The sequence below is a fragment of the Rousettus aegyptiacus genome, unplaced genomic scaffold (assembly GCF_014176215.1).
Source record: "Rousettus aegyptiacus isolate mRouAeg1 unplaced genomic scaffold, mRouAeg1.p scaffold_m13_p_1, whole genome shotgun sequence".
Lineage (NCBI taxonomy): Eukaryota > Metazoa > Chordata > Mammalia > Chiroptera > Pteropodidae > Rousettus > Rousettus aegyptiacus.
Genome location: NW_023416284.1, coordinates 63937869 through 64009957, shown reverse-complemented (window position 1 = coordinate 64009957; position 72089 = coordinate 63937869). Strand labels below are relative to the sequence as shown.

At 37.7% G+C, this 72089-nt stretch overlaps 1 protein-coding gene across 5 annotated transcripts; it reads right to left on the bottom strand.

Moving 5' to 3' along the window:
* Positions 1-34565: 34565 nt before the first annotated feature.
* Positions 34566-59235, bottom strand: CDC7 (cell division cycle 7). 5 transcript variants are annotated; one of them, XM_036236249.1, is made up of 12 exons: positions 59122-59235; positions 58245-58438; positions 50664-50747; positions 49115-49250; positions 46845-46938; positions 46620-46762; positions 45465-45714; positions 44747-44842; positions 43814-44007; positions 43146-43228; positions 40996-41145; positions 34566-39132 (listed from the first exon to the last, which is right to left on the bottom strand). In XM_036236249.1, the coding sequence occupies exons 2-12, from the start codon at positions 58357-58359 to the stop codon at positions 38738-38740; spliced, it is 1740 nt and encodes a 579-aa protein (XP_036092142.1). In that variant the 5' UTR covers positions 58360-58438; positions 59122-59235; the 3' UTR covers positions 34566-38737. The 5 variants fall into 5 exon arrangements, with proteins under 5 accessions (XP_036092142.1, XP_015989777.1, XP_036092143.1 ...); XM_016134291.2 differs by having other exon boundaries at positions 43814-43992; XM_036236250.1 differs by lacking the exon at positions 59122-59235 and adding an exon at positions 58527-58956.
* Between the last annotated feature and the right edge of the window lie 12854 nt (positions 59236-72089).

Here is a 72089-nt window from a genome sequence, read left to right as displayed (position 1 = left end):
TCACTGCTTCAATATATTAATAGTTCTGAGCCTTATCGAGTTTCTTTTTATACTCTGATTTTTCTAATTTCTACCCTAAACTTGAAAATCAACATTAGGCATCTCTGTGTACCAAAGAAATTAGGTCAAGTCTTGCTTCCTACCACCACACAGAAACCATCGAAGATCTTCTCAAGTGGTCAGAACATGGGCAGGGGAAGAAGTGGGTTTTACCACGAAGGTGAGTTTAAGTTTCGAGGACTTTTTATTGTGCAGGCCCCTCCCCAGGCCCTGTACCTGATTTTGTATTTGTGTTTTTCATTCTTTTTCTTTTAAAGCACCACATATTAAAGGAGCATGAGACCTCACCAAACTTGAGTCTACCCCTGAACTCACTCCAGGGCCAACTCAGGAATCGTGCTCCCTCTAGGCTCCTCCAGGCAGCCTGCCCTGAGGGGTCAGAGGTTGGGCTGTGCAACCGTGTTGGCTGCAGTGTTCATACCAACAGGACCCAGGGCACTGACCAAGGGCAACATTGAGAGAAAGGTCCCAGGGGGCAAGTTACTGCTAGAGAAGTTTGGATGACGCAAACAGTAGACATTTACATCCACGGCTAAATACCAAATGGAGGTGTTTTTTGATGGAGTGTTGGAAAAACAAATTTACATAAAATGTAGGCTGTGAGGTCGGGCTGAACATCCATCTGGTCACCTAAGGGAGCCTCCTAAGTCCTCCTGTGTCCTTGAGCTTGTCCCCATGTAACTCAGATCCTCTTCATCTGGGGAACTTATGTTTGGGGTTCCCTGTTCTCTTCATGACTACTTTGGGGTTCTTTTTATTGCTGTAGTTGTTATGGTTTCTATTTAATCTTAAGTATTTCCTTGGAACTCTGACCAAATTCCTAGATCCATTTTACCTACATGGAGGTCGGTGAACGTAACCAGTAATAGATTTCTAATCACATTGTAAATCATTTATGGGATGTGTGTTACAGGGAGTGGCTGAGCTGTAAAATTGGAATTAAATCTATGTCTTTACAGAAATGGGCCAATTGTAAAACTTCTCTACTTTCTAACTTCAGCCTTTGTAAAGCAGAGCTTGAATACACAGAGGGTGGATAAGAACTGAGTTCTTGGGTTGGCAGCCTTCTGTGAGCATCTGAGACAACATCTTGGTCCCATTTTCTCTACAGTACTTTGGAGTGACTCTTCTCGTGGGGCATGCAGCTTCTTCTTTGAGTCTGTAATGCATTCCTTGTCAAATACCCCTTACATGTGCCCTTCCACATGAGCAGGACGTGCGCCTCCCTCTGAGGTGGAATCGGTGCTGTCAGCCGCCCTCCTCAGAAGGCACATGCTTTGTGAGTGACAGTGATGAGCTTCACCAGGCGTCATGGTCTCCACACCCTTCACCGACAAGCCAGCTGGGAATCACCCTCTGAGTCACTATTACCAACGAAGGAGAAAGGAACGTTCTTCCTTCCTTTCCTTCCTGTCTTCCTCCCCCCAAACCCTTCTTTCCATTCCTTCCTCCCTTCTTCGTTTCTTCTCTTTCTTCATTGCTTCCCGTGGCTTTCCTTCCCGAGTACTACTTCTATCTTCTATTCTTTATTTTGCTCATTCAATCATTAATTGGCTCCATGAGCAATATACAAAATAAAGGAGGATTCTGCCAACTGTTCTGGGCCCAGAAGACCATTCCCCACCTCCAACACATAGACATACACATCAAAAGAGTACTAGGAGAGAGAGTTAGCTTAGAATCACAGAACGGAAGTCAGGCAGCCCTAGCTTTGAATACTGGCCTAGACAGTTACCAGTTGGGAGAACTTGGGCAAGTCATTTAACTTCTCTGTATATGGGGATAAGAACCTTGCAAAGACAATATAAGAATTCAAATCTATATAGTAGGTGCCTACTAAGTGGTATATGGGTCTTGGCCCATGGCCCACTAAAGTCCAGCTCACTGAAGTTAATTCATTGGGCACAAATCAGTGAACTAGTATTGAAATAGGAAATAGTTGGACATCTCAGATAGCTGAGTGTCATTCTCCTATGAACTTATATGGGTGCTGAGCATATAGTAGCAGGTTTCCAGGATGTTCTGTCAGTGGAGTATGTACAATTTGACCCCTACAGGGGACAGTAAAAGTCCTAACCTGCCCTAAAGTGTTTCTTTAGTAGTTGGTACCTACGTTATGATCATGGCACAATGTCTTTAGAAATGTCACGGCAGGACACTTCCAGGCACTCTTTTGGTCGCTCTAAAGTTTTTGTAAATGAGATATAATTGCCATATAACATTATGTTTGTTCAGGTCAACAACACACTGATTGATATTTTTATATGTTGCAAAATGATCACCACCTAAAGTTTTGCTTCTTGCCATGCTCGCTTGCATGCTGTCCCAGCGCCTGTGCTCTGCATCTTTTCCCAGCCTCAGTTACCATCGGAATATTCATCTCTGCATTCCATTTGCTCTCCGCTGACTGTAAATAACACTAACGAGCAATCTGGCAAAACAATTCCTGTGAAGGGATTAATGGTGATAATAAGAATAACAGCACTCATAAATACTGTGTACCAGGAACTTCAACAGAAGTTATTTGTTCATGTTGTTATATAAATGAGGAAATTGAGGCTCACACCGACAATTAATTTGAGCAAGGTTGCACATTTAATACATGGTGGAACCAGGATCTGAACTCAGATATGTCTGTGAATGTTTTTGGAATATTCACCTACATAATACCAAAAATGAAGGCTGTTTGGGGGTGGTGTAGATATCTGAGTGACAACCAGTGTAGTTACTAAGGGAGGGTAAACTGATTTGGGAGAGACAAGCATAATGGTCAGAGCAAACTCTGTAACCAACCTTCATGTCCTGTGCCTTAATGGACAGTTTTTATCCCTCTTGGGTAAATTTCCCTTGCCCCTACGTTAAAGCCAAGGGTGACTAGTACTCCATCCAAAAGAGGTCAATATGGTGATAAGCAAAGGCATATGATCATGAGGCATTAATACAAATAATAACTATACCAGAAGGGATGTTGCCAATGTGAAATACAGGCAAGCCATTTGGTCCTCTGGGAGTGGCAGGAACGAGAGTAAACACACGTGACAGTGAGGAGGGCTCCCAGAGATATCCTGGGCCCTGTGTCTGCCATCCTGGGTTCTGCCAAGTCTGATCCCCAGCAATTAAACTGGGATCGATGGCAGTGGTGCCCACACCGTTTGGTTTACCAAGCTGGATGAAAGAGGCTTGGGACTCCAGGTAGAGTATAACATAGTTTAATGGTAAGATGGGGTGCTGGTGTAGAAGTTGTTCGGCCAGGTCCTGAATCCACTACTCATGAGAAGTATGAGTTTGGGTAAGTTGATAAACTCTTCTCACCAGCAGTTTAATCTGGTGCATGTATTATCAAGCAATAGTACTACTTTCTCCCTGGTGCTCTTTATCATTCTTCTCAGAGGCGATCACCAGCATCCTACAAGACTATAGATCAGCGACAAGGAGATAAGGAGGCCACGTTAGCTTCTGAGCCTCTGCAGCGGCAACCCTCGCATCTACGCCACTTCTCCGCCATCAATGGTTCGACTCTTTTCGTGCGGATTTTATAAAATCCTGTTTGCATGATTGCTCAAGACATCCCCTCTACCAGGAATTCTGCTCTGTTCTCCTTGCACCCTCCCCCAGCCTCTCGACTATTGAAATTGGAAATTTTATTAATCTTCAAGGCATGCTTCCCACTTCACCTCCTGTAACTTCACCAATGTAGTTGGAAATTGTCTCTACCCACTCTGACCTTCTCTGTTATGGTCTGATCATGCCCTGACCTAAACCGAAGTTGCCTGACAGCTTTTCTGGGCAAAGACTGTGTTTTTCTTCCTTACATCTTCTGGAGGTTCTAACGCTCAGGCTCAGTCTTCTGCTGTGCATTTCCTGGGTACTGCATGTCTCTCTCTGATAAGCCATTTTCTCTTAAATTCCTTGGGAAAATATCCCAGGCATGTAAGATAAACGTCACCACTCTGGAAAGAGGACTGTCCAGCTGAATTTATGTTTCTACCCCTCAAGGATCATGGAGCTAACTGCAAACAGGGTGGAGCCCAGAAATAAGAGAGATTGTGGTGTGAATGCCAGCAATTTAGAACATTGGGCCCCCTGCCCCTAATACAGCCAAAGGGCACTGCCCACTCTCTATAAGACTGTTGTTAACAGCCAAAGGGTGTCATATGAGTGTCAAAGGAAAGTTCACATTTCCATGGAAGGCCCAGAGGCCACTAGAGAGAGGTCAGATGCATCTGTGGAGCTTTTGTCTGGTTGTTCTTTGTTAAAACCCACATGTGCGTCTATTTTGATCTCGCACATATCTGCATGTGTTTTGGGGTGGATGAGAATGCCGTGCAGCTGGACCCTGAGTAATGGTTCCGGCCTTCAACAAACTCCTTGGAGGAGCAATTTAGACAGGGTAGCATTCTGCTCTCAATTTCCAATTTGGCAAAGGAAACTGCATATTCATCTCATCAAATAAGGGGAGAGTTAAGGGCGTTGCCATCAATTTTTTCTCCTTTCCCACATGCACAAGTCATGAAGGAAAAGTTCTGACTGTGTTTTTCTGTAATGCTAATTCATGGCTTAGGTGTGTCAATGCTAGCCTAGTCCCTAATACATAGTAGGTGTTATTTTCTAACTTTTTATTACGAAAAATTCCAAGCATGTACAAAGAAAGAGTACAAAAGATTTTAGGCATATAAAAAGTAACCTATCACTCAGTTTCAAAATTTATGAATTCATGGCCAATCCTGTCCTCTATATACCCCCATCAGCATTATTTTGAAGTATATTCCAGACATCACTGAATTTCTTCCATGAATAGTTCTATATAAATCTCTAAAAGAGGATTCTTAAAAAAAAAAAAAAGACAACACCGTTATCACATCAAATAGCAATAAGCACTTAATATCATCAAACATCTAGCAAGTCTTTAAGTTTTAAATCATCTCATAAATGTCATACATTTTTAAGTTTTCTTATTTTTCAGAAACTAGGTCCACACATTGTGACTAGTTGCTATGTCTCACGTCTCTTTTCATCTACAGTTTCCCCTTCCACCTCCTGTATTCTCTTCCCCCAGCCACCTGCCCACCTCAACCCTCTCTTTCTCTCTCTCTCTCTCTCTTCCTTTGAAGCAACTGAGCTGTTAGCCATGTACTGTTTCTAGCAGTTTAGAAGTTTTAGACTGCACCCTGGTAGTCTCATTGTACATGTTTGTGTTCTGTTTTTTCTATAAATTGGTAATTGCATCTTAGGCTTAATCAGCTTCCAGTCTAATTTTTGTTTTTGATATTCTTTCGTCAAGAAGCATATAACAGCTGGTTCCCCTCTTTTGTGATACTAGCAGCTATTGATTAATTCCTAGATCCATTAATTCGTGATGTTGCTGGAGAGCTCAGAGCTCCGGTGACCAGGTTCTTGTCATGCCTTGAGAAAGAATTCAAGGGCAAGACAAACTCCAAGCAGGAAAGCGCAAGCTTTATTAAAGTGAAAGTACACACTCAAGAGGGGTGTGCAGGCTAACTCAGAGAGAGAAAGTGTTTCAGTCTGGGCTTTCATTCTTCTTAGAAGTAAGGGCCCAGAAATGTGGTACTGACGTAGCCTTGTTGTCTCTTCTCAGTAGGAGAGGAGCTTTGTTTCCCACTTTTTCTTCCTTACATGATATTTCCACAACTGTCATGGTGTCAGGTGCATGATGGGAGCTGCAATATTTGCAATGTGGATGAGATTATATTATAATTAGCCAAATGTCATGTCTAGCCAAAGATGGCTTTTAAGCTTGAAAAGATAAGTTTTGGCTGTGCTAAAACAGGGGGTGCTCTGAATAAAGGAAAAAATTTCAGGAGCCATAACCTGGAGGGGGAGGGGGTGTTCCTGGGCTATCTATCCTGCCTCGATTAGAAGTTCCGAATGGTGATAATGATATTCTAATTCTACATGACTTATTTATTAGCTGTAATATTTCTATAAAGAGAAAAGAAATGTCTCATCTACTATTTACTTAACCAACACAATTGTCCAAATAAGAAAAGCAGGATAAATGCTTGATTTTTTCCCGCTTATTTACCAGTGATAAAAAAGAAAGAAAGAAAGAGAAAGAATTGATTCACCAGACTTTTTAAAGTGTGACCAATTATCTTTTAGAATCAGCATGAACTTAAGAATTTAAACATATTTGATACATTTTAATCTATTGCAGTTACTATCACTATTGATTTTCAAACTGTTCATCTATGACCCACAGGAGCCTCTAAACTTGACTCTCTAGTCCTTTGGTGCAATCATAGGAGTCTTTGATAACATTCTATCTGGTACAGCAAGATGTTCCAGGCACATCTTGTGCATTTCCTGCTCTAAATACAGAATTTACTGTTTCTCCTTGCTCCTTTTAGTGAGAAAGGGTGTTTCGGACCTCACTCTGGGCCTGGGGGAGCTTTGTGCTAACTAGTTACTTGTTGTTTCTGGGCCTTTTTAGACAGAGACAGGAAGTGTGTTTATTTCCTAAAAGAAATTTATCAGGAATTCATATTAATACTTCCAATTCAAATTCAGGATTATAGGGATTTTACTTAATGTTTTTAATCCTACATCTCCTTTCTCCCAAAGTTGAGAATCTTGGTTTTCAAAGACAAAGGCGTGACAGATTATCACATAATTATATATTTCTTTTATTATACAACACATGCATCTCAGAAAAACTACCAATACTTCCACCAACAACATGATTCCTGAAAAGGGTTTAAGTGTGTTTTGTTTTTGTTCTAGTTCTTATTGCCCCTAGGGTATATCCCCCCAGGGATTGTCTGGTGGAGCTGAAGTTTTAAAGTCCCATGGTGTAGTTATGCAAATTATATTCATATTAGAATCATTTGTTTCATTTTATTTTCCAGGATGACTTTTTTATAAAGTATTTACATGGTTCCAAGTTCAAATCTATAAAACAAAATACATTTAAACTAGTCTAGCTTCTATTTCACAACTCCTTCACTCTATTTCCTCCTGTATCTTATAATCACTTATCTCCAAATTTTATGATTTACTTTTCTATTGCTTGCTTTTGAAATGTTATGCATACATACACAGAGATACATATTTCCTTTTCTCAGATATATATATGTGTGTATATATATGTGTGTGTATATATCTGAGAAAAGGAAATATGTATATATGTGTATATATATACAATTTTCTCTACTCTTTTTTGTTTACTTTATCTTAGAGATCACTGCATAGTAGTACACTATAAGGTAGTCCCTATTCCTTTTTGAGACTGGTTTAGAACCAGTCTCTTAATGATGGATATTTTAGTTGTTTCTTTTTTGTTGACAAGAATGGTATCAGCCTTGTTTTCTCTCTCTTTCCCTCCCTCTGTAGTTCCAACAGTATATCTTTGGAATATATTCCTAAAAGTGGGATTGCTAAATACATAGTGATTAAGAAATTTTTTAAAAACAATCTCAAACTTAATGAAAAGTTGTAGATAAAGTACAAAGAAGATTTTTTCCTGTACCACTTGAGACTAAGTTGCCAACATGATGTCCCATCACCAGTGAATATTTTAGTATCCATTTCCTATAAACAAAGACAGTTGCCCACATAACAACAATATGACTATCAAAGTCAGGAAATTAACACTGGTCTAATACTATCATCTAATCCTTGGATGCCATTCAATCTTTGCCAATAATATCCTTTAATGCAAAAGGATCCAGTTTAGAATCACACATTGCATGTTGATGTCACATCTCTTGAATCTCTCTTTTTGGAACAGTTCTCTCTTTCCTTAACTTTCATAACCTCGATATGTTTGATGATTACAACAAGTCAGTTATTTTGTTGTATGTTCCTCAATATGGGTTCATAGTACTACTAGGTTTTTAAAAAAGAAGAGCTGGATTAATGTTGATTGTGTTCTTCTTAATTAGTGTTGAACCTTGGGGGAGGGCGGAGTAGGATAAGGGGAGAGAAATGTCCCTCTAGCAGAGAGGGCCCCCCCCCCTTTGGAAACATGTTTATCTAGCTGTACACAAAGGATTGGGGCCTCTTAAAGGAGGGTGCGGGTAGGGGAAAGGAAGCAGATTTCCCAGGAAGCTCTGCCAGATAAGAAATCTGTAACTCTGTAAACTCATCTGCTTCTGTGTTTTTGTATGGTCCCTCCTTAGCTTCCTCCTTAGTTCCAGCAAAGTTATTTGTGGGGAGAAAAAAAATCTCAGCTTTGTTTCAGTGGAACAAAGAGGAAAGGGATTGGTCAAGAGAGCTGGTCAAGAAAGAGTGCCAGGTATGGTGGTATGGTGAATCTACCTTCCTCAGGAATCAAATTTCTCAACTGGCCCTTAATAAAGATGACATGAAATAATAATGTACAATAGAAGCCTGCACACAGCAAGCATTGAATTAGTAACTACTGTATAGGTGATTAAGAGCTTCTCTTCTTCCTGTCAATGACTCTGTTCAGACCCTTGCTATAGGCACTACCTTAGTGAAACTGTCAGTGTCTCTCTTCTCTATGGGCTTATAGGTACCTCCTGGATTGGGGCTGTAAAATCTTCTCAGAGTCAAGCAAGTGAAGTGGCCTGAGTTGAATAGCATCACATTAAGCTGCCTATACTTAGGAGGGTTTTAGTCAGACAGCAGGAATCTTCCCTAAAAAGAAGCTGTGTAAGGGCACACATTAATACGGAAGAAGAAAGGAGAAAGGTGGGAGTAGTCACAGGAAGGACCAGGTGACCATCTACTTAACAATCTTTTTAAATCCATTAGGCAGAGTAATTTCATTTAAACTGAAGGAAGAGAAGGGAAAACAGGAAGTTAAAGAATTTGTGATTTGTTTTCTTTCAAATCTAGGATGCTGGAGCTGTTAAAGGGGCTCGGTTTGGTCAGTGCTCCTAGGAGCCCCTCCAACCTGAATCTAGGCAGGCCCAGGCCTGGAACTCTACACCCTGAGCCTGCCTGAGAGTTTGGTTAGGCAGGGTGCAATTTACTTTAACTACTTTTATGAAGCCATATTTTCTTCTCAGGGAAAAAATATAATACTAAAACCACATACCCTTAGTTCAATCCAAGTGTTTGCACTGCTTGCCAAGATAGAAAAGACAGAATTTCCTCCAAGGAGGGATGGTGGTAGTTTGGGGGACAGTGTTTCGGGTATATTTAATTGAACAAAGCCCCTATGTGGGCTGAGTTTTTTGGTTACCTGGTAGGAACTCCAATCCCTTTGTCAAGAAAAAATCAAGGTGCACCTTCAAACACAGCTTTGAGATAAGCTCAAGACTGAAAGGCCAATATTTGCTTTTGGGAATTCTATGTACATTCCAGACATTTTATAATAGCCCCTTTTAAATTCCTTGTTTCTGATTGGGTAGAGTTTGGGGATCACCACTCATCAGAGATCCCTGTTTCCCTAACCTCCTCCAATCTTTTCCTTTTCTTTACTTTTTTCTTTTTTCTTTTTAAACAAAACATTATTTTTCAACCCCCTAATGATTGGAGCTCTCTTGATAAGAGGTTTTTTTGGCATGTTTTTGTCTATTTGTATGTTATGAATCGAGGAGAGACAGCATGATTTGACAATCGAGCCTCTAGATATAAAAGATTTTGTTAAAAATACTTGGAATGTAAAACTACTTGTCTTGTAATGAGTCCTTTGAAAGATAATCTGTTTGGGGCCCTATGGGGTTGCCGAGGAAAAATGCAGCTTTGAGGGGAAATGTTCTCTCTCTCCCCTGGTCCCACAAGTACACAGTTCTCAACCCGATGCTCTAGCTGGATCACTCTGCTTCCTGATGCAGTAATCAGATACTTTGGTGAAGGAAACTTTAAAGCCTAATTATACTGTAATGAGGAAGGTGAGATTTCTTTCCTGGAGTGTGACTCAAGGGCACATTTTCTTCAAGAACCAGCTATTACATTTTGGCTTCTTACAGGATGCCCAGCCCCCTACTCTGAAAGAGCCCCCAGTCTCTGCCCTTGGAGAGCTTACCATCCAGAGTGGAGGACAGGCAACCAGCCAAATAATTTAAATGTGTGGTAATGGCAGTAAACTTTTATTAGTGTTGTCAGTACATTTGACACATTTATTGCATTTACTGAGCTCAGTGCCTGGGGACACAAAGGCAAATACTAAAATTTATCAAATCTATGCCACATATTGCAAACACACCATTTCTCTCTCTCTCTCTCTCTCTCTCTCTCTCTCTGTCTCTCTCTCTCTCTCTGTCTCTCTGTCTTACCAAGAAAGAAAAAAACACTGCCTATTGTAATATAAATGGATCCTGATTTCAGAATGCTAAAAAGTTGACAATCTGCATCTTAGAAGACATGAGAGGTAGTAATTCCTCCCAGATTCACCCAGATGACAAGTAGGGAAACAATCACAAAGCAAGGAAGGAAAGCAGCATTAGAGAGGTCTGAACAAGTCCTAAGTTGATCCAGAGCCAGGAGCAATTGCTGATGCTGCGTAGGAGGTAAGGTAGGTAGGCTTCGCAGAGGAGGTAACATTTGAACAAGGTCATAACGACTGAATAAGGATTGGCAGGTGGAGAAGAGAAGGCATTCTAAGCTGAGGAATCTACATGTGGGCTTCAGATAATGTCTCAAATTAAGGTTCAACAATATGTTAGGTTCTACTAATTTTCTTTTACAGAAGAGGAAGTTGACACAGGTTTAATAATTTACTCACAGTGTCTCAGCTGGTAATCAAGAAATATTAGCTATTGCTATTATTTCTGGTCTGTCATCCGGACCACTGTTCTGAAGCTGTTTTATCCAATATGGTGGCTACTAGCCACACGTGACCATTAAGCCACATGTGGTCATTTGAAATTTAGATATGCTGTAAGAGTAAATTACACACTGGGTTTTAAAGACTTAGTACCAAAAAAAAAAAAAAAAAAGAAAAAGAAAAAGTTATGTAAAAATCTCACTAATAATTTTTTCTACAAATTACACATTAAAGTGACAATATTTTTGGATATATTTGGTCAAATAAAAATATTATTAAAATTAATTTCAATGGTTTCTTCTTACTTTTGTAATTGGGTTACTAGAAACATTTTAAATCACGAATAGGGCTCACATTAGATTTCTGATGGAAAAGGCTGTTCTAGAGCAGTCTGCTATGAGGCGGCCTGGGGTGAACAGGGCCCCAGGGCGAAGGAGTATAGCTGTGCAGAGGTTCCTGCCCTACTGCAGCTTGAGGCGCCTCATTGTCACTTGATCTCTCTAGTTAAGTAACCTGCCCCAGGTTTCACTTCCAAGTGGCAGAGCTGCGCTTTGAATCCGAATTGGGGCAGCCTATTTTCAGAGCCAAAATTTGAGTTCCAGAAATATATGTGATTGACGCGTTAGGGACATTGAGCCATAGGTGTGGGGTCAGGTCGTTAAAGTGCTACCTGCTTCAGAGAACATGTACGTGAACAATTCTAGAAGGTCTCTGGGGACTGAGTGGAATGCTGGGAATTTCTGACGCCAGCGACAAAGTCTTGAGGAAATTACTTCCATCCTGAACCAGTTGGAGGGCAACCAGGTTTTAGCCTGTACTAGTGAGCTTCTGCCAGAAGCCTATGTCCTGAGCAAGGATCCAAGACCCCTCCCCGCATCCCTTCTTTCTAACGTCATTGTTCTAGCACCTGCCCCACCCCCTACCTGGCTCCCTTTAGACCAGGCTACACTTTCACACTTTGATGTGGCTGTGACTTTGTTAATGCTCTCCTTTGGTGTACTAGCCCTTTCTTGTCTTGCCCACAAGGCCAATTCATCCATCAAGACCCAGCTCAAAGATCACCTCTACGGATTTCCCTGACTTGCCCAGGACAAAATGTATCATTCCCTCCTCTGTTCCATGTTGTAGTTGTCTGTGTATATGTGGCTCCTGCTTCATGATGCCCCCCGCCTGGGCACTGGCAGCATCCTACTTGTTCTGTCCACCCCAGCAGTGCCTAGAAAGTGTCTGCACACACCAGATGCTCAGTTCCCGCTTTGGAATGGAATTGAATCAAATCACATTTAACTAACCAAAGAATGGTGACAGCTCCCTCACACCAAATTCCCCTTTGCAAATCCTCAGGGAGGCTGGTGGCTTCTGCTTTTTGCCTGTCTGTTCAACTGCAGGATTAAAAGAGGAAACAGGTAGTCATAGTTGCTGTTTAACTTCTGAAATGATTGCTAAAGAAGCAAACTATGCAAGATAAAAGGAAAAAAGCATAACTCACCAGCATGACTCAGCAACGAGGCACATTCCAGTGTGAGTTCAGGTTAGTTTTATTCACAGGCTCTTACCTCATGAAACTCAGTCACTCTTCCTCCCAGGGGTCTCATGCTCTGATGTCTTAGGGTTGGAAGCACAATGGGGGAACCATTTTTGTGACCTCTGAAGACTTCTATGCTTGATTTCTTTCTTCACTTGACTCATTTGCTTCTCACAGCAGCTTCATAAGAAGTAGGAAGTTTTTTGATATTTTTATTGGCCTTAAAGTTTTGTTCCTTGATTAATACCTTGTGAAAACTTCTCCCGCCTCCACATCGATTGTTTTCCTTTTAAACTGGTCACGGTGCTTTGAATCATGCCTCTGAGTGAGTACTTGTGCCTCCCCTACCAGCCAGATACTAGTAGTAATGATTAGGTGGTAGGTGCTATCTTTAAGATGCAACAGGGTCTGGAGGACACGCCACAGGCCTTGAAAAAGCCCCGAGATAAACCAAGAGTTGGTACATGCCATGGTGTCTATGGAGGAGTTGTCCTGCCACCACTATTTTTGTTACTCGAAAATAAAACTGACTCTTATTCTAAGATGAAAAAATTGAATTCCCTCCCCCCCCCCGCCCCCGCTCAAGAACACTGTTATTCCACCCCAGGTACTTGCCTCATTCATCACCTGAAATATTATTTTGCATAAAAATTTCAATTACTTTTATGTCTAACAAATATTCAGCATTTTGAAGCCGGACAGCTCAACAGAATAGTTTCTTGAGTTTTCTTCCTGACTGTAAATTTGTACCCCAAATTTTGGAGTGTGTACAAGTTAGAGAAGGAAGTCTGCTTTCTGCTCGAGAAAAGCAGGGAATTTTCCTATGCAGTCGATGTGTGAAGAACTATGTAGCGGAATGATCTGCTGATATTTAGCTTCTAAATAAATGATAGTGTTCTCATTCCTCTCCTTTTCATCTCCACTTACTGCTTCTCTTTTCTACCAGGAAAGATATCAGAAAGTCTGGGAGAGTGAAATGTCTCCAGGCACTGCAGTAGTTCCTCCTCCTGAGGGCAATAGATTGCTCCTTAGAGAGCAACAGAATAACCAATGTTAAGAAGTGATGTGTCACCCTGTTTGCTGGAAATAAGAAATAATGAGGACCTTTTGTGTTTCAAGGGTTGAAAAGGAAAAGCTGCCAGACCTACAGTGGCCTGGTCTCTGGGGATGGGAAATATACAGAAATTTGGGGTCTGTAGGGCTAGACGGCCTGTTAAAATCTGATGCAACACTCTGGGTGACCGGATCTTCGGGGAAAGGTCACATAAGGGACTGAAAGTTAGCACTAAGAGATGCGATTCTGGGAACCCAAGCAAAAAATAGTCTAGGCCTAGCTGAGCACAAGATCGAGGGTCATTTTCCCTCACACAGACCTTCAGCAGCCTGTGCAGAGCCCTGAACCAACATCATTTGAAGTCTCGTGTGGGGCCACTTCCACAGCCATGTAGCAGTGAGCAGCAAAGCTTCTCCCACTGGGGTATGGAAAAAGGTCTGACCCCTTTTTTTGGATTATGTAAGCATTTGAGAGTTTGGACACGTCATGGGGAGGGTGACAGGCGCAAGACAGAGATACTGGACTTTCTACTCAAATTCTCTTAAATCATGGAAATTTAAGCCACTCGTTTTGTGTGGAATAACTAAATATGACAATATTTGTCCGCTGGGTTTGTGGAGCAATCCTACTGATTATTACATCCAGGATATGTGTATATGCGAATAACTAGAAAACTGAATTTTCACCACCAGCCCCATATTGAAAGGTAATGAAGGGGCTGACCCCAAGCTTCCATCTTGATGGTTCTGAGATCCACTGAATCAAAAACAAATAGCAGAAGCCATTTGATATATATTTTGTGTTTATAATAAGGAGAGAAAATGATGATTCTTGGGAAAGATGGTGCCAAAACAAAATGAAAGCCTAAGCTTTGAGACAAGGTTTGCCCATAGTCACTCTGCATTTAATAAATACTTCAGCTCTTTGCCATGCTCTGTGCTAGGTACTAGAAGATAAAATGACACAGTAGACGTTATACTTGCCCTCTGGCATAGAGGTGGAGAATTACATTAATCAAATAATCACCTAAACAGGTAACTAACTGTAGTTAGCACTGAAGACTAATTTTCTATTTCCAGGATGATTATTTTTCAGCTAAGAGATAGGATCGATGGAGACTCTATGTACAGAGCTCCAGATAGGGAAGAGTTAAGCCCTACATGGGGCCTTGATGAGGCTGACCAGGCAAAAAGAGGGGTCTATTCATCTGTCCTTGGGCAATGGGTTGGTTCTTCCTCTACTGTCATTTCAGTGAATGTGTGCTCCCTCTGGCATTCTGGCCCGGAAGGTTACTGCAAGCTCAGGGTGCTACAAATGCAGGATTGTTCGCTCCCTTTGGCTGAAAAGCTGGGCTGGGGACCAAACTGGCCCACAAACTCAGGTTTTCCCATTTCATTTCAAGGGCAGCCAACTTCAGGGCCTTAAAAACGGTCTTATGGCAACACTGAGAAAGATGGTGAGGGGAGCCAAAGTCAATGCCATCGAAAGGCCACGCTGCCTTCAGAATAATTTCCCAATCTTTGAAACAACTACTGAGTGATTGCCAGAGTGATTCAGAAGGAGGAGAGTGGAGTGACTTTATCTGGTAAGGTTGTATGTTAAAATAATATAAAATAAATAAAAAGAATTTCCTAGTGATCCCCAATCTAGTCTACTTTTGAACAGTGTGGTTTTGCTTTCTTCCTACAATTCTTGGGCATCCTGAGAATTAATATGGAATTTCCTATTAATTAGTTAATTAATCAAATACGTATTTATCCCAAATCACCTTTACTAGCTGTAAGAGCTTAGGTTACAATCTATTCATCCTTCTTTCCATCCAACCAAAAACATTTCTTCAGTGCTTACCGCGAATCAGACTTTGTGTTACATTCAAAGAAGGAAACTTAACCCAGAATTCACCAAATCTCATGTTATTTACAAATGTCCCAAGCGTATTGGGAAACTACATTTCCAAGACACCTTTGAGAACACTTATTAGATAGGGGTCACGTGACTGGATTCTACCTAATATGATAGGGTACAAATGACGTATGTTATTCTCAGCTTTGACCGTAAAATTCCTTGTGCAATTGTCCAGGTTCTCACTTTCTCTTCCACGGTGAATCCAGAGGGCAGCAATGTAAGATGAAAAAATGTGGCTCCCCGAGTCACCACTTGAAGGAGAATCACAGGACTGTGGTGCAGAATTTGTTTGTTATAATCTAGCCTCTCTTTCCCTAACTAATACAGGCATACCTCAAGGTATTGCGAGTTTGGTGCTAGACCACCGCAATAAAGTGAGTCTCACAATTAAGTGGGTTGTAAGCTTTTTGCTGGTTGAGAGTCTTCAATCTGTAAAAACATGCAATACTTGTGAGGCACAATAAAGTGAAGCACAACAAAATGAGGTATGCCTGCACGCACTCTCTGCATGTAGGGATGCCTAAGTTTAAGGCTGAAAGAAAAGAAGAAATTATTTTGGCTACGTCGGATAATGTGATCACATTTAAGTATCTTTTTCAACTAGAAAGATATGAAAAATAGTCAGCTTACCAAACAAAAATCTTAATCAAATATCAGAGTCTTGGATGAACCCCAGGTTTCTATTTAAACAACTGGATATAGTGGTTACATTCATTAAAGTAGAGATTGCAGAAATTTCCTGAAAAATTCTGATGTACTCTTTAGAAAGTTTAACAAAACCGAAGGAGGTGAACAGTTTTGTTGAAGAAATCACTTTCTCATCATAAGAATGAATCATTCAGTTCTTAACTATTTAGAGTTTATGGTATAACGTGGTAGAATAGAGGAAAGAAGGGAAAGAATATCAAGTTCATTCAAGTCCTAGAGCCTTGGATCTAGATTGTTTTCCCCCTCCAGGAAGACTTTCGTCATTTGCTTCCTCAGAGAATGCCTTGCTGACAGCCTGATATAAAGCAGTCACCCAGTTACTCTCTATCGAATCCCCCCATTCTAATTCTTTGAATAATGCTCCCTGCTATCTTAACGTTTTCCTGTTTATGAATTTTGTTTGTTTTGTTATCGACTGTCTCCTTACTAGACTGGAGGAAAGAACACTTAGTTCAACATGATCTCCAGCACAGTGAACCGTGGCTAGAACATAGTAGGAGCTCCGTAGATGTTTATCGCATAAATGAATGGCAGGAGGGTGAACAGGAGTGAAAAAGCGAATATTGAAATTTTGAAACAGACTTCAAAATACTGAATGGCCAAGCTTGAAATGTGCCTTGAATGAGAACTGGGGCTATATTTATCATTCTGCATCAGAGAAAAACCAGTGTCAATTAGCATCATCCCTGTTGCAATAAAATTTTATGCAATGACATACTGGAGCAAGTCTATTCCTGGAGAATTCCTTCTTTAGACTTGATAGAGTCCCAGAGATGTAAATAGCTTCGAATCTAATGTAGTTCATAAACATTAAACCTCTTTATCATGACATATTTCAAATCATTTGATTCCCAAGATGCAATTTTTGCTGTAGAAGCTAAAGGAAGCAAGATCTCTCTTTCAAAAGGGATATAAATTCTTGGGCTTGGGGCTCTTCTACCTAACCTAACTGCTCTGGCCCCTGAGGCATGGGCATTTCAGACCTGAGTTATCAGGAAATCACAAAACATGTAAGGGGTCCGTTCTCTGACCTAATATTGTCATCAGACAATGAACTACAATCTCAGTTTTGAAAGTCATGTCTGAAATGAGTGTAAAGGCTAAAAGGATGCAGATGCGATCCTGGAGATAAAAGTTTTGGTCAGAAGATAGGCCAAGAAAAAAACTGACAAACACAAACTGCATGGAACTGGGCCCTCCCAGGACTGGGCTTGCTGTTTTACCAGACGTCGAGGTCTCCTCGGGAAGCCATGTGAACGGGCTCATTGAAGCTGAGCTGAACAATTAAGTACTAAAGACGGGCTCACATAGAAATAGCTTTAGTAACAGTTACAACAACTAACATTTATTGAGTACTTACTGTGTGCCAGGCACTCTGCCAAGTGCTTTAAATGCATCATCTCGTTTAATTACTCATGACATGTACCAGTGAGGGAGGGATTAGTAATTTCTATCTACAGGCCATAACACTGAAGTTAATTAACTTGCCCAAGTACAGACAGACTTTCCTGACTTTAAAAATCAAGGTTTTAACCACAGCCTCACTAACCTTAAATTCATTGCGAATGTCATGAAACGTGGTAACACTTGTAGAGTGGCAAAACAAACAAAAAAAGCATGCGATACAAAAACATTGACATAGATATATTTTATTCGCATCTTCTTTTGATAAATAGGATCAAAATGGTCCACTCAGGAGACAATATGTGGTGTAGTGGAGAGAGTAGAGTATGTCAAAGCCTCTACGCCCTGCACCATTCCTGCATTAACCATTAGTATCACTCCAGGTCCCTCACCAGTCTCTCTCAGTTTCCTAGTCTTATAGATGGGACTAATCCCTGCCCTATATTTCCCAGTCCAGAGAAAGCTTTCTGAAAGGCCCAACAAGGAAAGATTTTAATTTAGGTTGGCGAAACTGTTTAATCCAGTTTAGCCTCCCATTTTTTCCACTGCCTACTAGGTACACAGAAAAAAAAAAAATACCACAATATAATTACACCATAATCAAAATCTCATCTGCACGACAGGAAACCTAAATGAGTCTCTGTAACCTTTGTTGTGTTTTTTCTCCTTAGAGGGATAGAAAAGGGAAAGTCCTAACATCTATGCCGAGGAGGCAGCATGAAGTAGCTTGGAGGAGGAGTGGAGACCAGGTTCTCATCTCACAACCATCCTGGGAGGCAGCTGGCATAGTGTGGCAGCCTATAAAATGCCAGGAGAGTAGAGGCTGTGCCATATCCATCAACTACTTAAATTCTTTCAACATTTTCACCATTTGCTATCTAAATTACAAAGCTTCAGGATAATGTTTCTTTGGTATTTTCGAGGCAGAAATTTTGGATTAACTCTATATACATTATACTCAGACAAGATGGAGAGAGATTTCTTGGTCTGGCTGCCTGCACCTGAGAGGCAGAGGTAAATCAGGCAGGGAGGGCACGAGATTGGGTGTGTGGGTCAGGAAGACTATGATGCCCAGTGGTACTGAGGGACCTCAGGACTGGCTTTGAGGAGGTCAGTGGTTGAAGGGTGGAGCCCAAGAGATGATTCAAGACAACATTCTTTTTTTTTTTTTTAAACAAATGTTGATTGACACAAACCCAGGTATTGTCCTGAGCCTAGAGCTACGTTTAAGACAGACTTTTAAAGCAATGAGACTGGGGCTTAAATCCTGCCTATGTCACTAATTAACTGTGACCCTGGGCAGTTACTTGACTCTTTGAGCTCAGCTTCTTCAACTAAAAACCTCAGAGTTATGACTGTGAAAATTAAGTTAGATTAGATAAGTGAAGCATGACGGCAGCGAGGGCAACTACCCGAGGCTGTGAGCTCAACGAGGTAGGAGATGTATCTTGGATTCACTTTGAATCCTCAGTGTTTACTGGGTATACAAAAGGTGCTAAAAGAATTTTCTGTTGAAGGCTTGAAGGTTGATGGAAGAGATATATTGGAGGCCAGGAAGCAAGCTAAGGGTTTGGAACAGGATAAAAAATCAAAATGTCAAGAACTAGGGAAAAAAAGCAGAAAGAGGATGGAGGAACAGAACATACGTAGTAACTAAAGTTACTGAGAGGGAGGTCTCTGCAGGAGGTGGTGAATGTATGCGTGAGCACAGAATAACGATTTGTGACACACACTGGGGTCTCCCCCTCAGACCAGCCCCACAGGGGCTGGTTATAATAATAAATGATTATAATAATAAACACAACTAACTAGCAAAAGCTGAGGATAGAAAGATAGGCTCTTGAGACCATTTTCCCAAACCAGAGCTGTGGCTGCTTCTGCCTCTTCTAGATCCCCACAAACCATCTGCCCGATAGGGAAGGTGACCATAAGTCCAGGTTGTCTAAGTTCAAGCTTGTGCCCCAATGCAATCAACAGAGCCGGAGTTCTCACACTTTAGTGTATATACCAATCACCTAGAGATCTTGTTAAAATGCAGATTACAATTTAAGAAGTCTGGGTGGGGCCTGAAATTCCGCATTTTTAAAAAACTCCCAGATGAGGCTGATATTATTTGTCTGAGGACCACACTTAACAGTAGTAAGGATCTTCCACTATCTGTCAGCATCACTTTTGTTGTTTGTTTAAATTACAGACTCTGAGGCATCAGTCACCCATCCGATGTGCCTCAGGGGCTCAGAAAGACCTGCTCTGAAATAGCTTCCCTTCAGAAATTTCCACTCACCTTTTCCACCAAACCTTTTCTTTGGGTTAAGGGAGTAGAAACAGAAAATCGACCCATTAATCATTGAACACACCTTAGGCTAAACACAGAAGGCATCAGGGGACCTGGCAGTTCTGAGATGGGGGGTGTTAGGAGGGGCAGCAGCTCTTCTGGGTCCAAGGAGCTGCTGTTTTTTTGTTGTTTTTTTTTTTGTTGTTATTATTTTTCCTTCAGCCATTCCCAAGGTTTAGTTGTGAGGCATATGTGCGGTTTTGTGGGAGTTGGTCAATACAGGCATACCTTGGAGATATTGTGGCTTCAGTTCCAGACCACAGCATTAAAGCCAGTTGTCATCTTTTTGCTGGTGGAGGGTTTTGCCTTCAATTTGTAAAAAAAAGGCAACATCTGTGAGGCACAATAAAGTGAAGCACAAATAAAACAAGGTATGACTGTATACTGTGGGCCAAGAACCGAAGGAGGTACTGTGGGGGAGGAGAAAAGAGGTGGAAAAAAGCAATCTCTGGCTTTAGAGAATTTTAAATTAAGGGATAAGATTTCAGATCCTTTCAAAGCCCCAAGTGAACACATGCAAAAGAAATCAAACAGAACACCAGGGTGCTGAAAAAAATAAACGCAGGGAACTGAACTGCCGTGGGTTAGAAGAGAGAGATTTCCAGGTAGAAGTGAATCTCAGATTGTGTTTTGCAGGAGATAATCCAGGGAATTAGTGGAAGTGGATCGAGAAGATCTCTGAGTTGAGGGACTGAAAGGTAGAAGTAAGGAGGGAGTAAAAAATAAACTCGGGGGGGGGGGGACTCCTTAAAAGCCAGTGGATTTTAATGATCAGAAATACCTCAATTTATCAAGGACCCACAGGACACTCTCCTCAAACGGCACTGATGGTGAGCCCTGGGACTGCTACCAGACCACATCCTGGCCTCTAGCACCAGGACGGTCCCTCAACACATAGTGACTGGGCTTTGAGAGACCTCCCCAAGGGTGTTATTTTGATCATTCTTGCCCAGTAGTAAAATAACACCCAACTAGTGAGCTGTCAATTGTAAATGGTTCCAAACTACTTCTCCACTCCCTGGCCTTATTCCTAACTATCCCAAAGTGGTAGAAGCAAAAGATAGAAAAAAGCAGATTTTCCACACATTTCAGAGCAGGGTCAAGTAAAAGGCATGATCAGAGCTTCTGAGAGAGAGAGGAAGGGCAGGGAAAGAGCTGCCTTGCTGCAAGACAAAGCTGGGTGAACAACTGTGTCTTTGCCTCGTGGACAAAGGAGAATGAGGGACTCATGCCAGGCTGACTTGAATTGACTGGAGAAAAGTAACTTTTGTAATTCATGGCCCTGTGCGTGCTTTGGAAATGCTGGCAAGGCAGTGAGACAGGCATGCACTTTGCAGGCAGAAAAATCATGACCCATGAGATAATTTCTGGCTCCAGAGTCAAGGATGGGGTTGCCCATGGCCCTAGGGCAGACTAAGGAAGGCAGGGACTGCTGGGTGAGGGAGGCCTGGCTGCCCCTGCAGGCCTTAGAATCTACCCTTTCTGTAGCACCATCATTGGGCTAGAGTGGCTGTACCAGCTTGGCCCACTCCTATGATCATGTGGGACAAAGTTAGCCAGTCCAAGGTGGTGACTACAGGGTCCTATGGAATGTCAAGAAGGCCTGGGAGACTGCTCTATTTAGAGAGAAGTTACTAAGAACAAGGCAGGGGGTTTGGAAGAAGAGAATTCAGAGCACCCTCATCTGTCAGTTGGTCAAGAAGGCTTTACTGGGTAGGTTGCACTGGGCTCAGCATGTGGCTGAATTATCTTGCACTGCCTAACTTATGGCCTTCGAGGCATAGATGGTGAATAACTTAGCAGAGATGAGGTGTACTGAAGACTTGCCCCTTCAACTACCACACAAACCACAAAGAGGTGAAGACATCCCTGTTAGTGGAATATATTAGACTTCTCTTCAGATAGTCTGCCCTATGGCCTTGTTGGTGGGTGGGGCCAAGCCAGAGATCATAATTTAGAACAAATGAATGTGAAGTTAATTACATCTGAGTGGTCTGGAAAAATCCATACGAATTACATAGTATAAACCTGCTGTGATCATGTGCTAAATTGGGTGGCAGTTGAGTACAGCTGTGGAGAGATCTCTAGGGCCCAAAGTGATCAGGAAAAGTGTTGTGGAAGAGGGAGAACTGGAGTTAGGTGCTGATAGATGGGCAGGCTATGGACAGGCAGAAGAAAGTGGGAAGGCATTCAGGAGGGAGGAGGCAACATAACCAAAGACCCTGAGATGAACATGGTGAGTTTAGAGGCTTTAGGGGGATTAGGGTATTTTGAATTTAGCAGGTGCTTTGAAGAGCATGAGAGAGAAGAGAGCACCGGCAGCTGGAGTTTAGAATGGGGCTCATTGCAGGACCCTACAGAACCTAGGAGGGTCTCAGCTGTCACAGTTTTCTCTTGAGACTCATCCTCAGTTTCTTCTGGGGTTTAGGGAGAACTTTCATCAGTGTTCCAAACACTTTAGTTGATTTTTCCATTCACTGAATCCCCATGGAAGGTCAAAGGGGCAGATACTACTCATCTGAGGTACTAAAACTCTGGTGTTGAGAGGATGAGGCTGCTTCAGAGGGGCTTTTGAGAGAGAAATATTGGTGTCTTATGAGTTTCAAGTCTTTTAGGCATGGAGTCAAGAAGGCAGGAGGAGATATGGGGCAGGAAGTGGTATCCTAAAGAAGCAGAAAGGCTTTAAGCACAGGACCGGCTGTAGGGGCAGGAAACTGGGCTTTTAAGTCAGGGGGCTTGGATTGGGGAGAAGAGAGATAATAAGAGAGCCTAAGACCACTGCTTGAAAGTTGCTGTACTATGAGATCCTGGGTATGTGCAATACCTTCTCCTTCTCTGGAAGAGGTATCAGGGCTCCCTTTGATAAGAGAGCATCTAGGATCTATTAAAAGAACAGGACAAAAAAAGGCAACAATGTTTGCACTTCTATTCAACTTTGTACAGGAGAACCTAACGAGAAAAAGACATTAAAGACATATAGATTAAAGAGGAAGAAGTAAAACCGTCCTTATTTGCAAATATAATCTTGTATGTAACAAAGCCCAAGGAATCTACAAAAGTCTATTAGAACCAATAAGCAAATTTAGTACAGTTGTAGGATACACCATAAACACACAATCAAAAATGAAATTAAGAAAACACTTCCATTCATGATACATAAAAAAAGAATGAATAATTTTAACAAAAGAGGTAAAAGACCTATACACTGAAAACCTCAAAATATTGCTGAGAGAGATTAAAGATGTAAACAAATGGAGAGATATACCATGTTCATGGATTGGAAGATTCAATATTGTTAAAATAGAAATTGTCCACAAATTGATCTATTGTTTTAACACAATCCATATCAAAATCTCACCAGATTTTCTTCTATTATTTTTTTTTTTGTAATACTTGACTAGCTGATCATAAAATTTATAAGAAAATACAAAGGGCCTAGAGAAATCAAAATAATTTTGAAAAAGTACAAAATTGGAGGATTTATTATAAAGCTATAGTAATTAAGACAGTATAGTATTGAGCTGAAGATATGCATATAGATCAATGGGACAGAATAAACTCCAGAAATATAAACCTTTAATTTATGATCAATTGATTTTTGACAAAGGTGCAAAAGTAATTTAATAGTTTTTTCAATAAGTGATGCTAAAACAATTGGATATCCACATGCCAATAATAATAATAGTAATAATAATAATAACTTCTTTCCTTCCCTCATGTTATTGACTTGAAATAAATCAGTTCCCTAAATTTGAGAGCTCAACTATAAAACTTCTAGAGGAAAACAGAGGAAAAGCCTTTGTGAACATGGATTAGGCAAAGATTTCTTAGACCTGACACCAAAAACATGACCCTTAAAAAAAATATATTGATAAATTGGACTTTATCAAAATTAAAAACTTTGCTTTTCAAAAGACGACATGGAAAAAATTAAAAGGCAAGCCACAGACTGGGAGAAAATATTTGCAAATCACGTATCTGATAAAGAACTTGTACCCAGAATATGTAAAGAACTCTTACAACTCATAAAAATATAAATTGTTTTTTTTTAACAAGCAAAAGATTTTAATAAGCATTTTACCCAAGTAGACACTCACAGTCAATAAGCATATGAAAAAATGTTCAACATCATTAGTCATAAGGAAATACAAATTAAAACTACAATGAAGTACTGCTATACATCAATAACAAGTATTGGCAAGGATGTAGAGAAATTGGAACTCTCATACATTACCTTCGAGGACACAAAATGGTATAGATAATTTGGATAACTGTTTAACAGTTCTCAAAATGTTAAATATATATTTACCATATGACCCAGCCATTCCACTCCTCAGTATTGACCCAAGAGAAATGAAGACATATATCTATAGGAACACATATGCAAATGCTCATAGCTACATTATTCATAATAGCCACACAGGATAGCAGAATGTGCCATCCCAAAATCTGCCTCTTTGGCATATGGATTATTTTGAGAAATAGAAGACACAGGAGAAGCTCTGAAAACAGAGTACAAATTATCCTTTTGCAAGAAAAATGCACATTTCTAAAGGAAATCTCCATTTGTAAAAGTGTCTCCTTTCTGTACCAGGTAGAGAAGGATGACTCTAAATCACAAGAGAATCATATCAATGGAAAAGGCACCGATTTCAAGGTGCATAGTAAAACTTACTTTCGTTTACTATGCTTTTCCTGGTAACCTCCCATAACTGATTCCTTTCTCCTCCCCGCTCCCCCTCCCCCAAACTTTGTTTTGTCTTTAGCTGAAAATGGCACTTAAGCTGGTGGCTTAGGCTACCTTGGGGTGTTATACAATTTCCCCTATGTATTTCCATGTATGTATGAAGTACACATGTCAATAAACCGTTTTTATTTCTTTAATCTATCTTTTATTACAGGAGACTCAGCTAAGAGTTCAGAAGAGTAGAGGAAAAATAATTTTTCCTCTCCTATACCCCAAGCTGGAAATAATCCAAGTGTCTATAACTGGAATATAAATAAACAAATCCGGAATACCCATACAATGGACTACTACTCAGCAATAAAAAGGAGCAAACAACTGATACTTGGAACAATGTGGATGAACTTCAAAAACATGCAATGTAGAAAAAGTCAGACACAGAAGACTATATTTTGTATGATTTCATTTATATGAAATTTTTAGAAAAGGCAAAGTATATAGACAGAAAGCAGAGCAGGGGAGCGGAAGTGGGAATAGGGTTGTTTGCATAAGAATAGGAGGAAACTTTTGATGGGATGTGTGGATGAAAAAGGGGCCACATACTCAACCTGACAAGCTCAAGGGAGGCCTGCATGATGGGCCTTACAAACTCAGAGACCTAGAGTAACTTCATTGGATGGTCTGAACACAAAAATTCCTAACAAATGGTGGGTCATGGCAGGTAATTACATCCTAGGCCTGTAGCTTCCTTGACAAAGGTCAATCTTTGCCTAAGTGAGTTTGTTTATTATCTATTTGCATCTAAGATAACATATCTTTGAAATATAAGAGTAATCTTTTCCAGACTTCTCAGGGCACAATTGCATACCACAGCAGAGAGACCACAAATCCTTCATTGTTACCTTGTTCCCCAAATACCATCTCTATATGCTGTAAATGTTAATTATTAACTATCCTGTACCCACCAATGTAAAAGAAGTGTGTCTCTATTTTGCCTTTTTATTCAATCCCAGAGATTTCTCCACTTTGTTTTCTCCTGCCTACCTAATCTACCACCGATGGATTTCATGTCACTGTTCTTACGTCTCCTTTTATTCTAATGTATAAAATAAGCTGCAAAACTGACATTCTCCGGAGCGTTTTCTCACTCCATTGAGATTTTGCTTCCCGGCAATTGCTGTCAGTTTGGTTCAAATAAACTTATAAAATTTCTCTACAGGTTTGGACGTTTCTTACATCAACATATGGAAGTGTTCTAAAACGGAATTATTGTGATAATTGTGATGATTTTACAACTGTATAAATTTACTTAAATGATCAAACTGTACACATATGATGGGTGAATTTTACAGTATGCCAATTATATATCAACAAAGCTGTTAAAACAAAGGACAGGAAGACTCCTAGTGTGATCTTTTGGGGCGGGGGTAGTGAGGAAGGTGGAGAGAGAGAGAGAGAGAGAGAGAGAGAGAGAGAGAGAGAGAGAGAGAGAGAGAGAGAGAGAGAGAAAGAGAGAAATAGGTGTTATAGAAAGAGAAAAACACCTATGGGAGGTAGTTATGAATTTCAGTGCAGTAGGAAAACACAGGGGCTCTGGAGCCGGACTGCTGGGTCTGAATCCTGATTCTACCACTTAACTACCTATATGAATTTGAGACTAATTACTTAACTTCACTGAGCCTCTGTGGAGTGGGGCTAATACTAAATACTAAGGCAGTTGTGAGCATTACAGATAATGTATATAAAGTGCTTAGCCCAGAGCCTGACAACATGGTATTTACTTGCTAAGGGAAAATTCTGGACCAGTTAATTCTACAGAAAATTTTGGACTTTGTTGTAATTGTAGAATTATGAGCTCTCTAGGTGTATTGTAGCAGAATTACAAGCCTCTCACTGACCTGATTTATTATCTTTATTAAAGAAGAAGCCTGGAACCGTGGGCCAAAAGCCTCGGTTTCCAAAACTGGTTCTATCGCAATCACACCCTATGGAACTGGGTGGGGTTCCTTAACCTTTCCAGGTTCTTAAGATATGTTCTATCTCCCAAAAGAGGTTGTTGGATGCTCACTGCCAACATTAAAAGTGTCCTGTGTAGGTAATAATGGCATTGAGAACGGACTGAGGACTAGGGCCCCATGTGAGAGGAATACAATCTGGCCAAGGTCACTGTGCCTGTGGGCTGGGATATGTGAACATCGTACTAGCAGGAGGCCATGGAAATTTTCACAAACTAAAATTGGCATTTGGAGCTGAACTGGAAAGCTGTGAACACAGGATGTTGCTGAAAATGGTGCCGGGTAGGGCTGCTACCTGAGGTTTGGCAGGCTTCACGCCCTGCCAGTTGATTGCAGAAGGATGTTGGATCATCAGGAAATGGGGATTTGAAATGATCCCACAGGAAGGTGTGAATAACAACAGAAGCAACAAACAAAGCCAGCCAAGCCAGGTCTGACTGAGGGACGTTTGGGTTGGGAGACAAGTGAGTTCTTACTTTCTTCACCACTTCGGTAACTTCTAAGGGAGAGACTAGCTGGCATTCAAAGATGGCTTTGCGGTAGTTTTCCCCATACTTCCCTGCCTTTCTTCATTAACACCTTCTGGAGAAGCAGAGGGAAAAATAGCAGTTTAAAAGGACAACTCATTTCTGCCTCAGGATGCTGGCAGTCCTCCATGTAACAGTTTCTAGTGGACATTTGTTATATTTTTGAATGCCCAACCCATTCCTATTTTTTTCCTGGTAAGATCACTTGGATCCTTTTAGAAGAACTCCTCTCCCCTTTATGGACAGTCATGGTGGGGCTGTCAATATAGGTACACTGCCCTTCCCTGGCCTATTAAACATTCCCTCTTGGACTCTAAGTTGAGTTGAGCGATGGATAAAATGGAAAAAAAAAAAAATGTTGGAGATGATCTGACTCCGTGGCCCTCACTCAACCTTACTTACACCTGCTACTTGAATCCTAGCTCTGCCCCAGTTTCTCAAATCTTCTATTTTGTAAGCCATTGATATCATTCCAATAAATTGTTTTGATTAAGTTAGCTATGGTTTGTTTCTGTTTCAAAGAACAGACATAGAGCATGGCTGTGATACAGTTGCTTGAGCAGTTTTCATAGAAGAACATGAAAGAGGAGCAAAAAGAGCCCAACTTTAGTCATCCACCTTCAGTAGTTTTCCTCACCTCTCTAACTACGCCACCACAGACAGGCAAGTCACTAAATCCTTCTGAGCCTCAACTTCTTCTGTAATGTGGAAATACTATTACTTTGCAGAACTATTAGGATTAAATGTATTTATTTATTCATTCATTTAATGTTTACCCAGCAGCCACCATATTCTTGGCACTCTGTGAGGAACCAGAATAGATATGTTAACAAGAAAGACATAGTATAGTCCCTGCCTTCATGGAGCATACACTCTAATGGGAAAAGAGACATTAAACATACATTTACAAGTCTGATGATATTCAAGGGATTATGTGAGTGGTTAATAAAGAGATCCAAGGAATCCAGTAGAGGGCCACACATTGAAGGCTCTTAATAAATGTGACTACCCTGTATTCTTCATCATGGTACCTTTGCCACTGAATGGCCCGCTCATATCCATATCCTTACCATAGAATTAGGACACTCCAGAGAATTCCTGATTTAATTCAGTGACTGAATATCTGCCTATTGTGTTTGAATTTCTGCTTCTCATGATAATAAGGTCTGGCAGGAACCTAGACAAAAGAGGCTTGCCTAAAGTTCATATTGACAAAACAAGAGCAAGAAACTTCTCTGATTCATTAGGTACCTTTCTAGCATCACGAAGTCTCAAAAATGACTCACAGAATGTTAGCTCCAGAAAAGAACTTAGAGAATGCTTAGAAAGCTCCTTCATTTATAGATGAGGAAACCAAAGTTCACTGGAATTAAGTCTCTTATCTGTATCCTGGGTGTGTAATTCCCATACTAGGTAGTGGGGAGCCCAGACTGTTTCCTTTTTCGTGTGGATAAGTCCTGGTGGAATCTAGAAATAATCTAGACTAGGGTCCCAAAAGACAGAAGCCAAGGGAGTGAGGCTGTGTGCTAGGTACTAGGGAGGAGCAAAGAGAGTTAAGACACCAGTCCTTTAGGGTTCTTCTGGCATAGTTGGGGAGCTGAGACACACACAATGCCATAGAATAGCACAAAACAACACACGGGAACTGCCTGTTGATCACGGTCACATGGATATGCTGGCACCATTTCCCTTTCAACATCTTTGAGATCCAACTCATCTTTTCTGCCCACTTTTCTCTCACGTCCCTTACTGGAGGTGGCTTCTCCTCAGACAGCTGTACCTATTAATAGTAATATTATTTTCCAATCATAAAGGCTGATGCTCCCTGTGTGGTCCCATGACACAAAGTGCCCCCTTCTCCTAGGATCTGTGAGTATAACTGTTTTTTTCAATAGCGGGTCTCTCTCAATCTGTTGGCCTTGCCAGACATATAAATAATAAAACCTAGACTTTAAAATAAGGTGATTTATGTTCCAGAGATCTCTCTGCTTCACAAACAGGCACCTGGTTTTCTTTGCCTGTGCTATTCCTCATTCTCAAAAAAAAAAAAAAAAAACCCTCAGTCTGCCTTTTTTGCATCTTACAATTCTACCCATCCTTCAATGTAATTTCACCAGCATTGGCTTGAATCACTGGTGATTTAAAGATGAGTATGCGAGGTTCAGAGTGGTTTGTGACTTGTACTATATCACACAGCAAGTAGAAGGTGGTGTCAGGCCTCGAAACCCAGTAGGCTTTCTTTGTGCCCTTTTCAATAATTGTATTGGCTCAGGTCTTTTGAACATATGAACACAAACTTACCCTGGCTAACTTGAGCACAAAAAGGATTTTCTGGAAGGATGCTGGGCAGCTCACCTAATTGGATGAACTGAAGGAACAGACCCCAAATGAAGTGGGAACAAGGGCAATTCCAGTGATATGTCTTTGACTTGTCCTTCAAGATGCCAGTTTTTAATAGAATGCAGCTCAAGCCCATTCCCTTAAAGGTTCAAATACCTGGAAGAGAAAATTTGAGGGATCCTGTCTGGTGGGGTATAAGCTCTGGATCAGTCAGCTATGGCGAGGTGCGTTTGGGAAGGGGTAGGGTAACAGAACACTGATGTGGTCACTACCGGAACACATCTGTGTATTAGACAGTTTCCCAAAGAAAAAAGGAACTGTTGAGATCTAGGTATATACTCCTAACTTGAGTCTCCTACATCCATCTTTCTGATATTTTAAATACTAAATCCCCCAAATGAAATTGGGTAATAGAAGGGTTGGGTGAAAACAGCTCCAAAGCAACTTAAACACTTCAACAGTCACTGAATGCTTACTCTGTGCAAAGTACTATGCTAGACCCTGGGAGGGAAAACGATGAGGTTGAAATGTGAAAGTCAGTAAGACCTAGCTCAGGAAAAGATAAATAGGCACATAAATCATGACGATGCAAGGCAGGATAAAAAAAAGTGATGCTCCAAAAGAAGTACATGGTGCTATGGGGTTTTACAATATGCAGAGAGTCCCTAAAATTTCCAGAGGGGAACCAAAGAACTAAAGTCCAGATTTCCCTTCTTATTGTCACTTCATCATATGCTGGAGAAACTATACACGACTCCACGTGGAAAGGAACACAATGTTCTTATTTCCACCTACAGCAGCCCTGCTGCCAAGTCAAACATCTGTCACCCCTTAAATGTGCATTTAGGGAAGCATCAGGTTCAGGGGGCTCATGTGCCATTGCCAAGACCCCACTTAGATGGACTGTATAAACATGGTATGTTGAAAGGAAAAAGGGAATGGCCGGAGGAGTCCTGCCTACACTCCTGTGAAGATTTCAGATGTTTGTTCCATCAGGGAGGCACTTCTGAAAATCTTTGAGCACAGACAAGGAAAAAGCCCTTGAGTTCTGAGAGGGTTAAGGGCAGTGTCCGTTGCTGATAACATTGCTGCTGTACAAGGAGAGTTTGCTACAAGTTTCCTAACTCAAGAGCTGCAGGCCCGAGGCCACAGTGTCGCAACATTATTTGGCTCCATCTCACGTTGTGGTGGTGAGAGAGTGAGAAGAGTTTAAACATCTTGGTCCCACCAGGATTATCAAAACAACCTGTTTTTATTGAGAACACCAGGTGTATCTCATGATCCTTTGGAGTCAGGAAAGATCCACTTAAGATCTGATATGGGGGTGGGAAATGTAATGGCTTCTTTACACATTACCAATTCTTTTGGCTTTTTAGTAGGCAGTTACAGGAGGAGGCAGGGGCAAAAGGAAGGAAAGGAAGCAGGAAGCAGGAAGATTAAGGAGAGAGGAGGGGACATATATTTGGGAACACGGGAAAGGGAATGGAAAGGCTCAAGTTGTTTAGCACAGTTTTCACTATCAAGGTGGGAGAGAGAAAGCAAAACAGAATCACTCTCATACTTAGTAGTAGAGAGCAAGGAGGTAATCATTTGAGGGAGAAAATTAGTGAATTAATATTTCTGTAGACACACTGTGTGTCAGGCACTACATTTTGTTTGATGTGGAACTTACTTAGGGACAGAGAAGCCCCCATCATTTGTACTTACAAAGATAGAGCAAACACTTCTTTACCTTTCATACATACACAGGCTTCATCTTTAGAATGTAGCTTTAAGTCAGGTGTTCAGCCTCCACCTCTGGGTCTGAAAGCTTAGAATGCTTTTGTTTGGAGCTTGAGAGTTGACTCTTACACACATGAGACAACCTCAACCTTAAAGCCACAGGCAGTATTGGGGCAGTCCAGGTAGGCAGGGATGTACTTCGGCTAGTCCTCACAGTCATGAAAAAGAAAGGCAGGGCCTCAGATGTACATTGATGACATTTATTTCCAGGTGAGGTTGCATTAGGCTGAACTACATGAGATAGTTGTTTTTCTAGGTCAAAAAATGGTAGAATACTAATTTTATGTGGCTTAACATAAAATATGCATTCTAAATTATATATGTTAAAAGATATTAATTTGTTAGATATTTAAAAATGACCATTTTTATGAACCTTTGTCATCTTGTCATTCTTTTTAAAATATTGGGATCTTTAAAAAAAAAAAAATGGAACTGACCTAGACCTTTCTTGACTCTGGCTAAAGCTTGGTTCTATCTTTATCTTGGGATCTCACAGAAGAGGTCTCTGTCACACACCTATATGAGTATTAAGTGCTGCTCAAGACCCAGAGCACTTCTTTAGAAATGCATCTCATGTTCAAGTGAGTGTCTTTTCCCTGAATGTTATACCTCAGCCTCATTTCTCATAGCTAACTGTCTAAATCCACATCAGTTCTCCTGTTGCATATTTTTATATCACCATATCTGTTTGGTCATCAGACAGCTGCTCACAAATATCTTTTCTACCTCTTCCAATCTTCTGTGGCCTCTCAAATTCTTGCTCTGCAAACTATGGCTTAAAAAGTTTGACATTAACTCTAAATTTAGTCAAGAATTCAGGCCAACATAATACCTATTTATTTAATGCAGCTGTTATCAAAAGCCCACCTGGCTGACTGACTGTAGAGATGTTGTTGCAGCAAAAAAAAAAAAAAAGAAAAAGAAAAAGCCTCTGTATAAATCCCTGCTACCATTCTTCCTTCACCGAGCTCCTCAGAAAACACAAACAAAATCATTCACTTCACTAGTCATAGTATGTGCATATGCATATATTATTATTATGTGTGCTTATTTTTCAATAAATATTTAGAGGTCTGATTATTGGCCAGGCACTGGACATACAATGGTGCATAAAATAGACAAGATTCTTGTTGTCATGAAGTTTACAGTCTAGAAAGTGATACCGATTAAGAGAATATATGCCATTACATAGGAAAGATGAGGCTGCAGGGTGCTGTGGGAGCAGTCATTCTTCACTATAAGAGTTTTGAATGTCCACTTGTCCCAAGTGCTGTTCTAGATTTTAGAGGAAGAGATGATAAATAAGTAAACTGGGAAGCCTGTTTGAGGAGCCAACAGTTGAGCCCGGTACTGAACGATGAGCAGGATCTGGGAGTTGGAAAGGAAGGGTGTGTTGTACTGAAATCAAAATGAGAGGAAATCTTCCCAAAGGCAGTGGTTTCTGAACTGAGCCCTAAAGGATGAAGAGTAATCTAGGTGACAGATGCTGAGGTTTGGTGACGAAGTGTTACAGGCAAGGAAATATGCAGGATATGCAAAAGCTCAGGGGAGAAAGAGCAGAACATACGAGTTTGTGACTGGAAAAGATGACGGTGTGGTGGGTGTGGTAGATGATCACTAGCTCCCTTTGACTGGTAAAATTGTTTTAAGGGCCAGTTTTCTTGTGTGCCTTTTCTGTTTTTTTCTTACTGATACACCAGTCCAAACATTTTTGGACAGGTGATAGAACATGCCAAAGGAACCCCTGCCATCTGGTGGACAGATAGGACATCAAAATGTGTAGAAAACTGGCATTGCTAGTTTAAGGGTCATTGCATCCCAGATTTTGGCAATTTTCCATTCAACAGTTTAAAAGCCCTGATGTGCTTTAAAAAAGTTAAGGAAGAAATATGTAAGAGTATTCTCAGGCCATGCTCCCCTACTGCGGGGGAGATGAATGGAAACTAGAGGAAGAAAGGAAGGAAGAAAAATAATTAGTACTGTGTTAACACCATAGTTAGGGAGCATGCTCTCACTTATTCCTACAAAGGATGAGGCAGGCATACAAATTCCATTTTGCGGTTGAGGAAACCAAGGCTTACAGTACAGGGAAGAGCCCGCCTTGGCTGACTCCTTCATGTTATGCTGCCTGTAGTTGGGGTTTATTTTTAATCGACAAAGGATGAGTAAGGGGTATTAAATCCCCAGTTGTTATGTTTATACTTTTAAGTGTGAGAACCTCAATGAAAATGCATAAGGCCCCATTCAGGGCTCAAAAGACATTAGAAAACTCTCCATTTTATTTAATAATATGCATATCAGCTGGTTCCCAAAGCACAGAGAGCCTCAAATGCCACGTTATAATGGACATATTTTCAGAGCTAAAAAACTGGAATGCATTTCTAACAATTTCACACTTCTAATTGAGAAATTCTTCAAAATGCAATTTGGATGCAGAAATGTTGGAATTCTCAGAACACATCAACAAGAACTGACATTTGGGGAATAGAAGCTGTGTCAGAAAAATCCAAGATGAATAGGGTCCTGCATGTACGAAGATGAATGGCATTGGCAAAGCATAGTCAAGTGTAATCCTTTCCCATAGTACTTTATACATACTTATAAGTCCTTAAAACAAATTGATTTTTTTTTTGATTATGATGCTTGGCACAAAGTAGGAACTAAAAACATGATTATGATCATCATGAAATTTTTGCTTACTCGGCTCTTATACAAGGATATGAAGGGTTATTACAGACAAAATGTCCACCAGCTGTTCTGTCTCCACTGAGGTCAAAGTAATGAGAAAGGGGCACTGACAAATTGGAGTGAAGAGAAATTAGAACTGATATGGTTGGGATGGGGGTGGGGAGCTGGGAAATCTTAGACTAATCCCGATGAGGTTTGGAAATGCACCCTGGTGTCAGGTTCCTAGTCAACCCCAAAGTTTTGACTGAGTACTTAAGTAATGTGGTGATATGAAATGTTGGGGCAAGACGGGGCGTGGGGAGACATAAAGTAGTCTCTACCTCCCAGAAATTTATAATCTGGGTATAGGAAATCAAGGAAATGATCATTTGGATTGGTGTGATCAGGGAAGATTTCGTAGAGGGAGGAGTGGATTTTTTGTTAGCCAAATAGGAACGAATACATTTAGAATACACAGAGAAGAGGGAAAGGCATTGTAGTGAATGGCAACTCAAAGTCCAAAGACCCCTTTAAGGCTATTCTGAACCTAAAGCCTGGCATCAAACTCTTGCCTTCATTTAAATTAGACATTTATTGGACAGAGATTATATAAGGAGGTATGAGTCATTTCATTTTTCCTACCATTTGGTGTCACTCCTTATCAAATAACTGTACCAAAGTTAGGCAAATAGGCTCCCTTGTTAAAGTTTGCGGCTTAATATTTTGCCAAGAAAGAAAATTAATTAAATGTAACTTAAATGCATTTACTCAACAAATAATCATTGAACACCCACTTAATAATTCCAGGTACTAGTCTAGTCACGCTGTATAGGGACAAACATGAAAGATGCTTCCTCATAACACATGATTTAAGATGCTGTTTATTTTCATACATAAAAGTGATAACAAGTTTCCTTTTTATGAGGATAACATGTTTAATATGGACATTTATGAAGTTTTAAAGTAAAACATTAAAATGACAAAAAGAACACTCACAGAATATCAGACATATCACAAACTTTGAGAAAAGTATAAAGCAGCATTGCTAATACTTGTCTAAAGATTACTCATATACATATAAATACAGTAGAATTGGTCTTGTTTTCAATCAGAACTTGTGAGTGTAGGAAGACTGGCAACATGCTAGAAGAAAGAAACTTCTACTGAGTAAAAGGCACTAAGAATGTTTAGAGAAACCCGTAGATGGCAGGATTCACCAGGCCCTGCTCCTTTTGCTTATGGACAGAGCTAAAATAACAATGTGAGGCCACAAAACCATGCATCTGTTTCTGATTTACTGTCTTGGTCTTGTCCTAGTTGGAGTCATTTCTAGATCATATGCTACGGTCTTCGGAGAAGTTATAGAAGGAATTTACGCAAAGGGTGAATACATAATTAAATACACACATATAAAAACACATCAATAGAATATAGATAAGAAACATGTGCAAAAAATGATTAGAAAGAAATTACCAATGACTCTTTTTATTTTGCTATTTGTGCTACTCACACTACCGGTTGACAATGTTATTACTGTTAATTTCAGGATGACATAAGTCCATCCCTTGATTTGTCCCTGGTTCCCTACTAGAGTGATATTGGCCTTCTCTAAATCTAGAACTAGAAATCAATCTAGAAATTATTCTCTATTTCTTTTCATAAGGTAGCATTAAACTTTCTTGTGTGAAATTTGTTACCTTCCTCAAAGAATTGCTTCAGTAGGGCCCAATATGGAATCTGCTTAAGAGCTAGGGCACAGCATAATGTGTTACATTTAAAAGGGCATTTTATACATGGTATAAGTTTAAATCGAAATTCTAAACCACTGACATCTGTTTTCTAGTCATCTTTGTCTTATAATAGCTATGTACACAATTTCCAAATAAATTCTTGCTTATCCTTTTGAATTTCCATATATTATTAAGTTTTTAAAACACTCAAAACAGAGGTCAAGGACAATGTATTCTTTTAGTTCATTTTCTTCTGAGAAAAAGAGTTTGCAGGTCAAATTAAGCTCAAACTATTCTGCAATCACTTTTCTGAACCGTATTTTTATAATTTTCTCGCCCAACTTGCCATTGCTTCTCTAAGATGTCTTTTTACTCTAAATATCTAAAGTGTCATTATTTACTAAATATTTGCCTTAGCACTGACCTCTGTGGTAACTGTGCTGAAAATCTTGCTGTAATTTGACACAGCATTAACCACTTATGATTACTTATCTAGTACATGGATGATATCTACCTTTCAGAAAAGGAAACAGTTCAAACACATAATTTGACAAAATTAGGATAGTAGCAACATCAGTTCTAAGAACAGTTAAAAATCTGAACAGAATTGACGTTTCTGTTAGCTAATGTTCATTAAAGACCACAGACAGCACACACAATTGTAGGCGGAAACAATACATCTGCAGACACTGGCAGACAGCATTACCCGCCAAATTTGGCCACAGTTTCTTAAGATAAATAACTTTTCGGTGACGTGCGGGGCTGAAATTACATAAACAGCAGAAATTACTAAGTCCTAAGAGCCTATGAGTTTTGTGGGTTTCAAGATTTTATGCAATCAATATTCTGACATCTGTAACACCATTTTGTTTCCAAAATGCAGATGCCAGAAACATAAGAGATTAACATCACTTGATGACTTTTGTTCAGATTTTGAAATAAACTAGTTTAATTCTCTGGAATAACCAACCATTCTTGAGTCACATTTTTATTCAGGTCATTAAGACAACCATAATCATCTCCTTATAAGGAAAGAGTTCATTAAAAATGCTATAGAGCTGAAGCCTGTTTTGAAAACCAATACTTGTAGCTTGTTATAGTAATAGTTCTAAATGTCTAGGGTTTATTAAATGAAAACACCCGTAACAGTTTAATCTCAAGAATCTGTACAGTAAGAATTTTAAAAAGTTGACAATGAAAAATAGCTGAATATTCTGGTAACTTCCATAATAATAGAAAATGGTATTAACTATTTACCTTCTTACTCTTTTCCTTAAAATGACCATTTTACCTAATTAAAATCTTTTATGGAAATATCTGTCATTATAAAATGGTATTTGGATGGCTGAAATATCTAAATGATACGTGTATGGAAGCTCCTTGATAATTTTATCTAGATGGAACCCCAAACTGAGGCAATATTCTCTAGTGGGACTAAAATTACCTGAGAACTAATTTGTAATACTGGATATATTTTTTAAAAACATTAGCCCCCTTTACCTCCCTTGTATATCAACCAAGCGCTAGTCTAAAAGTGACATTAACGAGAAGCTGAAAAACAGCCAGTCCTTCCTTGCATTTCCTTTGGGTAGTTAAATTTTTCTTCACGTTAATTTTTTAAGAATGTTAGCTTAACTGTGAGTCGCATTTAGAAAATTTTGTTTAGCTAAGACTTTATTTCAGTCACTGAGATGGTTTACTGCTTTATTATGTGTAACAAATATCCTATAAGAGAAGTCAACAAGCTCCTCCTTCTATTAAAAAAAAATCTTCTATCTTCTATATATTACTTGAGCAAGGGAATTTTTTAAAAATCTACTACCTATTATTTGCTGGAGAGAGAGCATTCATTAATCTCACAAGGAAAATATTTCCAGTGGTCAATACTTATTTTAAGAAAAGGTCTTTTTCAAATGAGTAGCCTGACATAAAAAATATAAAAAGATAACTTTATTAAACATATAAATTCAAGAACATCGAAGTTTGTTTTTTTTTAAAGACTACAGCATAAAAAGACAGAGTAGATCAATGGTAATGGTTCATATATATACTGTACTTACCAAACAGAGCAGGTAGATGTACTTCCATGTTCAAAATAACCAAATAAATGTTATATATCACTAAGCTGTTTCTATACTCTATGACTACTAAATGAGAAACTTCTCAGATCAACATTCTCAGATTTATTTCTCATAAAAAGTTTGATACGCTGTCATTGATATATATCATTTTGGAATATAGTAATACATAAACCTCTCTCTTTTGTCCTTTCCTACTTTGCCTACTTCATTATCTCTCTTTCCACCTCAACCAAGACTCTGGTAATTAACCTCTCTGGACAAGATCAACTTAGTCAAAATAGAATATAGAGATCTGGATGGCTCTAGGCAGAGGAAAAATCTCCAATAGTAGTTTCAATTCTGTGTTCACTTTTCCTTTTAGTAGATACCTAATTATACTGAAGATGGTGTGAAAAAGACACACATTCAGAGAATAGCAAAAAATTTTGGACTATCGATCATCACTTTGCTCCTGTGGCTTCCCTTTATCAACCAATGTACTCATTATTTTAAGTTTTCAACTGTAAACACACAATATTTAACAAAGCACCCAGAAACCTTGTGGAAAGCACCATGTAATTTGTAAGGCGGAGGTAGAGAAGGCAGAAAAATCGAGAGAGACCATCAAGAAAAACATGGCAATTCTCACAATAAATTCTTTCACAAAATACTTTAAAAAATGAATTAAATTCAACTTTAAGTGATATCCCCCCCAAATATTTTCTCATTAATTGTTTTAGTGTTCATAAAAGGAAGAAAGTATGCCTATTGAAGTGGACATTATTTTCTTAACATACAGAATGGTTAGAGCACCAGCACCAGGTTGAATCTTCCAAAAGTACACACAGCTCATAGTTCAAAGAAACCAATAAAGAAAGCTTTTTGACTCACTGAATCCCTAAAACACCCATTAATTTTAAGACTTGCACTTTAAACGCCTATGCGCTAGTCCAAAAATGCTCCTTTTTCTGCATATGGCAGTGACAAGTAATTAGGGAAATTAAGAGCTGATTCTCCTTGGGCAACTCTAACTCAAAGATCATGTTGTTAGTCCAAAGAACTACCCCAGCCCTCTTAAGTAATCTTAATCTATATTTTAGAATCTGCCAAGAGAAGAAAAGCTAAAATTTTAAAATAAATTATCCATCCTGCTCTGGTCTCTAATCAAGAACTTATGGCTATACAAAGAACTCTTTCACCCCACCTCACAATACACAACAGCAAACATTAAATGAAGAATAATAATCACAAACTCATATCTTTAAAAAAAGGATGCAACAAAGCTGCTTCTGCCGTTATTCTTGAAGCTGGGTTTAGATCTAGAAGTTTATCCAGAAGGTCATAAGCTTCATCAGGTACCTTGTCCCAGCCTTCTAGATTGGTAGCATACACATCAAAACGACCCCCACAGACATTTCTGTTCCCTTTATACAATAAATTCCCTGAGTGCTGTGCTTGAGGTGTCTGTGTAAGGTGAGAAGCTTTATGATCAGTCTTCTCCAAACAAGTTGGGTCATGAGAAGCAGGCCCTTGTATATCACTTGCTAATTTAACAGTGTTAGATTCTTTACCTCTGAGCTTCTCACAGAGCTTTCTCAAGTCTTGTGCTGGGACTTCTTTGCTACACAATATTGATTTGCCTAAAAGAGAAAAAATACATATATTTTATATTATTTAAATAAATCAGAAGCCTCTCTCACAAGAAATATCTAAGTCCAAGCATGTACTTTGTGGATGTATTTACACTGAAGATGAGATAGAGCACCACATGCTATTTTAAGTTGTGTTTTGTACTACATAGCTGAAAGTCAAATCATAAACTGAGAGACAGTAAGTAGAAACCAGCGACTTACTAAAGGACTCATTTCACTCTATCAACTTCTCTAGCTTCATTGTATACTTCTGTAATCCTTAATCAACTGCAGCTTCCATTCCCTCTCCCCATTCTAAGCTTCTATATGCTTTTGACTTCATGGTTTCTGCCTTTGCCTAGGATGCCCCACATTCCCGCATGTGCCCAGGATATTCCACTTAGCTCAAGAATTGCCTCCATGAGGTTTAACACTCTCAGAGACCTGATTATTCTAAACTTCTGTTGTAGTCAGTGAAGATTTCTATTACTTTTGCTATCCTATACTGTAACTGATAAAACACATGTCTGTCTCACCTACTAGGCTATGAGCTCTTTAAAGATGGGGGCTAACTTATTTACCTTTGAATCCCCCAAACCAAGACAATGTTTGGTACATACTGGGTTCTCAATTAATATCTGCTGGACTGGACAAAAAGGCATTATTCAACATCTCATGTCACTGTTCAACTATCATATCCTGACAGATGCTTTCCTTGACCAACTTATCTGAAATAGCTGAGCCCTCTTCACTCCCTTTTCCCCTTTTCTCAATACTATTGATTGCATATATTTATTTAGTCTTCCTCATTAGAATTTAAGCTCTATGAGAACAGAGACTCTACAATAGTACTTAGCATACATAAAATCACTTGTTTTTTTTAAATTAACAATTCTGGACCATATACATATATTTTTCTAAATCATGTGTCCAGGAAGGGGTGGGGATGAGACAGGCATATATATATTTCTTGAAGTTCCTCAGATAATTCCAATTGCATCTCTGATTAAGACCCATTGATCTTAGGGTTAGGCTCAAGGCAGCTAAGCTACTTTTGAGGTGGGCTGCCTGAAATTTTGTCCCAAAGGGGTGTTCTACATTGTGTGGTAGCACACTGACACAATCATATCCATGCACTTTGGAAAGTATTAACCATAATTGTGCAGGGAGAATAAACACAAGGTGGGCATTTGAGTTCAAGTTGTTGGCTAAAGCAAAGCAATTCTCAAGTGCCCCACAAAGTACCCGGTATATCCCAGTCTTGAACTAAAAGAACTTTGTGGAGCCAAGGAGATGACTTCCCATGTCCGATATATGCTTACAGTAATGCTACATCAGTACAGGTGTTCTGTTCATCTTTTCTCTGCTATCCGAACCCTAAGGAATCTGACAACACACATTCTATTATCTTTGTTACTGTCGTCCTTATTACTCTGTATTACAATGAACCCTTTACTTGTTACTATAGACTAAAGTCATTTAAAGCTGGCCCAAGAGCACCTGACACTTAATAAATAATCAATTAAGAAATTAAAACATATTATTAATAGTATTTATGTAATGAAGTCAAACCACAACTATAAGGAGTTAAGATCTATATCCCTTGTTCTTTTAAGATTATAAAGTTAAACTTTAAACATTGGAGAAGTGTAGCACTTTGTGCGTGATAAGATTAAACAATTATATGTATAGAAGAGATGAAAATTATTTTCTTACACAATGCAATTAATTTTTAAACTGAGAAATTTTCTAACACCAGTGAACTTTATGAATCTAGAATGTTTGTAAAGAGAATTTCATAATAATTTATAAAGTAATTTGTCAGAAATAATCAAAGACATTTGTTTTGTTCTATAATATTGAACTGTTTACCAAAAGTTTTAGCAGCTTGGATAGTTTCTTTGGATCCACGAACTGTCATAATTTGAGCCAAAGCAGTTAAATCATCACTCGCTTTATAAAATGGATATCGTCCACTAAGCAAAGAAAGGAATATGACACCTGCAGACCACATGTCAATTGCTGTAACAGAAAACAAACTTTAAAGAAAATCCCAAATCTATAATTTTGTCATCTACATCAGTAGTTCTCAACCTTTACTGTACATTCAAATCATCTTGAAAGCTTTAAAAAAAATTCTGATGCCCAAGCCTACTATTCCATCATTAGAAAACACTAAATAAATGCATATTTTATAAGATCAAAAACTCTTAAAATAGCTATGTGGGGAAAAAATCTATATGCTCCTCAAAAATTATACACCATAGTAGTAAAAATGGTTCATTTTAGTGAAAAGAATTTATCATCAGAAGTTCTTTTTCAAATAGATGTTTACCCTATCTTCTGCTATAGAAACTTTAATATCCAGAATTCTGACAGTTAAGATTAAGACCAGCTCAGCCTCATGTTAAAAAAAAAGCATTTTTTTTTCTTTTATGAGTATCTTTTGTCCCAATTGTTGACCTCCAAGTATCACCAGATTTGCTCCCTATTTCCTTGGCCACTGTATCACCATCTGCCTTTCTTGGTTCCCTTTGTACCTCTGCCTGCTCCTTCAAAGTTTTCTCCAAGCCACAAGTGCTGAGTGTCTCCAGAATTCCAACCTCTTCCCCTTAACACTCTCCCTGATTGGACCATCCACTTCTTGGCTTTGACTATCATTTGTATCATAACACTTAACTTCTAAACCAGGTGTCCCTGAGCTTCTGACTTATTTTTATTCTGTTGGACATCTCTATCTGGATATCTCTAAACTATCTCAAACTAATTATGCCTCCAACCTTATCTTTTCCTTTAAACCAGTTGCTGCTTCTTTATTCTCCACCTTGGTGACTGGAACCCATCTAAGTCTCCCAGGCTAGGCATCTGACAAACATTCAAGATGCCTTTTCCCTCACCACCCCACACCCAAATCCTGCATCTAATTATCCAAGCTCTGCCTTTCCAATCCTTTGCTTTTCTTTTTCATTCCTATTACTAATGTCTTCACTCAGGCTTTCCTCTCTCACATGGACCACTGTGGGCCGCCTCTCTCCAAAATCTATACTCTCTGCACACCTGCCAGAATAATACATCTAGAATAAAAAATTATTACGATCTTTTTCCCTTGATAACTTTCTAAAACCCACAGGATATAGTCCAAGCCATTTAACAAGTGGATCTGACCTTGTCTACCTCTTTACAGGTTTATTTCTCATCATTCTTTGACTTCTGTCTTATATTCCAGCTACACTAAACTTTTATTGTTTCCTGTATGACTAGATCATGTGGTTTGTCTGCTCATGACTCAATATCAACCTCCCAACCCCCTTCTCAGAGGGTCTCTCTTCATGAACTTTCTTCCAAATTCCTTCATGTAAGGATAGTTAGAAAACCCTAAATATCTATACTCGATGGATTATTTAATAATTATCTGAGAGTGTGTCCTGACTAGAGTGTAAACAGATAGTTTCATTTATTTTTTTGTATTGTTAGCAACACAGAATACACATAATGAATAAATGTGTTTCTTTAAAGTCCATAATCCAAGTGATTCAATGTTTCCTGGGTCCCAGCTCCATGACTTTTTCCTTTTTCAAAAATCTTTTTAATACTATATTGTTTTCACAATAACAAAAAATAATTTCAATGAAACACACAATCACAGAAAACATTTGAGGTATTAGGCAAACAGAAAAAATGCTATAAGTTTTAAATTAGCAAAGACTACTAAACACAAGTTCTTCCCCCACAAAGGTGATGTTAACAAAATCTCTGGTAAAATCATCCTGTAAATGGACAACCACAATGTGATCTATTAAAACATTTTTTTAAAAAAGGCAACACTAGGATTAGACACTTTCATAAATAGTATTATCTTTAAAAATGGTAATATCACATTGTTAGAACCACTTACATTATTTAAATGCAGAAAAGCCCAAATATTAGTCATAAACAGACAAAGATCATAAAATAAATTAATACATAAAATACACCTGGGTCAATCAATTTTACTTGGGTTCTGTATTTCTAGTGCAACATACCTGTAGTTTGATTGGGGCACTTTGTCAAGACCTCTGGTGCTCTGAATCCTGGGGTACCCGCCCGAGGGGCAACCTGTTGCCGCCTGAAGATGATGAAATAAGATTTTTCTAGTTATATTAAAAGTTTAATTAATTAAGACCAAAAGATAACATTAATCAATTAAGTTCATAAGAAATTCTGCCTTGATATCTATATGTTATTTTAAAGCAAATGATTTTTGCTTGCATGGATCCCTCTCCACCCCCTCGACTTGTTCTCAGGCCTTATTCCAGACAGGTTTTAAGGTAACTTTCAGGCAAAAAAAAAGAGATAGTAGATGATAAGGGTAGATGACAATCTTTCTGGTTATTCTACATTGGCAAAAATAAAGAAAAGACCCGAAAGATTAAATCAGCACGCAAAATGTGCAAGTCTCAGATTCCTGATAAGCTATTCCTCCACCAAAATTATTTGCATATATTTTCCAGAGCATATGCATGTCAAATGAACAATATGTGACATTAGTTATCACTTGCTCTTGAAGTTATCGCTCTGCATCAGTGCCTATGTAGTTCACAGAACTGTGTTATTTATTTTCACTCAAACAACTGTCCGCCCAAATTGATGCAATTTCTAATCTTGTCTGGCATCATGCTGGTGATTTTACAGCACCATCAAAACACATTACCTTGAAAGGCAAATACTGCAAACTTTATCTGTTGCATAACAGTCACAGGTCAGGCTAGCTGGGCAGGAACTGGTAGTTTTCTTCATCACACCACTAGTCATAACTTTTGTAGAAACAGCCTTCTTTTTCGTTGCTAACTTTCTAGATAGTACATCCACAGTCTTTGACTGCTTCATAAGCTGTAAAAGAAAAGTCTATTTTCAATTTTCATGACATTTAACATGATGCCTTCAATTGCTAGTATGCAAAATACTACAATGGATGTATAACTTTTAAAACTGCAAAATATACTATTTGATTGTAAATAAATAGTTTTCTGTGAAAACATTTAAGGTCTTTTTAGGTTTTTCTGTTGAATACACATGTTAAAATATACTAAATAATCCTAGCTTGGTCAATATTTGACTTACATTTTATTAGAAATTTTCTTGATATGTTACAAAAAAATTAAAGTTACATTCTAGTGTCTAACTCCATTTCAGAACTATAAACTGCACAAATACATTGGCTAAAATCAGAGATTTAATTTGTTGCTCCTGCTACTTATCTGTTACAGGATATCTTAAGTTGATTTAAAACCATTTAACATTGATGACAATTTCATAAACATCTCTAAACTATCAACTGTGTGACAGAAATGTGTCAGTTGTTGGGCATTCACATTGTAGTCGATGAGAGAAAAGGCCTTAATGTTCCAAATGTTCCTTTAGAGAAAGAGTAACAACAGCTAATGAAAAATTCTACCAGGAAAGTTCAAGAAAAAAAGCTGGAGAAAATAAAAGTGTTGACTAGATGCTCAAAGGAATAATACCTTCTGTCAAAGCAAAACTCTACTTTTAAAAACTTACTGATAATAAATGCTAATTTAGCCATTCTCTAAATTCTCTTCAGTGTATGACTGACGAATGCACTTTATTAAGCTACATTACTTACTTTCACTGCAGGGCTCTCATGTGAAATGGAGCTGTGTATATTGAAATTTCTTTCTCCAAAAACAGAGCGCTGGACAGAAAGGCCTACAGATCCCTCCTACAATACCAACAAAAACAAGGAAAATAAGGATTATATCTGTAACACTTTCTGCCAGCTGTACTCTGCCATAGTTTTGAAAGAGTTAAGTGACATGAAACAAAAACAGCTGCATCCAAGTCATTCTCAGGCACCAAAACACTTCTGTGAAAGGAGAAAATAGTCTACACACAACTCTTAACACTCATACAATATTATCGCAGTCCACAAATATATGTGTAACTAAAAAAATTCAAAATCCACCTGCATGGATGTTACATTTTGCTGTGCAGCTAAAATGGAGATAGACACTTCAGAATTTTTCCCCTGAAACTAATGCTTTCTTCTATAAAGGATAATTAATCTTACTTTATAACATGCAGGGAAAATTTATTTTCCATTTTGTATACAATGTAATTTGTAATGAAAGACATTATAAATTTACCAAGTAAATTTCAGTTTTGAAACAGTAACACAATCCATTATAAAGCTTAGTTAAAATCGAATCAACTGACCATCTAAGAGATGTAAATAAAAATATTTTAAAGTGCAAGTATTATCCTAATATTATACCTCCCTCTGTTGGACGAAGGAGTACATTTCTAAAACTGTGTTAATACTTAAGAAATAAAATAGGTAGAACCTTTCCATCTTTTCCTTGTTTAATCTGAATTTGTGTATTTGTGTAGGGCCTTTTAACAGAAGTTTTTGTGGTGGGCTGCTGATCCAGCTCCTTAGGTGCTGCTGGGCCGCTTAAAGAAAACTTGTTTCCAGTGATTAGATGGGATTTATTTTGTGAACTTTCATGCTGAGTTTCAGACTGGACAAATTTGAGAAGCTCTATTTTCGTATCATGGGTTCCTTGGGCCAAACCAAAGTCTACCAAGGCATACCTAAGAAACAAAAGAAAGCATTTTTTACTTCTCTAAAACAATTAAAGCTTCGTAACATCACAATATGTTCAAACTATATTCATATAGAAACTGTAATTCTTTGGGAGATCAATTAAGAATTGATTTATAACATTCTTAAAAAAGAAAAGTAAGTTCTTTGGACAAGGTAAGGATTTAATACCTAACTAGAATTGAAAATTAAGAAAACAGGTATCACTCACACACACAAAATCTTTTATCCCCTTTTTCCACTGGCTTATACTGATAAGGCAGACAAGAAATGCAGAATATAATAAACAAAATCCTTTCTTCTCTGATTGTGACAGATGTCATCATAGCAGAGAATTTTTAATTAAATAAGACAATTTTTAATTTAAAAGAAATTAAAAATCAATTTTAAAATATGATTTAATTAAAGCTAAAGAGAAAAGTCAGGAATAGGAAGGCCCAAGGAAAAAAGATAGAACACTATTCTTCTTATCACACTTAAATGATCCATTGTATAAACAGTAGTATTTACATTAATGCCTCTATGCATATAATCAGCATAAAAAATGTAAACACAAAATCGTGTTGAAACAGAAAATTGGCTATCATGTGATCTAATCCCTTCATTTGCTAGAAAAAAAAATGAGGGCCAGAGATAAATGTGTAAGGTTACAAAATAGACCCTTTCTAAGTTTCTTTTGGCTAAGTGCCATTTCCACTGAGCCATGAAAAACATCTAAGGATGTACTAATACAATTTTATCTTCTCCTATAATGTATCTTCTTGCCTCAATCACAATGAAAATCTGAAACAGAAAAAATCTGTGCATGACTACTATAGTATGTTCTATGCCTAAGAGATGGATCTCATAGCATTTAATCAAACATAAATATTTTCTGGTAACTTTCTATACTTACTTTTTCAGGAGCCTATTATATAAAAAATTGCTGGGCTTTACATCACGGTGAACAATACCAAATTGATGAATGCGTTTCAAAGCTTTGAACAGATTAAACATATATTCCCGTACTTCTTGAAAGGAAAGAGAATGCAAGATGTCCTAAAATGAAGTATGAGTAAGGTCATAATTTTTTTCAATTAAATATTTAGTTAATAAAAATTCATGAAATATTAAAACCTACCAAAAAAGACTCATGTTCCAAATATGGCATAGCAATCACCACATGATCATTTTTTCTAAAGCAGTATTTAACTCCCATGACATTGTCTTGCCCCCTAGTGGAAAAATGCACAGTGAACTTTAGAGGAAAGGTCAAATAAACTGAAACTTTATGCTTATTTTTTTAAATGCAATTTAGCAATGGATAAGTAATGCTAGAAGACTAACTTAAAACTGTCATCATATAGGATAGTATACACATTTAACTGACTTGTACAAGATTAAGCTTTTTAAAAAACAAAGAAACAAAAATAGTACCAGTTATGAGGTTACTATAACAATTTATATGAGATAATTATAGTTTTAACTGGAAAAGTGACAGAATAAAAATGAAAAGATGAATAACAAGAATGAACTAACAAGATTTAGTAGCAGATAAAATAGTAATAGTGATAAATGACTTAAAAAATTGAGCATTAACTATATGCCAAGCTCTGATCTAAGCACTTCACATCATCTATTAACAAAGTCACTTAATCTTCACAACTACTCTATGACAACGGTGCTATTATTTCCTAACCCTTTCCTACAGATAAGGAAATTGAGGCAGAGGTTAAAAAAGTTCCCCATTAAACTAGGAAGTCATGAAGCCAGGATTTGAAGCCAGGCAGTTTGCTCCAGATCTACAATCTTAATGCCACTATGTTATATTGAATCTCACAAAACATGAAAATAGGGTAAAGTTTAGTTCCATGGTTTTGAGCCTAAGTGAGTAAAACAACACGGATACCAACTCTTTTCCTGTCTTCTTTGAGAATACTTGCCCGCAGTGCTTGTGGCTGCAGCATTTATTCTGAAATAACTTGCAGATTACAGTCCTAACCTTACCCCCAAAGTTTGCCATGAAATAGCTCACTTTTATTATTATTTTCGCATTGCTCTAGTATATCGATAGTATTTGAAAACAAATGACATCGTTCTATTTATAGAATTCTGCTTTTAGTAGTTTGATGGCTGAAAATGTCAAATCCTAAAAAACGTAGCATTCTTACATGTGATGTTAAACGAATGCTGGCAGCTAGCTGTACTTTTCTTTTTCTAAATGGGAAAAAGGTTAAAGTGATGTAGGCTTGGACTAACATAGTGGTTGAGAAGAAAGACAGTGATGAGTTTATAGACATATTTTGGAGGTAAGATGGGCAAGATGTGGTTTAGGAGAGAAATGGAGAAATTAAAGATGATTACTAGGTTTGAGGATGATTCTGGCTTGAGCAACTGGTTAGACAGTACTAGTTGCAGAGATGGGTAGATGAAAACAGGTTATTGCAATAGAGTTTTGTTTTGTTTTGTTTTTGGAGGCAAGATGGAAAGATTAAAATTTAGTTTTTGGCAAATTAACATTTGAGATATTTATTAGATACCCAAGTGGAAATGTCAAATAGGCAGGTATTTAAAGTCATGTGGAAATACATGACCCTGCTTAAGCAAAAGTCTAGAGAAAAAAAGGCCAGGATCAAGCCCTGAAAAACTCCAACAGTTAGGCGTCAGGTAGAAGAGGAAGAACTGAAAATGAAACACCAAATATAGAAGAAAGAAAACAAGGAGTATGTGGTAGCACAGAAGTCAGAAGATAATGGTTCAAATCAATTATGATAAACAGTGCCCAGAGTTCATGTGAACAAAAAAAGGAAATGGCAAAATGAACTCAAGGAGTTTTAGTTTACCAGAGAAGAGTGGCCATAATATATGTATAGTGAAAGGGGGGTATGGAAGTGAAAACAGCACGTGTAGATAATTTTTGAGAAGTCTGACTGTGAAGGGAAGCAAAGAAATGATGGAACAGTTGGAAGCAGGATGGCAGTACATGAGAGATAAGAGGTACTAGATCATGCCTGGATCACAACAGGAATGATCTAACAGAGAGAAACCAATGAGAAAGACATGCCGGATGATTCTGTTGTTCAAAATAAAAATGAGATGAGCCCGTCCATAGCTGGGGGAGATGTGAAATATGAGTTTCCCACATTTAAAAAAAATCTAGACCATGGATGCCAAGGTTTATGATTTGGCAAGAAGAGGAAAAGAAATGGTAAAAAAACAGGAAGTCAACTTTAGCCTCAAGGGAATCCACTAGAAAAATTAATATAAATATAACCATTTCAAGGTTAGAGGTAAAGTACTAGTAAACTGTATGCAACTGACTGAATATGTTTAATTAATGGACAATCTCTTCATTAAAAATCTTAAAATGTATATACAGCCAGTTCAATTAAAAGTCTTTAAATTGCCTACCCAGCTACTGTTAGGCACTGAAGTTCAGCGGCAATTCTTATAGGATGACTTGTTGGAATTAAGTGTTTTAAAGCAATTTTCTCTTCGGGTCCTACTTGCAATTGTGCTGTGGCCAAATAAACAGAGCTGAAAGTGCCTGTAAGACAATTTATTAGATTTCTTAATATCTGGTTTTTAGAAATGTTAATAAACAGTACTAAAATAGGTCATAAAAACTGTTTAGAACACATGAAACTAGAATCTATTATTAATATTTTAATAACAATAAACACAAGCAAATATCTGTGAATACGACTTTTTTCAATTTTTAATAAATTCTTATCTATCCTTAGTTCTTCAGGGGATACTATATTAATTTAACCAAAGCTCTATAGTAAATCTATTTAACTGGGTTAGCATAATATATTGCCATTCTAATAAGTATTTTTCTATAACACGGTCATTTAAAATTAATTTCTTAAGATTTGGATACAGGTCTCTTAAAAGCAGAAATAATAGTCTTGGGGCGGGGGGAGGTACCTACAAAAACACCTGGGTCTTTAAATTTAGCAATGAACTTAAGAGAAAAAAAATAAAAGATTTGGTGGTCAATTAAATTGAGAAATACTGAGTTAAAACAGTATTTTTTTTTTACTATAAAATTTTCCAGAGCCTTTAATGTGTTCATCATGGATAACCAAAAGGGAGTTATACGCACTACATTTCCCAAACTTATTTAAGACTTGGAACACACTCATCTCCTTCTTCCTTCAGAGACAGCTATCAATTTGTCAGGACATCATTGTTTTCCAGAACAAAGTTTTGAACACTAAATGCGTTTAAAAAAGGTAAGGAATAAGATGTAAAGATCTGCTTTTCTTACATCCCAAATCTCTCATCTTCTAACTTCTCTGCCCCAATCAAGACTTTTCTCATCTGACCCTTCTGATTGTGAAAAGCAAGTGACAAAGTATATAGAAGTTGTTTTTACTATTTAAGCATTTCTCAACACAGCCACCAAAAAATTCTATTAACCTTTGTCTTCTCATTCCCTTCACATTTGTCTGCCAAATTCATCCTTCGTTCAATTAAAATGATCACCAGTCTTTTCAATGGTATTTATTTTAATATTTACCATCCTATAAATATTGTACAACTTCATTTTCATCATTTTGCAATCTTAGGTTTCATGTATGTCTCAAAGTACAATTCTACTTAACTGCAATAAAGGGGAAACAGATTTGGCTTCTCTTTATCAAATCTCACTAGTTGAATCTTAAATTTTTTATTTTTAATAATTACCATTAACAACATATTATTAATATATCAATAGTTCTAATAGCATACAAGTATGAAGATTAAAATAGTTCATTTTACTTAAATATTCTGTCATTCTTTCCAGGGAAAAGAGAAAAGCTGATACCATAAATAGTAATATAAACATGATCTTAATGTTTTAAAAAGGAGTGTATTTTTTAATAAGAAATAATACTGAACATCAAGATGAAACAAAGAAAACAGAAAGGGAAAAAAAAAATTTTAAAGATAATAAAGTATATCCCCAAATTACCTTCTCCAATTTTGTCCTTAATCTTAAACACATTACTGAGCTGTGGTACAGCTTCATAAAGCTTCTCAATATCTTTTTTAACACCTATATTAAAGAAAAAACAATTTATGAATATATTTTATACTTTCTTAAATTAAAAAATTCAATGAAATAAATTCTAAAACATGAGTAAGTTACTAGTAAACAGGTATAATATGCCTTAAAGTCATAAGAATAATTAAAACCCATCAAGCTGCTATAACTCATTCACATCTCTTGAACTAACAGGCAAAACTGATAAGTCCCAGAATCACACACCTAATTTCTACTACTCTGGAATTACTACATACTAACAGATACATTGTCACTGCCCACAGTACCACACAATCAAGAACTTAAACTTAAAAAATAACTAAACAATTTGTGCTATGATCACTAGTTGGCGTGGAAAGGACACGATGTAATCTTCTTTAAAGCTATTTCCTTTCCCGTTACAGGCTCGGGAAAGTTTTATGTATTGCATATTCACAATACTCTCTCAAAGAGAAGGTCTACTAATGCTCTCGGGTATGTTAAAAATATTTTTAAAAAATTGTCCCCATTAACAATAGTATCCTTTATCCCTGAAAGCAGATAAATTGCTACTTTTAAATAAACATATACTCTACAAACACACATGGTTAAAATAAGGGGGCAATTATACAAAATGCAATAAACTACTGAATACAAGAGAACTACAATACTTAAGAGTCATCAGATTTTATTTTGATATCTAGGCCAAACATCAGCTACTTTTTGAGTTATCATAATACTCTACATAGTATAACAGTTGAAGACATTTTCAAAGCACTTTCACATGGATTATCTTTTCAGATGTTCACAATAGCTCAGTGATATTGGCAGAACAGGAATTATTGCCCTGATTTTTTAAAATAAGGGAACCCTATTTAGAGAAGTTAAATCATTTGTCCAGTTTCACAGAGGTATTGCTGATAAGTCTATAGACTCATTCATTTAACAAACACTGTTTTAACACATGCTCAGCAATAGCCATATTAAAAAAGTGAACAAATTTGGTGCAGCCCCTATTCTTTAAGAGCTTAGTACAGTGGAAAAGACAGATGTTAAAAGTTCCCTCTTAATATAATACAATAACTATAATCATAGAGGAATGCGTACATTACTGGATAGAAGGGGGGAGGGAATGACTACTACTAAAGGTGCCAGGAAGCTTTAATTGACAGTTAAAGCTGCATTTTGAAGCTCTCGTCAAGTATAAAAAGTACAAGAAGGCATTTTAGGAAGAAGGAACTATATATGCAAAGACATGGAAAAGGGGGAGCATAGGGTGGGGAGATAATGAAATTCAATGTAGCCAAGGAATGGAAAGGCAGAAAATGCAAGTGAAAGCCATAGAAGTTTTTCAGTAGGAAGATGACAAATGGGTAATTTGAGAGAGAAGAACATTAAGAGTTGGAGAATAAACAAGATGTTTAGTCCAGTATTCCTTCCACTGTATTGGCCCATTTAAGGAAATAGGAAGATTTACTTAAATTACCCTCACCTTTCCATCTACTTCATAAATGAACGGGAGAAGCTTCCTCATTTCAAAACAAGAGGCAATACAACAGTAATTACATGTAACCGTTTTGGAGATGGGAGAATCCCAGCCAGTATGACCTTCCTTGGGCATACAGTTTATCTCTGTAAGCTTAATGTCTCCATCTATAGAAAAGCGGATAATAGGGTAATAAGAGTACCCATGCCACTGAGATACTGTGAGAATTCAATGAAATAATATATTTTAAGAGCTTTTAACACAATATTAAATAATAGTGGTAATTCTTATTGTTATTAACATTATTTCCTTAAGGTTTTTGTTCTTATTCTCTCTGCTTGAAATCCTCTTCCTTCAGAACTTCATGTAGCTGGCTTGGCTGTCACAGTCCCCTCTGACATTCTATTTAAATTAGCATACCACCCATTATTCACATCATCCTGTTTATTGTCTTCAGAATATTTACCTACTATAAAATTATCCTGATTATTTGTTTGCTGTGCGCCCTCCCCCACTAGAATATAAACTCCACCAATACAATTGTGTTCCCTGTCTGTATAATTCAGCACAGTATATTCAGCTCTACATTAAGACAGTGCCTGGCATATTTGTTGAATGAATGAAATATTACCATCATTACAGCCATTCAAAGATAGCTATAGGAATAAAAAAAAAAAAAAAGCGGAAGTTTAAGAGTTAAGAGTTAAGCCAAAGACAGTTGCAGCTACTTCACTATCAGCTACCCCACTACTTCACTCTAGAAATAAAAACCAAGGCCTGGGGAAAAGGCGGGCTTCCTAATAGTCACAGTTGCCACGGTCCATTAGAATCTTTCCTAATGACTGTCAATTCCAACCAGTTTCAAATTCCAGCGTCACAGGAAAGGCACCATGAATGGATATTAATTGATATGTTCAATTAGTACATCTGATTCTGAGAAACATTTTAACAACTCTAAAATTGGGATGCAACTTACAGTTGTCCCCTAGCATCAAAACTTAAAGAATAGGTGTTAGTGACTTGCAAATCCAAGAAACCACAGAGAAGTATTTACATTTAACCCCTAAGTGCCAAATGGTAGTAGAGAGAAACGGTACAGGTAATGGAGAAGAAATCAAATGTGGGCCAGCTCCACATAACTGGGCTCTTCTTGAGGACCCATTAACAATGGTTTTTTAAAAAATGGATTTGTCAAAGAAATTCTGGATCACTAATGTCAATATTGTGAGAGGCAAAATAAAACATTAATAACTGAGTATAAAAAGTGATTCAGAGACAGATCTGAAACATTCATTTTATTTTTTAAGTATGTTCCAGCGATATACAATTATTTGCCTAATAGGTCTAAAAAACCTTCCAATAAGTATAAAATAAAAAAAGTCTAGGTGATAAAGCATTGCATCATAGTATGAAGGGCAGCATTTCTGAATAGTATATGAAATGGTGTATCTTCCATAAAATGGTGTATCTTACAATCGAGGGTGGTTGGAAAGGATGAAATAGTCTAGGAACCTTCTTTGTAGTTTTTTTTTTTTTAATGTATTGATGAAGTATGTATGTGCATATTTTTGTTATGCATGTGATTAATAATACCAAAAGCCTTGTAGTAGAGTTGTGCTGTCCACTAGTTTCATGCGCCTAAATTTAAATTAAATTTAAAATTAATTTCCTCGGTCACACTAGCCACACATGACAACGAAGAAAAATTTGTTATCACAGAAAATTCTATTGGACAGTGCTAATATAGATGAAAGCTTGGAATCTATAAAGATTTAGATTCTAATCCTATCATTAAACCATATATTGTTCAGTTTCTTAACTTATAAAATTGAAAAGGGTTTGGATTAGATGAACTTTACTTTCCAATGGTAATAGTCTATGGTTTTCCCATGAGTTCCACATTTTGGAACTTCCCTTTGTATTAAGTATGAGCTGGCAGTTAGTAGTAGAGATGCTGGTTAGCTGTTAGAAATCACAAGAAAATATATCTAATAAAATACTGTAATACACAAGCCATGTGAATGACTATGTAAGCTTCGTGTGCTTCCACACCATTACTCATTTACTGTGTACTTATCTATCTTTACAAAACTCTAAATATGTTTATATTAAGGTTTCCTGTCACTACAGAACAATATGATATTTTTTAACAACAGTAAAACTTCTTGACAACGAAAATAAATGCAAAACCCTCAAATTCTGAAGTGGGAGATGAGAGCAGGCAGCATATGAGCATTTATATCAAAAGCTGGGAAATATTCCTGAAGGCAGAGACCAATATACATACTTGAAAGATTGGAGGAAGACCCTGAAATGTCTACAAGCTAAAAAATTATTTAAATGTCCCCATTTTATACAGTTGGCTTTAATAAAGCAATAGCCTTCTTAACTATGCTCCTTGCTTTCACCCTTGCTGGCCTATAGTCTTATCTGTAACATAGCAGCCAGAGTGATTCTATTAAATTTCACTATTTTGCTCAGATCTACTAATAGTTTCAGAACTTGCTCCACAGAAAAGCCAAAGATCTACCTCCTCTCCTCACATCTCTCTGACTTGACTCACATCACTCTCCCACTTCCAGTCACAATGACATCCTTGCTTATTCCTAAATGCTAGGCACACTCCCTCCCATCTCAGGGAGTGTTATCTCTTTCCCAGATAAGAGCAAAGTTCACTCCTTTACCACCTTCAGGTCTTAGTTTGAATGTTACTACATTGAAGCCTTCTCTGACGAATAATAATTGGTCAGAGATTTTTATTATTATTATTACAATCCCTTCCCCTAATACTGCCTATCTCCCCTTCTCTTCTACATTTTCTTTACAGCACTAATGACTTTTGAACATTTCTTTTCTCTATCTCTTTCCAATAGATTAAGGACGTTGGTTTTTGTCTGTTTTATACATAATTTATCCCTAGCATCCAACAAAGTGAATGGGCATAACAGACATTTAATAAATAGTCATATAAATGAAATGCTTTCAATTACTTACCATGGAGTAAAACTGACATTCCAGGAATATATATCATGCCTAAGCTGCGGCTATGTGTACTGCCCGATTTTTACTATCTATAACTAGGGAGACCATATAATTTAACCTAAAATGGGGCACTCTTGAGAGTAAGAGGGGCACTGATAATAATTACACTGTGACCACAGGTATAAAATAGATTTGTCCTAGGCAAACCAAGATGGTACCTATAACACATTTTAAAATCATGGGCTAAGAACATTCATCTAATACACTGAAAGCAAACCTTCCAGTCCAGTTCAACAGTATGGAGGAGACATTTGGTGTATATATAGTTTATATTTTCTTCCACTGAATAGATCTTTATCCCTTGCTAAACCTGGCATATAGCAGGTACTTAAAAAAAAAAAAAAAAAAAAAGACTTGCTGAAAGTGTAAACATTTGGTCCAATATTATGCCAAGTACTTTTTATTGCAGCATTTTTCTTAACTTTTACTTATGAGGAAAACAATCTAACAGTTCAAAAAAAAAAGGAAATTAAATAAATTATGGCATATTATCAATGAAACATTAGGCAGTCATCTTAAATCAAGTTATAGAATACTTCACAACATACGAAATGTTCAAGATATATGATGCTAAGTAAAAAACAGAGACTAGAAATAAGTTAGCTATGATTCCAATTTAGTTTTTTTGAAAAAAATATATCTCCAGAAAACAAACTGATGGTTATCAGACAGCAGGGAAGTTGGGGATATAGGTGAAAAAGGTGAAGAGATTATGAAGTACAAATTGCCATTTATAAAAATAGTCATGAGAATACAAAATACAGTACAGGGAATATAGTCAATAATAATATAATAACCATGTATGGGGTCACATGGGTACTAGACTCATTGGAGTGTTCACTTCATAAGCTATATAAATGTCTAATCACTATACTGTACACTGAAACTAATAAATTTTGAAACAAAATTGTTTTTATCTGTATGCAGAGGAAAATTAAAGGAATATACCAAAATGTCACCATGGTGATGCTTGTATAACATATTCTTATTTTGGCCTTTTATACTTTCTAAATTTTCTTCAATAAGCATGTGTAATTTTTATCAGGAAAAAAAAAAGTTATAAAAAGCTGGTAAGTACCCCAAAGGGCCATGCTATTCATCCATTACACTATTTTACTTTATATCCTTGCATTAAACCCATTCATTCAATATTTTCAAGCACCTATGTGCTGGACACTGTTAAGTTCTGGGAATACAAGGATATAGAGAAAGTCCCATCATTCAAAAGTTATTCCATCAAGGGAAAGTAAATCACATTAGGTCATAAGACAGTTACATGTTTGGACCTCATTAGCTTTACTCTCCTTACTGAAGTTATGTTTTTAATATAACCTTAGTTTTCATTCAGGGTCATATAAAAAAAAGAATGAAATGGATAATATCTCAGCATGTTTTATAAATTATCAAAGGTACTGTTTATAATGTTCAATGTTCTAGTACATAAAAGCCATAAAACTTTAGAAGTTTAGAATAAAGTTAACCCCACTCTATTTCCCAGATTTTCAGAAGCACATTAAAACAGTAGCTTTCCAGAATCAAGTCAGATTCATCCATTTATACTCTGTCTAATGCACATCATACATCAATACCCATATGAGATACTGCCTTCAAGGAGCTCATAGTATAACTGAAGAGACAAAATACACAGAGTACTAACAATACAAGAATAATACAATGACTGTGTTACTGTATTATGTGTCCAATGACATAAGGGAAAAGAGGACCATGAAAAACAATCGCAAGAAAAAGGGAAGACAAAAAGTATCCATGAAATGGGATGAAAGTAGTATCTTAAGAAAAGTGGCATTTTAACTTTGCATTTGTGAACACACAATGCAATACACACATGACGTATTGAACTGTACATGTGAAATCTGTATGATTTACCAATGTCACCCCAATAAATTTAACTAAAAAAATAAAAATAAAATAAAATAAGATTATTCTAGTAGCAGTGTACAAGATGTACTAGAGGAAGAAAAAAAGTGAAAGCAGGCAGTTTAGGTAAGAAACTCGTAATTCAGAAGCAAAGTGTAAGGGAATGAATTAATGTGGTGGACATGGGAATGACAGAAAGAGGCAAAGCCACACAGTGAAAAAAAAGAAAAGGTTGCTTGACTGGATATGGAAAGCAAATACAAAACATAAACTGAAAACAACTCTGAAGTTTTAAGTACAGGTAAATGTAATAATAGTGGCTTTTATTACCAAAAATAGGGATATCAGGAAGAGGACTCATTCTGACACCAAAGATGAGTTTAATTTTAGTTAGAAAGCAAAAGCATGTGTCATATTTTTCTAGTTTATTTTGTGGTATATTAAGTATACATTACAGAACAATGGTCAAAATTAACATCCTTAGGGCAAGCACTACATCTGTTTAAGACAATGATGAAAACGGTTTAGTTACCTTTTAAGAAAAAATAGTCAATTGGAACTCCTCTAACCCATATTAAATGCCTACTATGTACCAGGGACTGTGCTAGACAGTGCACATTTTAGTGTACAAGATCAAGTATTGTTTGGCCCTCTCTCCTCACTTTTAGGGTCAAACAATACTTCATGATGTACACTGTAATGTAGTGCTATATTACTGCTATAGACATTTCATTTATTTCGTCACTGAATACTGCCTTTGGATACTTAAGTGAAAATCCTTCCCATGTCAATTTCCAAATCCAAGCTTAATGTAATACAGTGAGGAGACATAAGAACATAAGTGTAGGAGTACAGAACTTCTGGTCTGGGTATCAACGAACTTTGTGTTCTTAGACAATCACTAATATTTAGACCTTAGCAACTTCATCTGTAAAATGGCATGTTTGAACTACAATCTTGGTCCTAAAATGCAATCCAGTCCTAAATCTAGACCTTAGGAAGCTTTACTGATTTACAAACATGCTTTTATTTATACATACAACTCACTTTAAGATTCAGTAAGTTTTTTTAATCATCGAAATTACAGAACTGTTGCATGTACATCTTTGGAATTAAACACATACCTGGTGATTTAAAATTCTGCTCATGTTTTTTTAACGAGCCATCAGTCTGCAAACCCTCGCGCAGGGGAGGAAAGGCCATAGGTTCATCCACCTGAATTCCCAAAGACGCCTCCATCACAAAACAACTGGGATGCAAAATGCCAGCTAAGGGGTCATGTCCATAGAGGAGCAAGGCAGCTGTGAAAATCGGAAGACTGGAGAGGATGAGAAATTTAAATTACTCACTGAACCAAGCATAAAATATGCCACTGCTCTCAAAAGGGCAAACATTTTTAAACGCACCGTATGTTCAAATCCCCAAAGGAAGAAAACGGTGGGCCATTTCTAAGGTTTCCATTTGCTTCACCTTCCAGAAATATGTGCAGTAAGCTGGAGGTAAATTCCTAGTCTGGGTGCAGGGCATGCTGAGGCAGCGTGCCCAGGGACCGACCTTGCCCCGAGGTCAGACGTCTGGCGAATGGGGACTGGGAGGGAGACGTTAGCGGGAAGAGCAGTTTGACCTGAGAAAGAGGGCTTAAGGAGGAAATCGCTTGACTACTGAGAGGGAGCGCCAGGAAGCTCGTACTAGGGACCATACAAGTTGCTGGAGAATTGATACCATACTGGCCGCAAAGGCCGGAAGGAAGAAGGGAAAAGGGAATGAATGGGATCCCTTGGGAAGCGCAGGCCGCGAGCTGAGCTGGGAAGGACCTTCCTCCCTCAGATCCGAGACCGAACGGGATGATTAGTGCGCAGGCGCACGACTTTCCCGCCGTAGGCCAGAGGGATCTTAAAAGTGTCGGCAGTACTACGCTGCGACAAAACCGAAGTCACGATCCAGAATTCGTTTCTAATCCCTCACAATCCCGCGCCATGGAACAAACCGTCGGAAACTCACGGTTTAAGGGGAAACGACTTCTGTGGCTCCCCAGATGCCTGGGTCGGTCGTCTCCAAGAGCGTCCCACCTACCGAGTCTGCCAAACGCGCCTGCGCAACACTTCCCGCCTCGCTGCTTCTAGTTGCTCATGCGCACTGTAAAGCCGTCGGCGCCGTGGAGTATGCTCCTGGGCGCTTGCGCAAGGAGGTTGGGTTTCTTCCCCAAGGCTTTGACTGCCCCAAGCGGTTACAGAAATAAAGCCCGGGAATAATCCTTTATTAAGAAACAGAGTGACCCATAAGGTTAAGGGCCCCACACAATTTTCAGGAAGGAAGATAATTCAGAAACAAGGAAGATAATTCAGAAACAAGAAGATAATTAAGAAACAAGGAGTCTTAATACATCCCGGCCACAGAAGACATTGTGCGCTCTCGGTTAAAAACTCACTTTGACTCCCTATTTTTACTTCTCTTTGTTGAGTGCCCTACTCCGTTAAAAATGAAGGGAAAAAAAGTGCAATTTCTGGTTGGCTGTGATTTTATTCGCAGAAATGAGCCCGGTGGCATTCAGTCAATCAGTCTGTATTTATTGAGCCCTTGGGTAGGAGTTAGGTTTCTAGAGCAGGTTACAGAGGTGAACATGATAGAAAACAAAACAAAACAAAGAAAAACACTCTATGAAACTAAATTCCAGTAAGGCAGTGACAATCAAACAAATAAATGAAGGACATTCTTTCAGATATTCATTAGTGCTCCAAAGGAAGTAGGTGATAGTGAATTAGAAGAAGGCACCGTGATGAGAGCCGATAGGGGTAAAGATTACCAGGTAAAGGATAGAACAAGTGCAGAGTTAAGAATAAGCTTGGTATATTTAAAGGGTGAAGACTTTCCTAGAACATCAACATCAGGCAAGACCACTTTGTGACCACGGTGGATCAAGACGAAACTAAAATCACTTTGTTGTCATGTCTGAACATGATGTAAGGCAGTTGTAAACAAAAGTCCAGAGATACCATCTTTACAAAGAAATTAAAGAGAGTTTATTCAGATAATTATTTGCAAACCAGGAAACATAGCCCTTGAGTATGACCCTAGAATATGTTCCGAAATGGAGGGGATAGAGTAGGGTTCATAAAGGCAAGAGTTGCAAGGAGCTGTCCATGGAAGAGATGGGTTGCTAGGGGAAATGAGACCATAAATTACATCATTTGTTTTCTGATTGGTGGGGGCAACTGGACTTTCAATGGTTGGCTGACTTAGTGATCAAGCAAATGGGGTTGTAGGTAAAAACAGTGGGTACTATATGATTATTTATTAAGTCCTAGTTTCAGCCCAAGCCTGTAGAACAAAAATCCTGTCATTGATCATGCAATTATGGTATAGGGAGTATTATTTAAAAACAACACAAGGAGTAAAATTTACCAAACAGTACAATCAGTGACAGTGGGGCTGCTGGCTCTGCAGGCAGTTCTGGAGTCCAAAAGGGTGAAGTTGTGCTCTGCAAGCAGCTTCAGAGCTCAAACTATAAAAATTCAAATATCGGGTCACAAATTATGAAATTAAAGTTCTTATAAGTCCTCAAAGTGATTGTAATTATGCACCATGGATTATTTGGGAGGTAAGAAGGAAAGAGTTTAGGAAGGTGATAAATATTGATATATAAATTGATCAATTGATAGATAAAAAGTGCTGGAAATGATGAATTGGAACTCTCTCTGTAATCTAAGAATTTGTATAATGGAGGTATTAGGCTGAGTTAGATAGATAGAGGTAGTAGATGGTGCATGGAGTAGTGAGAACTGGGATTTCAGAGATTAGAACATTCCAGAGGGTAGTTAAAGTTGTTGGAAGAAAGATCTGTTTTGGTAAGAAAAGAGCCAACTATTTTGACTCCAACTTTAAAGCCTCTGAAGCACTATTCTAGAACATTGGTTCTCAACCTCACCTGCACATTAGAATCACTCAAGAAGCTGTTGCAAATCCTGAAGCCCAGACTGTACTTCAGAACAATTATATCAGAATTTCTGGTGGTGGGATCCAAGGATCAGATTCTTTTAAAATTCCTTCATATGACTCTAATGTGCAACAAGGGTGAAAAACTCTGATTTAGAAGTTGGTCACATTCATCTATAAAGCGTGTTACATAATCCTTGCCATAGTTATTTTCCTCCATTTAACCACATATTTACTTGTGTAGTCTTTAACTTTTTCTTTGTATTTTTTATATTAAGTGCATAGTAACTGCTTATTTGAATAACTGAATCTTGTTTCCCAAATTGTTTATAAGGTTTATACTAGCTATGTAACCTGGATGAGTTATTCAATACCTCTGACAATCTATTTCAAAAATCTGAAATTGACAAAATGCTTGCTTAACTGTGCTGGAGAACTGAACTTGGTAAAGTGAGATGAGAGACCTAAAGTGCTTAGCCTAGTAAACCGGATATTCCTAGCTCATTTAATTTATAGTAGGTATTTTTTTCCTTTCCCTATGTACTATCCCTAGAGAGTCAATAAATAGCTATGGGATTAACAAACAATGAAGATTTAGGTTTTAAATGATTAGCTGCCCTTATATCTCCAGGAGCAGATTGGAGATTGGTTGATTGTTGAATTAATAATTGTTACTTATGGATGGTGATAAGTACACAACACAAAGTTTTTCTTAGGGTCAGGCCAATGCCTTCACTATTTTTTCTTCACAGGATGCTTATTCTGCCTCTATGGGTGTGTATGTGTGTGTTTCTTGTTTTTGACTTTTGTTTCTATCTGCGCATCCTCTGAGGTCAGTAAAGTTTCCATTTCTCTAAATATCTCAGCCCAGGATCCTGTCCCTCCCCTAATTCATGGTTAACTCCTTAGAGACCAACTATAAATAATTTTATCACTTGCTGTTTTGTTTTCTAATTAACTGTATTGAACAATTTAGTTTCTTATAAAATATATTGTCATGTTCTTTAAGGATTTCTTTTATTCTTCATAGTACTTAGTTCAGTGCTAGCCATAGAATAAGTGTTTTATTAATGCTTAGTATCTTATTGCACTCATCAACATGTACAGGGTTTTTTATTCTACCTAGTTGATTCATTTTTTGAGGAAAGGAGGAGCTGTTTATTCAATAGACTGTCGTCTCTTTCTTCTACTTCTAAAGGAGACAGTTACAGATTACCAAGAAGGGGGGAAAGATTTGGATATTGACAAAAGACAGAAGCAGAAACCAAGGGTGTAAGAATCTGAAGGTAGTCTTATTTCAAAAAAATAAGAAAGCTCTGCAATGGTTTTAGACACTGATATCAGAACAGAGCTATATTACAACATTCTGTGGTCCCAAGCAATGTCATAGAAAAGATAATGAATATGTAAAGTAATGATTTTGAATCTTCATCTTCAAATGAAAGAGATAGAATGGAAGGGAAATAAAAAAAGAGAGAAAGTGGAAGAAGAAAATGGAATCAGCATGTGAAAATACAGACCACTTTGCTCACTTCAGTCTTATTATCCTAGATGTTCTGTGGGGAAGGGAAAAAGTAGATGAGGGAGGGGATAGAGTCCTTCAATTGGGGATGAAGATAGAGGTTGGTAGGTCCTGTCCACTGGAAGGAGAAGTGGAAGATGAGTGGAGTGCTTATTGGAAGACTGGTTCCCAGTCTTGGCAAGATGCCCATTCCTGTTGCACTGTTGCAAGGACCCATGAGTACCTGGTCACTAACAAATAGCCTTTTTAGTGCTTTGGTGCTGCATAAGACACATCTGTGGACCTTTGCATGATCCTACAAGGGTTAGAGGGGATGCAGAGAATGCATTTGCATTTGCTACCATCTCAGCAGAATGGTGGCTCAGAGATAAATTCAATTGATTCAGGTAAATAAATAGTGTATTTAAAAAAAAACAGCTGAGTTGGTTGTTAAACTTGCTTGACAAGTTCACACAATTGTAGACAAGTTAGGACTTTTAATTATACTTTTTATATCTTCAAACTTGTGACTTTCTAATGAAATGAGTGAGTTAGAGAGACAATTAGCCATTCTCTACCTGGACTGGGGCCTGATGTACCATATGGACCCAAGTCCTCTTGTTTATCCAGTTATGTTAATAATTCCTAACTTGTCCTGAAGCCGTTGTCATCAGGACTCTTCACACCTCTCTACCCATTAACACAGCACTCTCTCAAAATCTTTTATTCTTAATTGCCTGCTATAGCAGAAATTTTCATTTGACAAATAGTTATTTAGTGTTGTCCTCCACGGTGGCTACGAGTGAATTCTACAGTGGCAGAATCACATAGTCTGGGTGAAAGAAAAAGCTTTATTAGGAAATATTATTAACTAAAAGTTAGCAAAAGAAGCCATGAACATGCTGTTGCCAGTGAGATGGTGGGTCTGTACTGCAGCAAAGGTTTTCCTGCTGTCCTATTGTTTGTTCGTATGCTGGGGTCCCCAACCCCTGGGCCACAAAGCAGTACTGACTGTCTCATGGCCTGTCAGGAATGGATAACACAGCAGGAAGTGAGCAGTGAGGGAGGGAGTGAAGCTTCATCTGTATTTGCAGCTGCTCCCCAGCACTATCATCACTGCCTCAGCTCCACCTCAGATCATCAGGCATTAGACTCCTGTAGGAGCACCGGTCTCTGGTACCAAAAAGGTTGGGGACCACTATATTGGGAAGTCATGAAACAATTTTATTGGTGGGGTTCAAGCTACTTGGGCACCAGGTGATCTGTATTTATGTGCTAAGTGATTACAGACAACTCATCTTGGGAAAACCAGGTACTTAGCAAGTACAGACCTTGGGCCTGTGAAAGTTTGAGTTGGGTGTAGCCTGTCACTCTGGAAAAAGCAGAGAGTCCCTGGTTGGTTGTATAAACAACATAGAATAAGTTCTCAGTACAACTTTCAAATAATTCTGTTCATCTCTCTCTCTGTGGAGGCGCCTGTTCATGGATGGAAAGAAGGAAGGAAAAAAGGTAGGCAGTAAAGAAGGAAGGAAAGGAGAGAGGAAAGAATGTCTATGTACAAAAAGAAAATTTATTGGAAGTCTTTTTCCCTCCTCACTTTTTATTTTTACTTCCACTATTCAGCTGAGGCACTCTCTTAGAAACTCCCCCAAGAGAGACAACCTAGGATAAAGATAAAGCAAATACATAGGTTTTTTAATATAAACAGCAGATTTATCTTAGGGCAATTACTATAGGTTGAATGGTTATATCCCCCATCTCCCCAAATTCACACGATGTTGAAATCCTAATGTCCAATGTGATGGTATTAGGAGGTGGGGCCTTTAGGATTTGATTAAGTCATGAGGTTGTAGACTCATGAATAGGATTAGTGCCTTTATAAAAGAGACCCCGAAGTGCTGCCTCACCCCTTCTGTCAGGTCAGGATACAGCAAGAAGATAGCCACGTATGCACCAAAAAGCATGTTCTCACCAGACACCCAATCCATGTCTGCTTTGATCTTGGACTTTTCAGCCTCCAAAACTGTGAAAAATAAATGTTTGTTTTTTAAGTCAATTGATTTATGGTATTTTTGTTATACCTGCCTGAATAAACTAAAGCAGATAAAATCAGGCAAATGAAATAAACTCTCACATTATAAAATAAAACCCTAGACATTCATTGTAAAATATGCATAGGCCAAAACATTTAGAGCTTCATGGTGGATAACGTTTATTTTAAAAATAAAAATATAAGAGCTGTTCGTGAATAAATTTGGAAACTGCAATGAAACAGCAAAGGATTTTGAAATACACAAAAGTCTGTGAATGACGTTCAGTTTCTCCATCAGTATGTGGGAGGAAAAAATAACTGCCATGCAGGATTGTTATATACAGATTAAATAATAAAATATTTAAAGCTTCTGGTGGAGCTCAGAAGCTTTAATAGATTTATTTATTTAAATTAATTTGTCCATTTAATGAAAAGCTTCTCACATTTGGTATGCCTAGCAATAGGATAGGTCCTATCATACGGCAATGACTAAGAAGAGGACTCCTCTTTTAAGTAGATTGAAGTCTATCTAGGTGTTGAATGGACAGTTTTTATATTCATCCTTCACAACCTATCTCTAAGCCTATCTTTCTCAGGTAAGCCTCACCAAATGAATAGGTTAAGTTTCCAGGTAAACATCTTCATAGCATTCTATATTCCTTGTTTTAGCACATTTTGTTATAATTGCTTGTTAATGTCAATCTTCCTCATTAGACTTGTTGTCTCTATTACAGTATGGACTGGGTCTGTCTGGAACATGCACCGTGAAGCTGGACCGCCAGGGTGACCACGGGCAAGTCACTTATTTTCTATGGATTCAGTTGTTTCACTGATACAATGACGATAGTATGAATATTTACTTCACAGAGTTGTTATTCAGGTCAATACATTAATAAATGTATATCGTTTAGAACAGTGCCTGGTACATGTGAATGTTAGGATGACAACAGTGATGATGAGATTCCCTAGCACAGCACTTGACTTGTATTAACTAGGTCAGTAAACTATTTGTTGAATGTTACTGAATTTGTCAACTAGATGAATGAGTAAAATGAAATAAGTGCACAGAAAGGGAGTTATTAAGTCTGAGTCAGGGAACTTTTTCTGGAAAAAAATTGAAGTCCAAGCTGGGTTTTGAAAAATTAATAGGAATTCACCAGGTGAAGGAACAAGAGTTCCCTTAGGTATTCTAAGAGGGCTGAAACAGACAAGTGTGTTCAGGAAAATATAAGTTATTTGGTATTATGTCTGCACAAATAGAGAAAGGTTGGTAGAAAATGAACTAGGGAGTAAACAGGCACCTTATCATAAACCCTCTTGTGTGCTGTTCTAAAAATGAGCATGATAGAGAGCTAAAAAAGAGTGTTAAATGAGGGAGAGGGAAAATAAACGAGTTTTATTGAAATCACTTTGGGAAGAGTATAGAAAATAAACTATAGGAAGAAGAGACTATAACCTGGGTGAGCTTTTCAATAAATGTTTAGAGAGCAAATAAGAGTGAGAATTTGAAATAGATAACCTGAAATGGTCCTTTTTTTTAGAAAAGCTTCAATATTTTTGAGTTTACTTCTACATGGGTATTTATGCCACATACAAGGCATTTCTATTTTGTTTTTGTATCTCCTCAAGAGATGTTAAAAGGAGAGCAAGCATCTAGTTTGTTTATAAACTAAAAGGTTTACGAGAAAGCAAAAGTATCTTTTTTTTCCCCTGAAACCTTGTTTTCATCATTGCTGACGTGACCACAAGAATGTTGCTTCTAGTATTGCCAAACATGGTCTCCTTTGCAAGAGAAAACAGCTGAAGCAATCATAACTAGGTCAGTGATTCTAATGAGTGTGTGTAGGAACAAATTAGCCAATGAAGAGTACATCTCTTCTTCTGGTGTAGCCAATTTTGGGAGAGGTGAATTAGCGAGTAGTGGGTCTTTTTGGGGATAGTGGGGTGGGGAATGGGAAAGCCTGAACCCTGGACACAGGAGGAGATTCCTATGTGTATCTTCCTTGTATGGGTGATGGATTGAGATTTGATTCTGCCTTTTTTGGCTTCCCCAAAGATGAGAGTCAGCAGCAATCAAAGTCAGGGTCCAAAAAGGGTTATTAACATTGTAGTTTTCTCCAGATACATCTCTCTTATGAGAAAACATCCAAAACGAGAGAGTCGCTCTGGGGTCAACAGAAGAGATAGTCCCTGTATACAAGGTGTAGACTCACAAGAGTCTGACAGCAGGTGGCACTACATTTTTTTTGACTATACTTTGAATAGGCCTGTTTCTAAGAATGTGGCGGATAGTTGAGAGAGAACAGGAGTAAGTGGTTCCAATCTTTTCCTCAGGGTTCAGCTGTAATTGAGGTAAGTGGATAATATTTAAGCTGAGTCTTGCATTAGAATAGTGAGGGAAATCAGCAATCAGCATTTATAGGTAAAAGAACACAGTACTGCCACTGTGGCATGTAAATTCTAGTGGCCAAACAGAGGACTTTACTTCTATCCTGGCATTCTGAACAGAAATTAGGAAAGTTCAATAGCAGTGCTATAAGGAAAAGCCTCCAAGAATTCCCTCTCAATCCCATTTGATATAAATTTTGAATTATTGGTATAATGAGAAGAGAAGAGGATACATTTAATGGACACTGCCATAGGCATTGACTTGGGTACCGTAGTAAGACCTTTATGTGTTATCTCATTAACTCTTTTAAATATTAGACCTATTTTATAGACCAAGAAAATGAGCTTTAGAAAAGCTCATTTAGAAAATGAGCTTAACTAAATTGTTGACAAAAACAAGCCAGTAAATGGTGGAACTGGAATTTGAATCCAGGACTCTTTGATTACAAAGGTCTTGTTTTATATTAGACCTTTTTAATTTATATTTTAAAATTTATATCACATTTATATATTTTGTAAAAAATTTTTATTGTTGTAAAATACACATAACCTTAACTATCTTAACTATTTCTAAGTGTGCAGTATTTAGTACATTCGCATTGTTGTACAGCAGTCATCACCTCCATCTCCAGAACACTTTTCATCTTGCAAAACAGAAACTCCATCCCCATATTCCCTGCTGCGCCAACCCCTGGCAATCACCATTCTATTTTATGCTTCTGTGAATTTGACTCTAGGTACCACATGTAAGTGGAATTATATAGTATTTGTTTGCTTGTGCCTGGCTTATTTTATTTACATAATGACCTCAAGGTTCATCCATGTTGGACATATGCCAGAATTTCTTCCCTTTTTGAGGCTGAATTATACAGTAGTTCCCCTTATTCATGGGAGATATATTCCAAGAACCCCAGTGGATGCCTGAAACTGCAGATAATACTGAACCCTATATACATGTATACTATGTTTTTTTCTATACATACATACATATACTTTATGACTCCTCTCCAGCACATCCGCATTGCCAGCATCACTACTCTTGCACTTTGGGACCATTACTAAGTAAATAAAGGTTACTTGAACGCAAGCACTATAATACTATGACAGTTGAACTGATAACCGAGATGGCTACTAAGTGACTAACAGGCAGGTAGCATATACAGCTCAGATATGCCAGACAAATGGATGATTTGTGTCCTGGGTGAGATGGAGCTGGATGGCATGAAATTTCAGCATCCTACTCAGAAAGGCACACAATTTAAAACTTATAAATTATTTACTTCTAAAATTTTTCATTTACTATTTCTAGACTGCAGTTGACTAAGAGTAACTGAAACCACAGAGAGCCAAATGGCCAATAAGGGGCGACTACTGTATTTCATTTTATGCATATACCACTTTTTAATCCTCCATTCTTCTGTCAGTAGACACTTAGGTTGCTTCCACATTTTAGTTATTGCGCATAATGCTGCTATGAACATGGGTGTACAACTATTTCTCCTAGACCTTTCTTTCAATTCTTTAGGGGTGTATGCCCGTAAATGAAATTGCTGCATCATATAGTAATTCTATTTTTAATTTTTTGAGGAATCACCATACAGTTTTCCACAGAAGCTGTATCATTTTACATTCCCACCAACAAAGCACAAGGATTCTAATTTCACCGCAGCTTGCTAACAATTCTCTCTCTCTCTCTTTTCTTTCTTTGCGGGAGGATTGAGTGGGGTGCGTGGTTGCGTCTGTCTTGCGGGTGGGGGAGGGGGGAGTCTTCTTTGAGGGGCTGTGCTTGTATGTCTTTCGTGTCTTGCTTTCTTCGTTCGTTTGGTCTTTCTTTCTTTATTCTCTCTTTTTCTCTCTCTCTCTCTCTCTCTCTCTCTCTCTCTCCCTCCCTCCCTTCCTTCCTTTCTCTTTCTTTTACTTTTTTTTTTTTTTTATAGAAGCTACCCTAATGGGATTAGGTGGCATCATTGTCATTTAGAGTTGCATTTTCCTAATGATTAGTAACCTTAATCATCTTTTCAAGTTCTTGTTGGCCATTTGGTCACCTTCTTTGAAAATATGTCATTCAAGCCCTTTGCCCATTTTTAAATTGGATTTTGTCATTGGGTTTTAGGAATTCTCTATACATTCTGGATATAACCCCTTGCCAGATGTATGATTTGCAAATATCTTCTTCTATTCTGTAGGCTACCTTTCTATTCTGTTGAGAGTATCTTTTGATGCATAAAAGTTTTTCATTTTCATAAAGTCTGACTTATCTACTTTTACTTTTATTGCCTGTGCCTATGGTGTTGTATACAAGAAATTATTGCCAAATCTAATGTCGTGAAACTTTTTCCTTTTGTTTTTCTTCTAAGATATGCATAGTTTTAGATTGTATGTTTAGGTTTTTGATCCATTTTGAGATAATTTTTGTAAATGATGTTAAGTAAGCATCCTAGTTTCACTCTTTTGCATGCAGATATCCAGTTTTTCCAGTAGACCTCAACTATATATTTTTTAAAAGTTTTGTTCAAGATATCTAGCAAATAAATGGCTCAGGTTAAATTTAATTTGAAATTCAACTTGAAAGTATAAGTAATTGTATGTGCTATTAGTGGAAAGAAGATACTGATTTTTGTTGTATTGTTTTATAGCATAGTTTAAGGAGATACAAAATTCTCAGGATTAGGTAAAAGCAAACAGAAAAGGAAGCCAAGCTAGTTAGTATAATAATTATGTATCTATCGTGTTGTCTTACCTATCTATTCATCAATGCATTTTGTGGTACTTGTAGAGTAATTGTAGCCTAGTTTCAAAATTAAAAACATGAAGGGTGGGAAAATCTGTAAGAAATATATGGAAATCTACCAAGGGAGAAAAATATGTGTATGATGAAATAAACATTCTATACTTGCAATGATTGCAACTTACAAAGATAACAAATATCATATTTTTCCTCTCAAACATACAGACTTCAAACACTCTGGAATAAATCTCGTTCTCATTACTAAAATTTAGAGATACTTACACAACCAAAGTCATATTTTTAAAATTTAAACACAAACTTATGAAAGCTGAGATATTCTTTACATTCACAGGGCTCCAATATAAAGTAAAACGTTATTAGGACTGGGAGGTCAAAAAGCAAATGCTGTGATGTGTCAAATTTTATCTCCAGGGACTGAGACTTGCTAGCATCTGGTACTACTCTGAAATGGGCTGACAACTTCAGTTCAGCCTTTAGTGGGGAAAATATCCATAATAATGAAGTCATAATGATTTGACTTCCAATTGCTTGTTATCTTTAAGAAAGATGATTTAAGATTTTGAAAAATCCCTTGAAATTCCAAGTTCATGGCCTTTGTCTTAGTGCTCTTTTGCTGGAAACGAAACAAGCTAGAGAGTGAATTTTAAGATTATTAGTAGTCAACTTTAAAAACTTAAAAATGTAAACGTCCATAATTTTAAAGACAATTTATCAAAATATAGTTTAAAATAGCAATGTTAATTGGGGTTCAATGCTAGTTATTTTTCATATTCAGAACAACTGTCTTCTCTGCTTTAGGTTTTAAATACCAAATTTTATCCCAAAGAAGAATTTTACAGTTACATTGTGAATCCTTGCTCCTCCCCCAAAATAACAAACTAGAATTTAAAATGGAGACACAGGCACAATTTACTCTGAAGCTTTAAACACAATGAAAAACTTAACTCTCAAAAATTTGATATCAGATCGTCAAGGGTCTGTGAACTAGATATTGTAGGCCAAATCTAGCTTGCTGCCTAACTTTGTACATAGAGGAGGCTAAGAGTAGAATTTACACTTTTAAATTATTGAAAAAAATCTTTTAAGAATATTTTGTGACACATGAAATTTATATGAAACCAGACATTATTGTCCATAAATAAAGTTTTATTAAAACAGCCATGCTCATTTGTTTATATATTGTTTATGGCTGCTTTTGCCCTATCTGGCAGGGTTGAGTGGTTGCCATCAAGATGTGTGGCCTGAAAAGCTGAAATATTTACTACCTCCCCCTTTAAGGAAAAAGTTGGCCAACTTCTGGAACATCATAAAGGCAGCTTGCATTGTGACATGAACATTCAAATTAAACAAATGTAACTAAGGAGTACAGAATAAATTTTTACCATACATTAAATCAGCTACTTAATATGGAGAAAGAAAGGACACAAATACTTTAATTTAGCATTTGTTAATTATGACAGTTAAGAATTGCCACTAGTGCTTTCTAATGGGAGGTTTTTGTTTTTGTTTTTTTCTTCGACAGGTGATTTCCAATCCACCCTTTCCATGGGAAAAAAATACAGAAGACAGAGTTGGAGGAAATATGGCATAAATCCATATGCTAAAGTTTTTGCTAACAGCATGACAATGCATGACAGAGACTTTGGTGTTTAATTTTGATATGAGGAGGGAGAGGCCAGCAAATACCCAGTGTCTTTTTTGATGCAAAGGCAAAAATTCACTGGGTCTTTCCTTACTGTGCTTATATAGCTAAGAATAGGTTGGAGTGAGCCAGTAAAATTAGTTTGACATCTTTCAATAACAACAATTGTAATCTTTCTTATCAGTTCAAGTCCTACTTATGTTATTATTCATCAATTCTAAAACATTCTCTCTCACTAGCTCCATGAAAAGGTTAGAGGAGCACATGTGTCTTACAATTTGGAGCAAATTAAAATAAGTTACATCATAAACTTTTTTGAGAGTTTTTATGATACTTCTTTAGAAAGCCAGAAGTGCCTCTGTGTGTTATAATACGAGGGTTATATCCTCACTGTCTACAAATATCTCCTTTAGCCTTCCCTCAAAAAGAGGGTAACTAAGATTTCAGAATATGTTATAGGGAGCTAAAGAGGACCCCTTGCCTACTAGCCATTCCTGCAGCGGTTGCGTTGTATGTTTTAAGAGCATATAATCACCATCTCTTCCAGCCATCACAGAGCTAAGAGAGTGGCTGAGGGTGACAATAAAAAATTAAAAGGAGAAAACAGGCCCAGAAATAAGGATGGTTGCTGCCTTCTTACATGTGCCATGATAAAGCATAACATTGCAAATAAATAGTAGACTTACCAACAAATATTCAAATAAAAAACCAATATATTAAAATT

Coding starts and splice junctions, on each gene's coding strand:
- CDC7 (XM_036236249.1), bottom strand. CDS start 58,359: ATGGAGGCGTCTTTGGGAATTCAGGTGGATGAACCTATGGCCTTTCCT. Junction 50,748..58,244: donor GCAGAATTTTAAATCACCAG/GTATGTGTTTAA, acceptor TCTTTAATATAG/GTGTTAAAAAAGATATTGAG. Junction 49,251..50,663: donor TAAGGACAAAATTGGAGAAG/GTAATTTGGGGA, acceptor ATTGTCTTACAG/GCACTTTCAGCTCTGTTTAT.